This window comes from Heptranchias perlo, chromosome 3 (genome assembly GCF_035084215.1).
Source record: "Heptranchias perlo isolate sHepPer1 chromosome 3, sHepPer1.hap1, whole genome shotgun sequence".
NCBI classification, from domain to species: Eukaryota; Metazoa; Chordata; class Chondrichthyes; order Hexanchiformes; family Hexanchidae; genus Heptranchias; species Heptranchias perlo.
Window position 1 is genome coordinate 61623993 of NC_090327.1, and position 72089 is coordinate 61696081.

At 43.8% G+C, this 72089-nt stretch overlaps 1 protein-coding gene across 1 annotated transcript; it reads right to left on the reverse strand.

The window, feature by feature from the left end:
- Positions 1–7561: 7561 nt before the first annotated feature.
- On the reverse strand, positions 7562–37457 carry LOC137306361 (tyrosine-protein kinase FRK-like). The gene is made up of 8 exons (XM_067975517.1): positions 36959–37457; positions 23474–23595; positions 19467–19630; positions 14798–14963; positions 9689–9847; positions 9399–9577; positions 8407–8563; positions 7562–8322 (listed from the first exon to the last, which is right to left on the reverse strand). Exons 1-8 carry the CDS (start codon positions 37420–37422, stop codon positions 8129–8131), a joined length of 1605 nt encoding a protein of 534 aa, XP_067831618.1. The 5' UTR covers positions 37423–37457; the 3' UTR covers positions 7562–8128.
- Between the last annotated feature and the right edge of the window lie 34632 nt (positions 37458–72089).

Sequence of the window (72089 nt, forward strand, 5' to 3'; positions counted from 1 at the left end):
CGCTGGCTTTAATTGCCTGCGGGATTCCCACCTGCGGGGGCTGCGCGCGCACGCCGGCACGTCAGTGGGGAACCCAGAAGTGGGCGGGTTGGAGCCGGGCTCCGGACCCACTCCGGGATTCCCTGATTTTCGGAGCCCCCCCGCCAGGAACGCACCCGATAGCGGGTGCTAAAATGAAGCCCTATGTGGCACTTTCAAATAATATCTTCAAGTGGAGGAGCAGGCGTGGGCACCTACAGTAGGGAGCAGGGCTTTGGCCAGAGCTAAAAAAGAAAAGCCCAAAATTTTAATGAGGCTGATCTTCAGACTCTCTGGATTGAAATGCAGCAAAGGAGAGAAAGACTGCTGGGTGTCCATGTCTTCTGTTCCATGTGGAGAGAGGAACAGGGGCACTGATGGCACCTCTCTTGGCAAATTCAATGACCTGGCGGGCAAGGTGACACACCGGCCACTGTCCCTTTTCTTTTCTTGGCACTATGGGCACCATCATGCTGTTTGTCTTCTAAACTCAATAGCTTCACGAGTAAGCCTTACAGTGGACTGTGGTTCAGAGGTTCACCAACTCTATACCTTATAATGTGTGTAGCCATCTCCCCCAACAGGAATTACTTACGTGCAGAACCTTAAAACCCCTTTCTCCACTTTAACAGGGTGCTATCCATTGACCTATTACATCAGCTGACTGATGCTACCTAGCAGATAGCCTTCAAATGCTAGTCTTAACCTTATTCACTCAATCTTGTTACAGGAGAAGCATACATTTCATGCCTGTGAAAGGCAGGTGACCAGATATTGGAGGGCTAACCATCTATGAGGACCGGGCCATGGAGCTGCTGGGGAGACATTTCGCTGTAACCATAGGAGGTGGCAAGATTGATGGGACAATGCAAGTGGCAGGTTAGTAGCCTCAGACCGAGACTATCCCCAAAACATCCCTGTGAAGCATCAGACAGCCAAAAGCTTCCTTGCTCTTTACTGTGCTCATGCATGCTTAATTTATGTCATCCTTTCTTGCAGATCCATCACAGCAATGGGGTCTGGGGTAAAGGATGAGGAAGAGGAAGACGATGATGATTGTAAGAGCAGGAGAGAAGAAAATTCTTTTTGGAGGTCTATAATGATGATGACAATAAAGATGATGATGAAGAATAGGAATATTATAAGGACTAAGGCACTGAAGAGTCTCTGGAGCAAGAGATGACCCCATCTTCCTCTGGCCCAACTCCCTTGACATCATTATTTTCTGAGGTTCCCTCATGTAAATAATTATGCAACATTTCCTGTGCTGCTTGAGCCATGCACTGGATGTATGGAAGCTGGGGGACATGATATTCCAAGAGCACTCCACAATTTAGATGAGAAGGTTGAATTATGAGGGGACAACAAAAGCAGGTGTGACGACACCTGAAGTGTCAGTCAGAATGTTCTGAGATGCTGCAGATTGCATGTGGCTTTTCACAGGAGGTTTGCTTACTGCTCCGACTAGGGCCACCTACTTTTCCATACCTTCTGCTGGAGAACCTCCTAAGTGTGTCCTCAGTAAGCAGGGATGTTTGCCCAGCAGGAGTGACGTCACAAACTGGCACCATCCACTCATTTTACTCGTTAAAAACTCAGGGCTGCATGGCCACAATTTCCCAAGTTGCAGTCCCTGTGAGTGCTATTCAACGTTGGTTGCATCAGATCACAGAAGCACTCCTTGCATCATTTCAAGGCATTTTTTTGACATCTGAATTTACTGCTATCTCGCGCCATAATGTAAGGTCATCTAATTTTTTTAAAAATGGTGGCATCCCAGTGCTTAGTTCTTGACTTGCTGGAAGCACCATGGAAGTTGAAGACCTAATTATTAAGTACCTGCAGCTGTATCAGTTTATGGGCGACAATTGCTTGAGGTAGGATGGCTCCACACACACATTGGCCTTTGAAGGGCAAACAAAGGGAGGTCTGGCAATGAAAGATGACACCATCAGAAAGAACAGGCAACCCTGGGGAAAGGATTTTTTAAAATTTCTTTTATTCGTTCACGGGATGTGGGCGTCGCTGGCAAGGCCGGCATTTATTGCCCATCCCTAATTGCCCTTGAGAAGGTGGTAGTGAGCCGCCTTCTTGAACCGCTGCAGTCCGTGTGGTGACGGTTCTCCCACAGTGCTGTTAGGAAGGGAGTTCCAGGATTTTGACCCAGCGACAATGAAGGAACGTCGATATATTTCCAAGTCGGGATGGTGTGTGACTTGGAGGGGAACGTGCAGGTGGTGTTGTTCCCATGCGCCTGCTGCCCTTGTCCTTCTAGGTGGTAGAGGTCGCGGGTTTGGGAGGTGCTGTCGAAGAAGCCTTGGCGAGTTGCTGCAGTGCATCCGGTGGATGGTGCACACTGCAGCCACAGTGCGCCGGTGGTGAAGGGAGTGAATGTTTAGGGTGGTGGATGGGGTGCCAATCAAGCGGGCTGCTTTATCTTGGATGGTGTCGAGCTTCTTGAGTGTTGTTGGAGCTGCACTTATCCAGGCAAGTGGCGAGTATTCCATCACACTCCTGACTTGTGCCTTGTAGATGGTGGAAAGGCTTTGGGGAGTCAGGAGGTGAGTCACTCGCTGCAGAATACCCAGCCTCTGACCTGCTCTCGTAGCCACGGTATTTATATGGCTGGTCCAGTTAAGTTTCTGGTCAACGGTGACCCCCAGGATGTTGATGGTGGGGGATTCGGCGATGGTCATGCCGTTGAATGTCAAGGGGAGGTGGTTAGACTCTCTCTTGTTGGAGATGGTCATTGCCTGGCACTTATCTGGCGCGAATGTTACTTGGCACTTATGAGCCCAAGCCTGGATGTTGTCCAGGTCTTGCTGCATGCAGGCTCGGACTGCTTCATTATCTGAGGGGTTGCGAATGAAACTGAACACTGTGCAGTCATCAGCGAACATCCCCATTTCTGACCTTATGATGGAGGGAAGGTCATTGATGAAGCAGCTGAAGATGGTTGGGCCTAGGACACTACCCTGAGGAACTCCTGCAGCAATGCCCTGGGGCTGAGATGATTGGCCTCCAACAACCACTACCATCTTCCTTTGTGCTATGTATGACTCCAGCCACTGGAGAGTTTTCTCCCTGATTCCCATTGACTTCAATTTTACTAGGGCTCCTTGGTGCCACACTCGGTCAAATGCTGCCTTGATGTCAAGGGCAGTCACTCTCACCTCACCTCTGGAATTCAGCTCTTTTGTCCATGTTTGGACCAAGGCTGTAATGAGGTCTGGAGCCGAGTGGTCCTGGCGGAACCCAAACTGAGCATCGGTGAGCAGGTTATTGGTGAGTAAGTGCCGCTTGATAGCACTGTCGACGACACCTTCCATCACTTTGCTGATGATTGAGAGTGGACTGATGGGGCGGTAATTGGCCGGATTGGATTTGTCCTGCTTTTTGTGGACAGGACATACCTGGGCAATTTTCCACATTGTCGGGTGGATGCCAGTGTTGTAGCTGTACTGGAACAGCTTGGCAAGAGGCGCAGCTATTTCTGGAGCACAAGTCTTCAGCACTACAGCTGGGATGTTGTCGGGGCCCATAGCCTTTGCTGTATCCAGTGCACTCAGCCATTTCTTGATATCACGTGGAGTGAATCGAATTGGCCGAAGACTGGCTTCCGTGATGGTGGGGATATCGGGAGGAGGCTGAGATGGATTATCCACTCAGCACTTCTGGCTGAAGATGGTTGCAAACGCTTCAGCCTTGTCTTTTGCACTCACGTGCTGGACTCCGCCATCATTGAGAATGGGGATGTTTGCAGAGCCTCCTCCTCCCGTTAGTTGTTTAATTGTCCACCACCATTCACGACTGGATGTGGCAGGACTGCAGAGCTTTGATCTGATCCGTTGGTTGTGGAATCGCTTAGCTCTGTCTATAGCATGTTGCTTCCGCTGTTTAGCATGCATGTAGTCCTGAGTTGTAGCTTCACCAGGTTGGCACCTCATTTTTAGGTACGCCTGGTGCTGCTCCTGGCATGCTCTTCTACACTCCTCATTGAACCAGGGTTGATCCCCTGGCTTGTTGGTAATGGTAGAGTGAGGAATATGCCGGGCCATGAGGTTACAGATTGTGCTGGAATACAATTCTGCTGCTGCTGATGGCCCCCAGCGCCTCATGGATGCCCAGTTTTGAGCTGCTAGATCTGTTCTGAATCTATCCCATTTAGCACGGTGGTAGTGCCACACAACACGTTGGATGGTGTCCTCACTGCATATGTTCATATTGGCCTTAGTTGGAGCACGTGCTGGAAATAGGAACAGGAGTAGGCCATTCAGCCCCTCGTGCCTGCTCCGCCATTTGATAAGATCACGGCTGATCTGTGCTCTACCTCCATATACCTGCCTTTGATCCATATCCCATAATACCTTTGAATGCCAAAAAGCTATCTATCTCAGATTTAAATTTAGCAATTGAGCTAGTATCAATTGCTGTTTGCGGAAGAGAGTTCCAAACTTCTACCACCCTTTGTGTGTAGAAATGTTTTCTAATCTCGCTCCTGAAAGGTCTGGCTCTAATTTTTAGACTGTGCTCCCTACTCCTAAAATCCTCAACCAGCGGAAATAGTTTCTCTCTCTATCCACCCTATCCGTTCTCCTTAATATCTTATAAACTTCGATCAGATCACCCCCTAACCTTCGAAACTCCAGAGAATACAACCTCAATTTGTGTAATCTGCTACTCGTAACTTAACCCTTGAAGTCCGGGTATCATTCTAGTAAACCTACGCTGCACTCCCTCCAAGGTCAATATGTCCTTCCGAAGGTGCGGTGCCCTGAACTGCTCACAGTACTCTAGATGCGGTCTAACCAGGGTTTTGTATAGCTGCAGCATAACTTCTGCTCCCTTGTACTCTAGTCCTCCAGATATAAAGGCCAGCATTCCATTAGCCTTATTGATTATTTTCTGCACCTATTCATGACACTTCAATGATCGATGAACTGAACCCCTAGGTCCCTTTGGACATCCACTGTTTTTAACTTATTACCATTTAGAAAGTACCCTGTTCTATCCTTTTTGATCCAAAGTGGATGTCCTCACATTTGTCTACATTGAATTCCATTTGCCACAGTTTTGCCCATTCACCTAATCTATCAATATCGCTTTGTAATTTTATGTTTTCATCTGCACTGCTTACAATGCCACCAATCTTTGTGTCATCGGCAAACTTAGATATGAGACTTTCTATGCCTTCATCTAAATCGTTAATAAATATTGTGAATAATTGAGGCCCCAAGACAGATCCCTGCGGGACTCCACTAGTCACATCCTGCCAATGTGAGTACCTACCCATTATCCCTACTCTCTGTCGCCTTTCGCTCAGCCAACTTCCTAACCAAGTCCGTACTTTTCCCTCGATTCCATGGGCTGCTATCTTAGCTAACAGTCTCTTATGTGGGACCTTATCAAATGCCTTCTGGAAATCCATATAAATAACATCTATTGACATTCCCCTGTCCACTACTTTAGTCACCTCTTCAAAAAATTCAATCAGGTTTATCAGGCATGACCTACCTTTCACAAATCCATGCTGGCTCTCTCTGATTAACTGAAAATTCTCGAGGTGTTCAGTCACCCTATCCTTAATTATAGACTCCAGCATTTTCTCCACAACAGATGTTAGGCTAACTGGTCTATAATTCCCTCTCTCTCCTTTCTTAAAAAGCGGAGTGATATGTACAATTTTCCAATCCAGAGGGATAGTTCCTGAATCTAGAGAACTTTGAAAGATTATAGTTAGGGCATCCGCAATGTGCTCACCTACTTCCTTTGAAACCCTGGGATGGAAACCATCTGGTCCTGGGGATTTGTCACTCTTTAGTGCTATTATTTTCTTCATTACTGTTGCTTTACTTATGTTAATTTTATCGAGTCCCTGTCCCCGATTCAATATAAGTTTTCTTGGGATTTCCGGCATGCTATCCTCTTTTTCTACCGTAAATACTGACGCAAAGTAATCATTCAACATGTCCGCCATTTCCCCATTGTCAATGACAATATCCCCACTTTCAGTTTTTAAGGGGCCAACACTGCTCCTGACCACCCTCTTTTTCCTAATGTAACTCTAAAAGTTCTTCGTATTGGTTTTGATATCCCTTGCAAGTTTCTTTTCATATTCTCTTTTTGTAGCTCTTACTATCTGTTTTGTGACCCTTTGTTGATCTTTGTATCTTTCCCATTCGCCAGGATCTGTGCCATTTTTTGCCTTTTTGTATGCCCTTTCCTTATGTCTTATACTGTCCCTTACCTCTTTAGTTGTCCATGGCTGTTTTTTTTGGCAAGTGAAGTTCTTGCCCCTCAGGGGTATAAACCGATTCTGTATCACGTTAAATGTTTCTTTAAACATTTCCCACTGATCATCAGTCATTTTACCCATTAACAGATTTGCCCAGTTTACTGTGGACAGTCTCTGTCTCATCCCATTGAAGTCAGCCTTACCCAAGTCTAGAATCTTAGCAGCTGACTCACTATTTTCCCTTTCAAACACTACCTTGAACTCGATCATGTTATGATCGCTATTGGATATTTGTTCACGTATAGTTAAGCCATTAACTAAATCTGGTTCATTACTCATTACTAAATCTAGTATGGCTTGCCCCCTTGTTGCCTCCAGGACATACAGCTGTAGAAAACTATCCCGAACACACTCAAGAAATTCACTACCTTTCTGACAGTTGCTCACCTGCTTTTCCCAATCTATGTGAAGGTTAAAGTCCCCCATTAAGACCACTATGCCTTTCTTACATGCTTGTCTAATCTTTGCATTTATACAATCTAGCACTTCAGAGCTGCTGCCAGGGGTCCTATATACAATTCCCACTATAGATCCTTTCCTATTTCTCAATTCAACCCAAATGGGAACTAAGCAACTTGAACACTTAACAGACTCCTCAGTCACATTATGGGGCTTTGGCCTAATTGGAATAAAATCTGGGGCTATAATGAGCCATGTTCATTGTTGTTGCACTGGCTCAACCTGTTGAAACCACAGGGACCCTGCATTGCAGTGCTCATCAATTGCTGAGTAAGCCTAATTCCTGTCACTGTACTTGTGGAATTGCCAAAGCTTGGAAATAAAATAGGGAGTGAAGATGTGTTTTACTAAATTAAAGAATTATACTGCGATTCACATTCAGAATTACAGTCGTCTCCAAAATGCTAATAAATGTACCAAACCAGGTATCAAAAATCAAAGCACTCTGACAGGGTCTTCAGCACTCACATCCCTCTTCAGTAATTTCTAAATCACCAGAGCTGCTAACTGTTTTTCTGTACTGTAATAAAAGTGACAGAATGTTGGATGTATCTGTAGCACAGGTTATGCCAACCCCATGTCCCGCTGCATTTTCAGTTTAACTACTTGTCTTCATATGTCACAGGTCTATATTTCAGTTATCAGCTTTTTGGGGGTTGTGTCAGCTTTTTTTTGAAGCTTTTGGCCATCTTTCATTTGTTTTCTCGGTTGGCATATATGAATAATACAGGGCCCAGGGTCCAAGGCGCATTGCTTATTTATTTCCTGATTTGAAAGCTGACTCAAATCTGCTGTACAGAAATGGGGAAACAGGTACTCAAAACAAGAAATTATACAGCTGCATCGGAGAAGAAGCAGAATTGACAATGGTCTGGATTATGTTGTGTGCTATTAAATGTAGAAATGAAAACATTGCATGGTATGCATTTGTAATGCTGTGACTTTATAAATACATCAAAAAGATTACTTGATTTTTTTTCTGGACATTGTACAGCAACTCGCAATCAGGCTTAGCTATAACTGCAGATATTTTAGCACTTTTTTTTACTGTAATAATTAGCAACACAGTGAAACTCAATAGCACTAAATAAAAAGATCTGTTTCAATCCAAATTTGCTGCACAGTTGTACCAACTTTATAACATTTACTTCTTTGTGACAAGTGGCTGTACATTGGTTATCATATCAAAATGACAGCAGAGTGCTTTTGTACAATATTTATACAAAGGCCATGTGATAATAGAAGAATTGGGATATGCACTTTTAAAACATACAATAACAATATTCATTTTGAAGCCTTTTTCCATTTTGTTGGTAACCTCAAATAAAATAAAAGTCTCTCTCATTTCAAAGATGGTTAATACAGAGGACTGAAATTGGTTATGATGAAGTCTTCCAGTTGTGGTTTCAGTGTACTAAATGATGGCCTTTGAGATGGAACTTTATTCCAGCATTCTCTCATAATGTTGTAGATGGGTTGTGGACAGCCATTAGGACGTGGCATCCTGTAACCTTGGACCAGTTCAAATAAGGCCTCTCTATTTGACATGCCTGCAATTTCAGAAAATTTCAGTCTAAGCTGAAGTAAAAAAATATTAATCAATAAAATGATATACTGTATATTAGTACACTTACCAGGATATGGTACTTTCCCATATGTAGTGATCTCAAACAGAACAATCCCGAAGGACCACACATCGGATTTCATAGAAACCTGATTCGTAGTTGCAACTTCTGGAGCAGTCCACTTAATAGGAAGTTGATCGTCGTGTACTGTGGAAGCAGTGACACCCTGTTGCGAGAAGTATGCAGCTATAATACTTTTCTGTTAATTACATAACCAAACTTTCACATTTTTATAACCTAACAAGGATCATAAGATTAATTTAAAACAACATAGTAGCTTAAAAATTACTGTTGATGATAATAGTGAACAAATGCTTAAAGCATTCATATGACATTCCGAGGTCCACTATTTTAATGCAACTTCATCCCATTTATTTTAAATGGTTGGAAAGTCACGTGCCTCATGCACTCCAATTTCTAATATGCATTGCCATTAGGTGAGCTCCACAGTGGAATTGTGAAATTGGGTTCACAGCTGAAAACTATCCTTTGTCACAATTGTCATTCAATTGGAAGTTGCACTCAGACAGTTGGCTGATGTAAAGGAAAAAATTCACACAGGTGCTGTGCAAGGTGCACCCCTGAGGTTGAGAGTTATGGCACATTATTATGGCAACGTACAGCAAGCTTTCTTTTGTCATTGGCTATAGTGCAATCAAACTGGGAGTACTTGAGTGCCAAGAAGTGGAAATGTTCTGTTCCCCATCATTAGCATCCCTTACTTCGATGAGCACATAAATATAAATGAAGGAAAGGTAAATAAAACAACAAAAAAATCAGATATTGGAGCATGACAAAAAGAATATTATTAATTAATTTGCCCTTCCCCCAGATTTAAATAAAATGTAGCAGCGTGAATGATACTGTTCAAATACAGTTTTGAATCTGAGTTAAGTCGTTCACATGACAATACTAATGGAAGCTGATAGAAAGCAAGTGAGCTTAAAACATCACCAAGTTCTTCATCACTGTTTGTTTACACAAGTCTATTCTGTGCCTACCTTTAACAATTTAGTAAGTCCAAAGTCTGAAATTTTGCAAATGTTGTTGTCTCCCACAAGAATATTTCTTGCTGCTAAATCCAGATGAATGTAATGGTTGGATTCAAGGTATAACATCCCAGCAGCAACCTGAACTGCCATGTCTATTAATTGTGCGACTGTAAAACAGCCTTCAGATCCTGAAAAGAGATGCACCACATAAAGTATTTGAATATATTCTCAGAACACAATAGTTGGTTGTCAGAATGATCTGAAAATTTGTTCAGCCTTAAAGTATTCCAGATACTCGCTCCTTAAATACTTCAGGAGATCTCCATGTTTCATCAATTCAGTGACAATGTACAAAGGTTGCTTTCTGGTGCATATAGCATACAGAGGGATCAGATTCTGGTGTTGGAAGTTCTTCATAATTTGTGCTTCTTTCATAAAATTGCCAGGATCTGTTGCACCTGTAAATACATTATTACAGTTTTATTCAGCAAGGAAATTTCCAAATACAGGTAAAACACTGCTGCTCAATGTGATGACCCATCTACCCAATTGAGTAGTCTCCCTTAGAAAACTACAGAAGAGGCCGGTGGTGGACAAGAGCAACCAGTTAGCACAGGAGAAAAAGTGCTGGCAGTAATGGCAGGGCCATCTCATGGCCCAGCAGAAAGGCGGGAATTGGGGTGGGGGGGAGCGGAAATCACAACTGGCGAGTCACAAAGTCCCCATTGAGATGCAGCAACGTGCCTCCATACTTGTCCCTCCCACTGAGATGTCACATGGAAAGAGCACAAGATTAGGACATAGATGACACACAATCTCCACTGCCATCAATGTCAAGCAATGGGGAGCTAAACATTAAAGCAGAGACACAGAACTTAAATAGGGAGATAAACTGGTTGCATCTTTTTGGCGTGTATTGTGCATATTTATTGTCAGAAAGGATTTATGAATGTTGCAGGTGGTGGGATATAATCTGTGGTGATAATATATCAGGATGGGGGGGTGGCAGTGGTACTAAGTGGAGTACCCCAGGGCTTGGTATTGGGACCACTACTATTTCTAATTTACATCAATGACCTAGAGTCAGAAGCCCAATGCAAATTGGTCAAATTTGCAGATGATAGCAAACTGGGAGAGGCAGTGGAATTGAAGGAGGCAGCTTAGAAATGATAGAATTAAAACAAACAAATGTAAAGTACTGTACATAGGAAGGAAAAGTGGGCAACACGCGTACTCCATAAACGATTTTGAAACATCTAAGGATGAAGGACGAAGTTGAAAAACACTTAGGTATCTTAGTAGACTTGATACACAAGGGCCCCAAAATTCTGATAGGACTGTTCCACTGGCAGAAGAGTGGCGGAGAAGACCTATAGTCCACCTGAGGTGAAGGGAACCCATCCCAAATTGTGGGGACTGAGTCATTTGCATGCTTGGGGCAGGTGACCTGCACCTGTAAGGTGCATTAGTGATGCCTATCCCAATGGAGAGGCTGGAAAATCAGAATAGTGAAGGGAAAACCAGAAAAAGTGTTTACCTCAGCATCTTCTGTTCCAAATGGAGCAAGTGGTATTGAGGTATTTAATCAATTCCATCTGATCTGGAAATTCCCCTGAATCTTTGTTTCCGCACCAGAAAATGACTTACTAAAATATGAGCAGAATCTCAGTGGGACTAGGTTCTGTTTCCTGTTTAAGAGGTTTCCATTAGGTTTCGATTTTGGTCATAATCAGAATTTTGGGACCAACATGTTCAACCAATGCAGAGCAGCAAACAACAAATCCAATCGAATGTTGAACTAAAAGGGGTGAAACACTGAGCACTGGTGAGAATGAGGACCCGGGAGTGGAAGTGAGGGAGAGAGCTGTTTTTCCATGGAGGGTGGAGAAACAACTGCCTTTGGTTACGAAACCCAGGAATAAAGACCTTAGGGGTCCAATCTTCAAAGGAGCTATGATTAGGGAGCATCAATCTCATTTGGAGACAGTGGAGATGGTTTCCACACATATGTGTTGTGTTGTGTTGTGTTGGTCCACCACCCACATCTACAAAATGTTGCAGGAAGTTTCTCATGATGTGTAAAATACCATGGAGACAGTGGCTGTCTGGAAGATTTCTACAACATCAAATTGTCAGAAAGAGCTTCAAAGGACATTGTTGGCCTTCAATAGATGCTTTGAGTAGGGCACTTTCACAGGGCTGCGCAGACCTGATTGGGGCTATTTGGTCTGTAATGACACTGACCATTAGCGCCTCAGAGCCTGTGCTCTGCACCAGTAGTCACAGCAGATGTCACTGTCTCACCAGAGAGTTGTAAACAATTTTACAACACCAAGTTATAGTCCAACGATTTTATTTTTAATCCCACAAGCTTTCGGGGGCTTTCCCCTTCCTCAGGCAGTGTGGAAAAGACAATTTCGAATCCTTTGCATTTTAAGATCACAAAACAAAGCCTCAAATCACCAGGCTTTGTTCTGTGATCTTAAAATGCAAAGGATTCGAAATTGTCTTTTCCACACTGCCTGAGGAAGGGGAAAGCCCCCGAAAGCTTGTGGGATTAAAAATAAAATCGTTGGACTATAACTTGGTGTTGTAAAATTGTTTACAATTGTTAACCCCAGTCCATCACCGGCATCTCCACATCATCACCAGAGAGTGGCAATGAGCTTGCTTCCGTACGGTCCACTGCAATGCTTGCATGTAAGGGATCTTTAGACATGGACCCAACACCCCTCACCACTGCAAGAGAAAGGCTGCTGGAAGCTGGTCCCCCGGGACAGTTGCTTCCCTGAGACAGGAATTACCATAGGCCGATAAAGTTTCAGGGGACCATCCCAGCCAACCACTACTGAACCTTATCTTACTCAGGAACCACCTTGTAGAAGTCAATTAGGAGCTCAAGCAAGTTAACTGACACAAAGGGCAGAATGTTTCTAAGAAGAAGTTGTATTAGGGTGAATAGATTTCATGTTGGTGAATGTTCTTATGGAAAGTAAACCCACTTGAGCATGTGGAGGTCTGAGTTCATTTCAGTGTATGCTTGCAACTATTAGGAGTAGAAAGATGGCAGTGGAAGTATAGATTTCTGTCTCACAAAGGAATTTGGCAACAAGTCTTTGACAAAGAGGGACTTTGTGAGGGTGTGGAGGAGAACAGGCAGGTGTGAAGTGATTTTATTTGGTGTGTCAACATTTAGTCATAAGTTATAAGTTGTGTCCTCCACTCTCCCCTTCCTGCACACTCGGTGATTTTCTCCCCCCCTCCCCCCCCCCCCCATCGTTATCTTCATCCCCTTCGGCTTCTGGAAGCAGCAAGCCTTTCTTCATTGCAATGTTATTTAATATGTAAGCTGCAATAATTCTAGTGACTCTCACTGGACTGTATTGCAGGGCTCCACTAGATTTATCCAGGCACCAAAAGCGAAACTTAAGATTTCCTATAGTTTGCTCAATGACACGTCTCGTAGTTGCATGGCCTCATTGTATCTGTTGTCTCCCCTTGATTGTAGAAACCTTACTGGCGTCATTAGCCATGACTGCAGGGGATAGCCCTGATCACCAAGCAAGTATCCTGATACATGAGTCATGTGGACTGGTATGGTAGGTTGTTGGTGATAAAATTGTCATGACAATTTCCGGGATATTTGCCATGCATGGGCATAATAAGGTGATCGGCATCACACACTAGCTGCACATTAATAGAACGAAAGCATTTTCTGATCATAAAAGTGCGGTGCTGTCATATGGAGCTTTGAGTTTCATATGCATTCTGTCAATTGCTCCCTACACCTGTGGGAACCCTGCCATTCTATAAATCTGGACAACTCTCTCTCTCACTCCCCTTTGTTTCTCTGGTTCCATTGTGCAGCCCTGATGAATACAGCTTTATTAACCTTCTTGATGCCGTGGTGAACTAATGGCTGGCCAATGTGGCAAAGGCCACTAGATGCTGCCTGGAAGATCTAGTTGCAAAGAAGTTCAAAGCACTGGGTCCTTGATCGGTGGAAGTGGACTGCAGGTCTTCAGCAAGCACATTTGGGAGGAAGTGTAGCCTTCTGTGTCCCCGATTCAGAAAAGTCTTTCTAAGACCTTATTGGTTTGTAAACCCTGGTGAGTGGGTATCAGTGAGTAGGGAACAGATGTGTTCAGTGATGCCTCATTCTAACGGCCTCCAAATTAGCATCTCCTTTTCCTTCTCTTCTTCATAACAAAGGAATAGATAGAATTCCTTTGGGAACTCCGTGCTGCCAGTCTAAAGCTGTACTTTTTACAGAACTAACTAAAAGTAATAGGAAAAGCTCTGATAGAACAAAGTAACAAATAAATCAATGTACAGGCAAAGTAATGCCAACCTTCAGTTACAGCAAACAAAACGGCTTCCTCCAAGCAGTAGCCACTTCACGAATACCTTACTGGTGTGCTTACTGTCACTTATATAGTTGTGGTAATTATTTCAGGTGGGTTTGGGACAGAAGTTGGGGAAAATGGGTCAGAGAGGTTTGGCACACCCATTTGATACCATTTAAATATGGCAGGGTTCACTCCCAGTGGGCCTTAAAGGGGACTATCACCAACTCCCTCTGCAACAGGTCTTCCCAGCATTTCTATTGATTCCTCCTCTTGGGGGGGGAGAGCAAGGGCTAAATGAACAAGAGAACCCTGCCCCTCCCTTCCTGGCCCCAGTAGCCATTTTTTTCTATCGTATTATGGATGCTTCTCCTAAGGGGAGAAGGTGAACATTGCAAGAGGCACTATTAGTATCCTTTATGCACCTGCAGCTTGTAGACATTTCACTGAGACAAAGAGCACACATATCCCTACATGGAAGGAAGGTGCCAAAGTATGTGTGGAAGCAGTGAAGTCTCTCTTACAAATTTACATTGATCTACGCTAATATGCCAGTTATAAGGCATACGGCAGAGGCAGAAGCAGCTGTTGATACTTACCTTACCACTCGTTGTCAAGTCATTACATTTCTTACAGCATTGAAGTGACATGGAGGGGGTTGGAAAAGGTTGCTCTAACAGCCCTCCACTTTGCCATTGCCACTGGGAGACTAGGCTTCTCCTCCTTCCTCCAAACATGCTCTCCCTTCTGCTCCTGACTTCTGTCTACCCTCAGAGAAGCTGACAGTCCATATTTCTCCGTTTTTCACTGGCTGGCAAATTTTCATTCCACCACTAGACTACCTCCTTACACCGATCCAAATTTTCACTTGGAGCTGTGAATAAATATAATAATGATCTAACCCTGGAAATGTGCATGTTGCTAGCACATTAACAATCTGCCAAGATTTGCACAAGTTCTTAACCACTTAGAACCGACTTAGACAGTACATGAAAATCACCCCACTAAATTAAATCATAAACAGAATACAATAAAATAATTGCTTTTCAAAAATATGATTACCTGCTTTCAACATTTTAATAGCAACAGGTACATTGTCATTCCATATGGCTTTCCACACATCGCCATAATTACCAGATCCTATGCACTTTACTAAAGTGAATTCTTCTTTTGGTCTTTCCCATTTGTCCACTGTGTTATATGATAAGTGACGAAGAGCTGGCTTTTTCTGTTGATAAACAATTACTGATTTAGGAAGAACATGTAAATTAAGTAAATACCAGTCAGAATGGGATATAACAGCTAAGTTTATAATATTTTACAGATGAGATTTTAAAATGATGCAGAAAGATTTCATCAAAGAATCATAGAAATTACAGCAAAGAAGGAGGCCATTTTGCCCATTGCTCCTGTGCCAATGCTGGCTCTTCAAGTGGAGGTATCTACTCTAATTCTATTTCCCTGTATCCTTTTTATATTCTTCCTTTGCAAATATTTATGTGATTTTCTTTTAAGTAATAATTAGTTTTAACTTTTACTTTAGCATGCCAATCCTAACACATATTAGATTGGATACTGTAATACTATCAAACTGGTAAAAAAAAAACTAGCAAACACCATTTATTTCCAGGGTGTCAAGCAGAGGAACCTATTATATTGGATCTCTGTCCTCTTTGTATTTAACTCACGCTTCCGGAGTATTTCCAGAACCATTTTCCTACATGAATTCATATGATTTGATATTCAGTAGTGCCCGTGCTAGTTTTTGACTTTTATTTCTGCTATTAACAAACAATAACAAAAGTGATATCTCTGAACTTGCTTCAAGTGGAAGTTCACAAACTGCATGACAGTGAAAAATAAATTAACCACGGGCACAGCAATCCTACTCTCAGAGGCACCGGAGAAGGTGCAGAAAAGATTTACAAGGATGATACCAGATCTGAGAGGTTATAGCTATCAGGAAAGACTGAATAGGCTGGGGCTCTTTTCTCTAGAAAAGAGTAGGCTGAGGGTTGTCCAGAGGGGATGGGGGGGACAGAAAATCTGTGCTCCTGCAGGATTTAAAGGGGAGATTTTCTGCTTCAATGAGGCAGTGGCTCATGAAGGCTTTGAGTGGCAAATCAGGGATAGACTCAGTGCGCTAGGAACATACTGCCAGGTATTTTCCGACAGATTTTCAAATGGTATGCTCCTCAAACACAACATCATCACTATGCACCTGTATAAAAACGGCACAATTACAAAAAGTCTTCAACACTTAGGTTCTTAAAGCTGTATGTCATTTGGTTTTGTAGATGATTTTTTGTTCATCTCACAGTTTATTGCTGATTTTTCCTTTTTTAAAAATCAGCACCTACTATTTTGCCCTGTTAATAGAAACAGGCCTGCTGCTTGGCTGGACATTATTTGCCAGCCAAAGGATTTCATCAATGTTCCAAAGGAAAATGACCAACAGCAAAAAAAGGCTCTTCATTTTTCCAGAGTGACTGGGTTCCCAAGAGCGCAAGTCCTCAACAATGGAACCTATGTGGCCATATGGGCTCATTTCACCAATCCTATGATATTTATAAATAGGAAGGATTACTTTCATTTATGTGACCATTAGAACAGCATGATGCAGGTGGATCTCAGGTACTCTGGATGCTTCCATGATACACTTATTCTACACTATTATTTCAAGGCATTTTGAGACCAGGTGGATGGAAGGGTACAGATGAACAAAGATCTAGGGATTCAAGTACACATAACTGTCTGGAAGTGTGAGTGCAGCTAGATAAAGTTATAAAAGAGCCAACAGTATTTTGGGGTTTGTAATAGACTACAAGAGTAAAGAAGTCATGATAAATTTGTACAAAATATTGGTTAGACACTTTGCACTTTGTACAGTTTTGGGAACTCAATTATGGAAAAGACATTATTGCTGTAGGCCCCGAAGTTCCTGGAGTTCCACTCAGCCGACACAAGCACCTGTTAGAGGAGGTATCAATGCCATTATGTACCATAAAGTGGAAGACATCTTCAAGCTATGTGAGTTTGCTGTTTGTCAGCCATACCTTCGGGAACGCAAGAAGAACAAGCATCTGCTATCCTGTACCAAAATCACCTACCAAGGTGTACTGTGCTATGATATTCTGATGTTGGTAAATTTCCTATTGACAGAATGTCTGCCTGGCTGTGTGACAAATTTGTGACGAGAAGAAAAAGCAGCAATGATGGGAACTAGCCTGGAGTTACAGGATGGTCACCTGTAAGACCCACTCCAAAGGGGCACCACTGATTATTTGTCTCTTTTTTCTATTGTGGTCTTCCTTTTCCTGCAGTCATGAAGAGATTGACGAATTGCTGACTGTTTCAGGAGCCCTGCCATAACTATGTAATTGGCTACTCAGCTTCCCAAAGCAGAGCAGCAAGAACATGCAGCTGGGTGTTGGGGGATTCTTTTACGGCTTTTCACACCATCAAGGTTGCATTCCTTGAGCAGAAGTTTGCACAGCTTGAGAGTCGACTGGACACGCTCCGCAACATTCAGGAGCGAGAAAGTTTTCTTGAGCAGACGTTCACCCCATGGGTTGCTAGGAGTAGTGAAGATGGTACAGGATACCAGGTCACCATCAGCAGACAGGGCAGGAAGTAACAGGTGAGGGCAGAAAGGGGACTGGGAGAGCTATAAAAAGCAACAATGCAATACAAAGAAAGTAACAAAAGGTGCAAAGGAAATATGGAAAAAAAATTGCAATTGCAGGGTTATCAAAGGTAACAGCAAGAAAGTTTTTTCATAAATATATCAAGAGAGAGTGGTAAAAGGGAATGTGAGCCCATTAAATATAATTTCAGTTGAGACTATAATGGAGAATAAGAAAATGTCAGACCTGTTAAATAAGAACTGTATATCTGTTTTCACAGTGGAGGAAGAGGACAAAATACCAACAGTACAAGGGAACCTAAAAATAAGTCAAGCAGAGGAACGTAGTGGATTTAATATATGCAAAAAATGGTAATGGAGAAAATAATGGGACTTTAGGCAGACAAATCTCCAGGACTAGATAGTTTTCACACCATGTTATTAAAATAAATAGGTGAGGAAACTGCAAATGCATTCGTCGTAATTTTCCAAAGCTCTCCAGATTCAGGAATTGTGCCTATGGATTGAAAAACTACAAATGTCACTCCATAATTAAAAAGGGAGGGAGGGAAAAGCCAGGTAACTACAGACATGTCAGTTTAACATCAGTTGTGAGGATGTTACTGGAATCTATCATCAGACAAAGTGACTGATCATTTGGACAAATATGAGCTGATCAAAGAGAGTCAGCATGAATTTGTGATGGGTAGGTCATGTCTGGCTAATCTAGTTGAATTTTCTCAGGAGGCCACTGGCATGGTGGCTAGGGGAGTGAGTATGGATGTTATCTATCTGGACTTTCAGAAGGCATTTGATAAGGTTCCGCACAAGAGATAAGAGTCAACAAGAGACTCACTGAAACTATCACTCACAAAAAAGAAGCGAGGCAAGCTTGTCCATTTTCACTCATCTTATTCAATGTCTTCATCAATGATATATTGGGTGTCATAGTAAAGAGACAGCCTCAGAGTGTCTATTCTGGGCATTTCTAAAAGTATCATGGAGCTCCTTTTTGCAGAAGATAAAAATCTCACCTGGGGATCTAGTGCATGCTGCTCACCATATTGAACAATCGGTTAATCAGTGGGTATGGTGCTGGGTGGCCCAAGTGAAATTTTATGGCTTTCAGAGAGGATCTCACAGGTGTTGAGGAAGATTAAGGAATCTCTAAAGACCGGAATGCCAAGTGAGTTGAGGCATACCAGCCTCTAGATGGATGGAAGTGGGCCCCACCAGTGACTCCCAAAGAAACGGAGAATATTTTTAGAAAAACGTAAGAACATAAAAAACAGGAACAGGAGTAGGCCATACGGCCCCTCGAGCCTGCTCTGCCATTCAATAAGATCATGGCTGATCTTTGACCTCAACTCCACTTTCCCGCCCGATCCCCATATCCCTTGATTCCCCTAGAGTCCAAAAATCTATCCATCTCAGCCTTGAACATACATATTCAATGACTCAGCATCCACAGCCCTCTGGGGTAGAGAATTCCGAAGATTCACAACCCTCTGAGTGAAGAAATTCCTCCTCATCTCAGTCATAAATGGCCGACCCCTTATCCTGAGACTCTGTCCCCTAGTTCTAGACTTTCCAGCCAGGGGAAACAACCTCTCAGCATCTACTCTGTCAAGCTCTCTTAGAATCTTGTATGTTTCAATGAGATCACCTCTCATTCTTCTAAACTTTAGAGAGTATAGGCCCATTCCACTCAATCTTTCCTTAAAGGACAACCCTCTCATCTCAGGAAAATAAACTTTGAACAGCCCCCTTCCACAAGGGGTCTGAAGGGGACATGGTTAAGGTTTGGGGAAGGGACAAGCACAACCCCAACTCCATATGGACAGATTTTCTAGCTGTATGGAGGAGATGCGCCCATAGTGGCACTTGTGCCTGCCTGCCCCAAGCAAATTAGGTGCCATCCCATTGCCCCCGCAACTCCAGGTCAGTGCTGGAGGGCATCGGTAGGCATGACCCCACTGGAATTGCGTTCCGAGGATTTTTGGGGTCATTATTTTCTTATTTCTTCACAATGCTGAAAGAACTGGAAGAATAGCATTTTAAAACTTTGTTCAAGTTATTTGAATACAGTTCTGCTTTTGAACTTACCTTTTTGCTTGGCCTATTTAATTTAATACCACAGCACATTGCATTATGTTTATAATGCTCAACCAGTTCATGAATAGTGGCAAAATCTGGATCTTCTGTAATATGAAATCTACCATTTTCCTTTTGTAAAATCACAAAATGATCGACTGATCCTCCAGCTTTGGCTGAAAAAAATAATTCTTATTAATAATCAATCACCACATTTTGTTATTTATATTGGTTGCTGTGGATTTTATGTTCATTAATGTGAGGGTTGTCAGTGCTGGAGAAAACACATGGGGGGGCAATTTTCACTTCTATCGCCTGGCGTTAACGGGGTGGTTTTGGCCTCAAAATGTTGTCAGTAGCCTTACCATCCCATTAACATCAACGGAGAGGCGGACAACATTTTGAAAGTGGGCGGTCGGTTGCTCAAAATTCAAAATCGATCCCTGGTTTTCCACGTTTTCTACTTAATGCCAACATCAATTCTTTCCATGGGCGAAATATAAAGTAAAGCTCCTTTTACACTGATCCAATATTGACTAGGAATTTCCTTGAAGTTGCTCCCTCTACACCACCGTAACTTCACTGGAAGTGTGGTGGAAATCACATTTACATCACCTTTGGCCTAGAAATTGGATCTCTCTGTGCTCGTTTTACAGGCATAAAACGGGCACCTAAGGGTCCAATATGGCAGCTGGAGTGTGGATGCCACCCACCATAGTGGTAAAGACTCCTCTGTAGGTGTCCAGGGCGCATGCTTGTAACAGGCATTATGCCCTTTGCATATGCAAATAGGGAGCCAAATGCTTGTTTGAGGCCTCATATGCAAAATTCGGTTGTGCATGATGCAGCATGCAATGTGCATGCTGTGGTCAGTTTCTTCAGGTGTTTGGCAGTAAAACCAGCGGTCCTTAACAGGCTGGAAAGGTAAGTTTGAATTTATTTACTTATCTTACCATGGAGCTGGGAGGAGCCGGAGTGTTCTTCCTGGCTGCACCTTAAATCTGCAGACCAGTGCCTCCTCCCAACTGCCTCTCCCCTGGACTCTCCTAACTACTTTGGCCATCATCTGAGCTGGTCAATCTTGCTGTTTCCTGGGATTGGTGAGCTGCCTCTGAGGCCACGACTGAACCTCGAAGCTCACTGGTACCAAGCAAATGAAGCCGACGGTCTAATTTACCGTGGTCCTGCCACCGACCTCATTAAGCTTGTGGAGCTTATTTGCATATGCAAAGTGCCTGAAGCCTGCTTCAGGTGTGGGTAATATCCTTACCTAATATGGTGGACGGCGCACTAACGGGCAGAATTGTGCGTGCGCTTCCTGTCTGCCATTTTGGAGCTTTAGGTGTCCGTGCAGTCCCCGAAAAATCCAATTTCTAGGCCATTGTCTCTTAACCCACTGTATCACCTATTCTCTTTGATAAGATTGTGTTCCACAAAGTTCCCTTCTAAACTGGAGTAGCAGAAAAGTTTTCTAAAAGAGCAGTGAATATTCAGAACTCACAGTAGAAACATGCATGAACTTTTGTTGCGTTTCTGAAGGAAATTACTTAAGACTAAAATTTGGTTGAAAATGTATACTTGCAAACTAGGAATACACATTTGGAGACACACAAACTTCAGATCTGGACTAAATTAAAAATAAATTGATGTGAAATGTTAAAACTACAATACACCCACAAAAAAAATTACCATCCAAACATAACACAAACAAAACCATGGGCTCTATTTTAGCACCCGCTATCGGGTGCGCTTCCCGCGGGGGGGGCTCCGAAAATCAGAGAATCCCAGCGCGGCACCGGATCCTGCCCCGAACCCGCGCACTTCTGGGTTCACCGCTGACGCGCCGGCGTGCGCGCGCAGCCCCCGCTGGTGGAAATCCCGCAGGCAATTAAAGCCAGCGGGATGCCACTTGACAGTATTTGGTTAGGTATTTCAGGTCATTAACTGACCTGATTAAGGGACTATGTGGGATTTTAGAACAAAATGGGACTGTTTCCCGTACTGGGGGAAACACTCCCGGGTCAAGTGGATGTGTTGCAGCTGTCAGCCTGTGGCAGCTGCAAAGGTCCATTTGACAGGTGGGGGGGGAGACCCTCACCCATTGCAGGAGGCCACTCCGTCACTTGGGACAATGTTTGGCCTCCACCACCCTCCTCCTGACAGTCAAAGTCACCAACCTGCACACGTACCCCGGGGTCCAGAGACATGTACCTACCTTGCGGACCCCCTCAGATGTACATCTTCCGGATGGGGGCCGCCGTAGCTGCAGTCACGACCTCCTCGGAGGGCGAACAGCATCACCAGCCTCGCCAGCCTCATCATCCACGCCGTCCACCTCTGACACGTGGAGCTCCACAACAGAGTGCTGTGACACATCCACCTGTACAGCAGGAGGGAGGGCTACCGCAGAGAGAGATGCGTCGCAGAGGGCACTACCCTCACCACAGGGTCCACAGACCGAGGCTCAGCCTCCTGGACCTCTCTGAGCAGCAGTGCACACGGAGGCTGAGAGTCACTCGACATGTGGCCGTGGACATCTGCAGCCTCCTTCATGCTGAGCTGCTCCCGGCTGGCCCGAGCACCATCTTCTTACCTGTCGCTGTCAAAGTCACCACTGCCCTCCACAACTTCTCCTCCGCATCCTTCCAGGGTGCAACTGGGGACATCGCCGATGTCTCTCAGTTGTCTGCGCAGGAGAGCCCTGCAAATACACCTACACCCACTCTGCAGTGACACAATGGGTGGCATCAGTGGTGGGTCCTCATAGTGATACCCAGGAGCGGGCATTATTGCACAAACCAGACAGGATTCGCGAAGACATGGCAGTAGTGGTGCCAATATACTGTGTGATGTGAGTTGTTCTGAAATTCAATACAAGTAACACCCATGACAGACCCTCAAACACCCTTGTGCATCCCCTTCATGCTCACGACACGTTTGCCTTACGCTGCCTACTGCACATATGTGATGCATGCCCTGTGGCTGCAGCACAGGTTGTGGCGGGTTGAGTGAGGCTGGCTGTGAGAGAGATGCACGAGAGGGTGAGTATGGGATAGAGGCATGAGATTGTATGAGGATTGGGTTGCGTGTTAGTGGCGGGGTGAGTACTGGCGAGGTGAGTAGGTGCAGGTAAGATGAGGATGAGGTTTGAGTGGGTATGAGGGGTGATGTGACAGAGTAGTGTTGGCAGTGCCGAAGGAGATGTGGGGTGGGGGCAGTGCTGTGGTAGATGGAGTGTGGGGGAAAGACTACGTGTACTCACTGTGGCTGACCCACTGAGGTCATTGGAGCGCCTTCTGCACTGTGTGCAGGTGGGCGATATGTTGGTGGCGCAGGTGACCCCCTCTGCCACCTCGAGCCAGGCCTTCCTGGTGGCAGAGGCGGGCCGCTTCCTCCCGCCCGCCGGGTGGAAGATCTCTGTCCTCCCCCTCCTCCGCACCCCATGTATTGATACCTGGGGTGAGGCATCATTAAACTGGGAGCAGCCTTCCCCCTGTGCTGCTCCATGCAGTCATTTTTGCTATTGGTTGCAGCATCTGTCAGTGGAGGACTGCCCCTTTAAATAGAGCGCCTCCAGCTGACAGATCTTACTGCGCATGCGCAGCCCGCCCGACGCGCAGATCAGCAGCGGGGAACCCGGAGGAGCAAGTAAGTGGCTCCAATTAGTGGTTTGCCTGCTACGATCGCGCGGGAAACCCACCAATTTCACCGGGCGCGTTACCCACGCGCCCGATAGCCCACCCGCCGGGAACCCGCAGCCCTGCTAACATCGGGCCCATGATCTCTGTTAATGGATTTAAGAGAGTAATCCAATCAAGAGATTCAAATGATGCACATAATCACTTAGGATTTTTTTTCACAGTTAATGATGTCATCTAACGCACTGATCGGATTACCCCCCTTTAACTTGCTGACAGAAGTCCAGCATCTATATCTGGTAGGTCCTATGTTAATTATACATGGTGAAACTAAGCTGTCTTATTTCTACTCCATTTTATACCCTGTTGTGGATTTCTTACCTGATAATACATATGCATCCTGTAATGTCTCACTTTTGCGGACAAGAAACAAGCCAATTTTTTGACTGGAAGAAAGGAGATGGTTTTCCGCCTCAAATCGGGTCATTTTTCCACAATACCAGCTACAATGGAAATGAGTATAACAATCAGCACAACAACAACAACTTGCATTTATATAGCGCCTTTAACGTAGCAAAGCGTCCCAAGGCGCTTCACAGGAGCGTTATCAAACAAAATTTGACACCGTGTTGCATAATGAAATATGAGGACAGGTGACCAAAAGCTTAGTCAAAGGGGTAGGTTTTAAGGAGCATCTGAAAGGAGGAGAGGTAGAGAGGCACAGAAATTTAGGGAGGGAATTCCAGAGCTTAGAGCCTAGACAGCTTAAGGCACGGCCGCCAATGGTGGAGCGATTAAAATCGGGGATGCGCAAGAGGCATGATTTGGAGGAGCGCGGAGATCTCGGAGGGATGTAGGACTGGAGGAGGTTACAGAAATAGGGAGGGGTGAAACCATGGAGGGATTTGAAAACAAGGACGAGAATTTTAAAATCAAGGTGTTCCCAGACCGACAGCCAATGTAGGTCAGCGAGCACAGGGGTGATGGGAGTACAGGCTTTGGTGTGAGCTAGGATATGAACAGTACAGTTTTGGAAGAGCTCAAGTTTATGGAGGGTGGAAGATGGGAGGCCAGCCAGGAGGGCAATGGAATAGTCCAGTCTGGAGGTAACAAAGGCATGAATGAGGGTTTCAACAGCAGATGAGCTGAGGCAGGGGCGGAGAAAGGAGATCTTACAGGGGTGGAATGACGGTCTTGGTGATGGAGCGGATATATGGTTGGATGCTCATATCAGGGTCAAATACGACGCCAAGGTTGCGAACAGTCTGGTTCAACCTCGGACAGTGGTTAAGGAGAGGAACGGAGTCAGCGGCTAGGGTACATAATTTATGGTGCGGACCAAAGACAATGGCTTCGGTCTTCCCAATATTTAGTTGGAGGAAATTTTTGCTCATCCAGAACAGTATATCGGACAAGCAATGTGACAAATAAGAGGCAGTGGTGAGGTTGAGAGAGGTGGTAGTGAGGTAGAGCTGGGTGTCGTCAGTGTACACGTGGTAAATCGCCCGGTCTGGATGGGATGCATCCTTGGTTAATGAGGGAAGTAAGGGTGGAAATTGCGGAGGTACTGGCCATAATCTTCCAAACATCTGTAGATAAGGGGATGGTGCTAGAGGACTGAAGAATTGCAAATGTTACACATTGTTCAAAAAGGATGTAAGGATAAACCCAGCAACTATAGGCCAGACAGTTTAACCTCAGTAGTGGGGAAACTTTTAGGAACGATAATCCGGGACAGAATTAACTGTCACTTGGACGAATGTGGATTGATTAGGGAAAGCCAGCACGGATTTGTTAAAGGCAAATCGTGTTTAACTAACATGATAGAGTTTTTTGATGAGGTAACAGAGAGGGTAGATGAGGGCAATGCAGTTGATTTAGTGTATATGGACTTTCAAAAGGCATTTGATAAAGTGCTGCACGGTAGGCTTATCATCAAGATTGCGGCCTATGGAATAAAGAGGGCAGTAACAACATAGATACAGAATTGGCTAAGTTACAGGAAACAGAGAGTAGTGTTGAACGGTTGTTTTTCGGACTGGAGGGAGGTGTGCAGTGATGTTCCCTAAGGGTCAGTGCTGGGACCACTGCTTTTCTTGATCTATATTAATGACTTGGACTTGGGTGTACAGGGCACAATTTCAAAATTTGCAGATGACACAAAACTTGGAAGGGTAGTAAACAGTGAGGAGGATAGTGATAGACTTCAAGAGGATATGGTGGCATGGGCGGACACGTGGCAGATGAAATTTATCGCAGAAAAATGCAAAGTGATACCTTTCAGTAGGAAGAATGAGGATAGGCAAAATAAACTAGAGGGCACATCTTTGAAAGGGGTACAGGAACAGAGAGATCTGGGGGTATATGTGCCCAAATTGTTGAAGGTGGCAGGGCAGATTGAGAAAGTGGTTAAAAAAGCATACGGATTCCTGGGCTTTATAAATAGAGGCATAGAGTACAAAAGTATGGAAGTCATGATGAACCTTTATAAAACACTGGTTTGGCCACAACTGGAGTATTGTGTCCAGTTCTGAGCACCACACTTTAGGAAAGATGCGAAGGCCTTAGAGAGGGTGCAGCAGAGATTTACTAGAATGATTCCAGGGATGAGGGACTTTAGTTACCTGGATAGACTGGAGAAGCTGTGGTTGTTCTCCTTGGAACAGAGACAGTTGCGAGGAGATTTGATAGAGGTATTCAAAATCATGAAGGGTCCAGACAGAGTAGATAGAGAGAAATTGTTCCCATTGGCAGAAGGGTCGAGAACCAGATTTAAGGTGATTGACAAAAGAGCCAAAGGTGACATGAGGAAAAGCTTTTTAACACAACGAGTGGTTAGGATCTGGAATGCACTGCCCGAGGGGGTGGTGGAGGCAGATTCAATCATGGACTTCAAAAGGGACCTGGATAAGTACTTGAAAGGAAAACATTTGCAGGGCTACGGGGATGGGGCGGGGGAGTGGGACTAGCTGGATTGCTCTTGCATAGAGCTGGCACAGACTCGTTGGGCCGAATGGCCTCCTTTCGTGCTGTAACCTTTCTATGATTCTATGATCTGACATTGTATTTTTGGATGATGTTACCAAGGGGCAGCATGTAGATGAGAAATAGGACAGGGCCAAGGATAGATTCTTGAGGGACTCCAGAGATAATGGTGCGGGAGCAGGAAGAGAAGCCATTGCAGATGATTCTCTGGCTACGACTGGATAAGTAAGAGTGGAACCAGGTGAACACACTCCCATCCAGCTGGACGACAGAAGAGAGGCGTTGGAGGAAAATGGTGTGGTCAACCGTGTCAAAGGCTGCAGACAGGTTGAGAAGGATGAGGAGGGATAGTTTATCATAGTCACAGTCACATAGAATGTCATTTGTGACTTTGATAGGGACCATTTCAGTACTGTGGCAGGGGCGGACACCTGATTAGAGGAATTCAAACATGGAGTTGTGGGAAAGATGGGCACGGATTTGGGAGGTGACAACACGTTCAAGGACTTTGGAGAGGAAAGGGAGGTTGGAGATGGGGCGGTAGTTAACACAAGAGTTAATTTGCTATTTTGCAATACAGAGGTTAACTACATACAAATAGATTATCAGTTGATGTTTTTCCCCTTCGTATATTTGCATTTTTTCAATGCATTGAAACAATATTAATTTTACAACACCAAGTTATAGTCCAGCAATTTTATTTTAAATTCACAAGCTTTCGGAGACTTCCTCCTTCCTCAGGTAAATGTTCAAGAGCTCCTTGAAGCCTACGCATTTATACATATAGAACAATACATGGTGTTTACAGAATGCCCCTGCAACTGCCCGTTGCCAAGGCAATCACCGTGTTCAGACAGAGAGGTGTCACCTGCAGAACCCCCGAATACACATTTTGTTGAATGTGTATTCGGGGGTTCTGCAGGTGACACCTCTCTGTCTGAACACGGTGATTGCCTTGGCAACGGGCAGTTGCAGGGGCATTCTGTAAACACCATGTATTGTTCTATATGTATAAATGCGTAGGCTTCAAGGAGCTCTTGAACATTTACCTGAGGAAGGAGGAAGTCTCCGAAAGCTTGTGAATTTAAAATAAAATTGCTGGACTATAACTTGGTGTTGTAAAATTGTTTACAATTGTCAACCCCAGTCCATCACCGGCATCTCCACATCTTGAAACAATATGCATAACATATTCACATTGAGCATGAGAATTACATACTGAAGTCCGAAACTAGAGTCTTAAACTTAAATAAAGCTAATTACATAGGTATGAGGGACGAGTTGGCTGAGGTAGATTGGGAAATTAGATTAAAAGGTATGACCGTAGATAAGCAATGACAAACATTTAAAGAAATATTTCAAAGTTCTTAACGAATATACATTCCATTGAGAAATAAAAACTCCATGGGAAAAATTATCCATCCTTGCCTAACGAATGAAGTTAAGGATAATATTAGATTAAAAGAAGAGGCTTACAATGTTGCCAAGAAGAGTAGTAAGCCTGAGGATTGGGAGAGTTTTAGAAACCAGCAAAGGACGACCAAAAAATTGATATAAAGGGAGCAAATAGAATATGAGCGTAAACTAGCAAGAAATATAAAAACAGATTGTAAGAACTTCTTTAGCATCTCAGCATGCTAAAGAAGCTCTTACATGCTGAGATGCTAAAGAAGCTCTTACAATCTGTTTTTATATTGTAAGAGGAAGAGAGTAGTGAAAGTAAATGTGGGTCCCTTAGAGTCTGAGACAGGAGAAATTATAATGGGGAATGAGGAAATGGCAGAGGCATTAAACAAATATTTTGTATCTGTCTTCACGGTAGAAGACACAAAAAACATACCATTAATAGTAGGGAACCAAGGGGTAAATGAGAGTGAGGAACTTAAAGTAATTAATATTAGTAAAGAAAAAGTACTGGAGAAATTAATGGGACTAAAAGGCGACAAATCCCCTGGACCTGATGGTCTACATCCCAAGGTTCTCAAAGAGGTGGCTGCAGTGATAGTGGATGCATTGGTTGTGATCTTCCAAAATTCTCTAGATTCTAGAATGGTCCCAGTGGTTTGGAAGGCAGCAAATGTAACACCGCTATTCAAGAAAGGATGGAGAGAGAAAACGGGGAACTACAGGCCAGATAGCCTGACATCAGTCGTCGGGAAAATGCTGGAATCCATTATTAAGGAAGTGGTAACAGGGCACTTAGAAAATCATGGAGTGACTAGGCAGAATCAGTATGGTTTTACGAAAGGGAAATTGTGTTTGACAAATCTATTAAAGTTTTTTGAGGATGTAACTAGCTTGGTAGATAAAGGGGAACCAGTGGATGGATTTTCAAAAGGCATTCGATAAGGTGCCACATAAAAGGTTATTACACAAAATAAGGGCTCATTGGGTTGGGGTAATATATTAGTGTGGATAGAGGATTGGTTAATGGACAGAAAACAGAGAGTAGGAATAAATGCACCATTTTCAGGTTGGCAGGTAGTAACTAGTGGATGTCGCAAGGATATCGCTTGGGCCTCAGCTATTTACAATCTATATTAATAACTTAGATGAAGGGACTAAGTGTAATGTATCCAAGTTTGCTGGCAATACAAAGGTAGGTGGGAAAGTAAGGAGGACACAAACAGTCTGCAAAGGGATTTAGACAGGTTAAGTGTCATAGAGTCATAGAGTTATACAGCACGGATAGAGGCCCTTCGGCCCATCGTGTCCGCGCCGGCCATCAGCCCTGTCTACTCTAATCCCATATTCCAGCATTTGGTCCGTAGCCTTGTATGATAGAAGTGAGTGGGCAAGAAGGTGGCAAATGGAGTATAATGTGGGGAAATATGAGGTTATTCACTTTGGTAGGAAGAATAGAAAAGCAGAATAATTTTTAAATGGCGAGAAATTGTTAAATGTTGGTGTTCAGAGAGATTTGGGTGTCCTTGTACATGAAACACAGAAAGTTAACATGCAGGTACAGTAAGCAATTAAGAAGGCAAATGGTATGTTGGCTTTTATTGCAAGGGGGTTGGAGTACAAGGGTAAGGAAGTCTTGCTACAGTTGTATCGGGCCCTAGTGAGACCACATCTGGAGTACTATGTACAGTTTTGGTCTCCTTATCTAAGGAAGGATATACTTGCCTTAGAGGCAGGGCAACAAAGGTTCACTAGATTGATTCCTGGGATGAGAGGGTTGTCCTCTGAGGAGAAATTGACTGGAATGGGCCTATTTTCTCTGGAGTTTAGAAGAATGAGAGGTGACTTCATTGAAACATATAAAATTCTTAGATGGCTTGACAGGGTAAATGCTGAAAGGCTGTTTCCCCTGTCTGGAGAGTTTAGAATTAGAGGTCATAGGATAAGGGGATGGCCATTTAAGACTGAGATGAGAAGGAACTTCTTCACTCAGAGGGTTGTGAATCTTTGGAATTGTCTACCCCAGAGCATTGTGGATGTTTAGTCATTGAGTATATTCAAGGCTGAGATTGATAGATTTTTGGAATCTAAGGGAATCAGGGGATATGGGGATCAGGTGAGAAATTGGAGTTGAGCTGGATGATCAGCCATGATCTTAAAGAATGGCAGAGCTGGCTTGAGGGACCATATGGCCTACTCCTGCTCCTATTTCTTATGTTCTTATATATTTTGTAAAGTAATATGAGTGATGTCTAGAAGATTCGTAACTTGTTCAGTTTTACCAATAAAGATGTTTCAGATCATATAAGAACACCAGAAAGCATAGAACAAGGCCATTGAGAAAGGCCAAGAAAGACTCTTCATCCACAGACAATGTACAAACTAACTTATCATGGACACTATCCATTTAATCTCCTGAGGAGATGTTCTGCTTAAATATTCTATAATACTAATATAATCAAGAGAAAACACAAAATATCTATTAAACTTCATACATATCTCCAGAATTTATCTTTAACTCTAACTCATGAGGTCACAAGATTAATACGGATCAGAAAAACCTTACAGTGTCCCCATCACAGTATCCAACCACATTGCTTAAATTACTGCAGGGTTTTTGGTTCCACTACCTACTCAGAAGTCCATTCCATGTATTGATCACTCATTGGGGTAGATCATGACTTTGTGCGATAGTGGAAATAAAAATCTCTAGAGATGCAAAATGGGCTGCCGACTCGCTACACACAGAGTCTTCGCTTTCCAAAGGAAGCCATCAACGAGTTTTGGCCAATGCTGCAAACTGCAAACAGTGAGTCATTGAATACATTCAAGGCTGAGTTAGACAAATTTTTGATCAGCAAGGGAGTCCAAGGATATGGGGAAAGGGCGGGAAAGTGGAGTTGAGGTATAAATCAGATCAGCCATGATCTCATTAAATGGCGGAGCAGGCTCGAGGGGCCGAATGGCCTACTCCTGCTCCTATCTCTTATGGTCTTATGGTCTAACCTGCAGCCTCCCTCCACCACATGCACCACTCTGCCAGTGGCAACTGTCCTTCACTTCTATTTCACGGTGTCATTCCAGGCTGCCTGGAACAGCTGTGTACAGATGAATCAAGCAAGTGATGGATGCATTGTTTTCTCGAGCTAGCAATTTCATTATGGTAACATGACAGGCACTGCAGAATGGCAGAATTCAAGGTTCAAGGAGTCATGGATTGCAGCTATGTAGCTATACATGGTCCCTTGATATGGCTTTAATAGCATGCAATCTAATGAACTTGATGAAGATGGCCTCAGCCTACTCCAGGTTAAAGTCCACTTTCTACAACATCAAACGGAAGTGATTTAACAAAACCAAATACTGAAAATATGAAATAAGGACAGAAATTCTTGGAAATACACAACAGGTCAATCAGCATCTGAAAGAGAAAGACAGAGCACCATATGAGGTGGAACCCTTCAGCAGAACCATTTATAAAAGAGTGGTGGCCAGACTGTCATTCTTTTACCAGATTATAACTACAGCAGTGCTACACTGGTTGTTGCTACTTAGACCAGACCTCCAAGTTTATGCCTGGAACACCTAAGTTTCTGAAGCTGCATCTTAGATTTCTACACGTGTGTCAGTCTTGGCTCAGTGGTTGCACTCTTGCCTCTGCGTCAGAAGGTTGTGGGTTCAAGTCCCACTCCAGAGACTTGGGTACAAAATCTAGGCTGACGCTCCAATGCAGTACTGAGGGAGCACTGCACTGTCGAAGGCGACGTCTTTTGGATGAGACATTAAACCAAGGCCTAGTCTGCCCTCTCAGGTGGACGTGAAAGATCCCACGGCACTATATCAAAGAAGAACAGGGGACTTCTCCCCAGTGTTTTCACCAATATTTATCCCTCAACCAACATCATTATAAACAGATTATCTGGTCATTATCTCATTGCTGTTGAGGGACCTTGCTGTGTGCAAATTGACTGCCGGGTTTCCTACATTGCAACAGTGACTGCACTTCAAAAGTATGTAATTGGCTGTGAAGTACTTTGGAATGTCTTGAGGTCGTAAAAGGTGCTTCATAAATGCAAGTTCTTTCTTTCTTTATATCACCGCAAAATATCTTCTCAGAATGCCACCAGTTCTTTTGCTTGTGGTGCTTTCTGCCACATAATGTCATGATCTAGAATTCCGAGAGAGCGGGAAAGTCAAACACAGAGTTGACTAGCACTCGATGATATAGAGTTGACCAGCACTAGAGGTGACAGTAGATAACTGGAGTGTGTATTAGACTGTGGGAATTTGTTAGCTCTCGTTAGCATCTTCATATGTTTCTTAATTCTAAAAGGAGTGGGAGGCTTAAAGTTCCCTCCCTTCACTCTTCGGCGTTGTGTGCTCGTGTTCCAAATGCATTCCTTTCAGCAACACTTTTTAAGATGTAAAAATCCTTTTAAGCCTGTGAAGGCACACCACCACTTCTCAGAGCAACCAGTGATGGACAATGAATGTGGCCTTGCCAGCATCACTCGCATACATAGAACAAATTTAAAAAATGCAGCAAACAGCAAGGCCCACAAACAACAATGAAATGAAACACATTGTGGTAGAATTTCCTCAGTGGCTCTCCTGATCACCCATCGTAACTTCGGCAGAAATCCCAGGAAACAGTGTAAACAACTGATTACTCCAGATCCAACCTTTTATCCTCGTACCTGAACCATAAATATCAATTTTTGCCTGATTATGCTCCTGTGAAGTGCCTTGGGACATTTCTTTCTATGTTAAAGGCACTATATAAATGCAAGTTGTTGTTGTTGTTCTCTTAGGATAAGGAAGATTAAATGACATTATTGAAGCACAATCATACATTTATGTTAAAAACTTATTTATATTTATATTTGTATATTTATACTTTTATTATTTTACATCGAGTTACATCGAAACTACAGCAATGAAACAGGCCATTCGGCCCAACTGGTCTGTGCTGGCATTTATGCTGCACATGAGCCTTCTCCCTCCCTACTTCATCTAATCTTATTAGGATACCCTTCTATTCCTTTCTCCCTCATGTGCTTATCCAGCTTCCCCTTAAATGCATCTATGCTATCTGCCTCAATGAATCAATGCTATCTGCCTCAATGATCTGCCCTTGACATCAAGGCAGCATTTGACCGAGTGTGGCACCAAGGAGCCTTAGTAAAATTGAAGTCAATGGGAATCAGGGGGAAAACTCTCCAGTGGCTGCAGTCGTACCTAGCACAAAGGAAGATGGTAGTGGTTGTTGGAGGCCAATCATTTCAGCCCCAGGACATTGTTGCAGGAGTTCCTCAGGGCAGTGTCCTAGGCCCAACCATCTTCAGCTGCTTCATCAATGACCTTCCCTCCATCATAAGGTCCGAAAAGGGGATGTTCATTGATGATTGCACAGTGTTCAGGTCCATTCGCAACCCCTCATATAATGAAGCAGTCCGAGCCCGCATGCAGCAAGACCTGGACAACATCCAGGCTTGGGTTGATAAGTGGCAAATAACATTCGTGCCAGACAAGTGCCAGGCAACGACCATCTCCAACCAGAGAGAGAGTCTAACCACCTCCCCTTGACATTCAACACCATTACCATCGCCAAATACCCCACCATCAACATCCTGGGGGTCACCATTGACCAGAAACTTAACTGGACCAGCCATATAAATACTGTGGCTACAAGAGCAGGTCAGAGGCTGGGTATTCTGCGGCGAGTGACTCACCTTCTGACTCTCCAAAGCCTTTCCACCATCTACAAGGCACAAGTCAGGAGTATGCTGGAATACGCTTCACTTGCCTGGATGAGTGCAGCTCCAACAACATTCAAGAAGCTCGACACCATCCACGACAAAGCAGCCCACTTGATTGGCACCCCATCCTCCACCCGAAACATTCACTCCCTTCACCACCAGCGCACTGTGGCTGCAGTGTGTATCATCTACAGGATGCACTGCAGCAACTCGCCAAGGCTTCTTCGACAGCACCTCCCAAACCCGCGACCTCTACAACCTAGAAGGACAAGTGTAAGGACTTGCACAACACCAGGTTATAGTCCAACAGTTTTATTTTAAATCACAAGCTTTCAGAGCTTACCTCCTTCGTCAGGTGAGTGAAGGGTTCTAATAACGCATAGCATATATAGTCAGAGAACAATGCCTGGTGATTACAGATAATCTTTCCAACTGCCCCCTATCACATCTCGGCTGGGAGATGATCACAGCAATCAAAGGTGTCGTTGGTGTTCAGACAGGTTAGCCACAGAAAACATTACATCCCAGTATACTGAATACACAATGCGTCAGATTACAAAGACAGAGAGAGAAAGAGACCCGAAAGGCAGAGAGAGAGAATGTCCAGTTGTATTAAAAACAGGTAACTTTTTTTCGCTGGTGGGGTTACATGTAGCGTGACATGAACCCAAGATCCCGGTTGAGGCCGTCCTCATGGGTGCAGAACTTGGCTATCAATTTCTGCTCGATGATTTTGCATTGTCGTGTGTCTCGAAGGCCGCTTTGGAGAACGCTTACCCGAAGATGAGAGGCTGAATGTCCTTGACTGCTGAAGTGTTCCCCGACTGGGAGGGAACCCTCCTGTCTGACAATTGTTGTGCAGTGTCCGTTCATCCGTTGTTGCAGTGTCTGCATGGTCTCGCCGATGTACCATGCTCCGGGGCATCCTTTCCTGCAACGTATGAGGTAGACAACGTTGGCCGAGTCACAGGAGTATGAACCATGTACCTGGTGGGTGGTGTCCTCTCGTGTGATGGTGGTATCTGTGTCGATGATCTGGCATGTCTTGCAGAGTTTGCCGTGGCAGGGTTGTGTGGTGTCGTGGACGCTGTTCTCCTGAAAGCTGGATAATTTGCTGCGAACGATGGTCTGTTTGAGGTTAGGTGGCTGTTTGAAGGCGAGTAGTGGAGGCGTGGGGATGGCCTTAGCGAGGTATTCGTCGTCATCGATGACATGTTGAAGGCTGCGAAGAACATGACGTAGTTTCTCCGCTCCGGAGAAGTACTGGACGATGAGGGTACTCTGTTGGTTGTGTCCCATGGTTGTGTCATGCTACATGTGACCCCACCAGCGAAAAAAAGTTATCTATTTTTAATACAACTGGACATTCTCTCTATGCCTTTCGGGTCTCTTTCTCTCTCTGCCTTTGTAATCTGACCCATTGTGTATTCAGTATACTGGGATGTAATGTTTTCCGTGGCTAACCTGTCTGAACACCAATGACACCTTTGATTGCTGTGATCGTCTCCCAGCCGAGATGTGATAGGGGGCAGTTGGAAAGATTATCTGTAATCACCAGGTATTGTTCTCTGACTATATATGCTATGCATTTTTAGAACCCTTCACTCACCTGACGAAGGAGGTAAGCTCCGAAAGATTGTGATTTAAAATAAAACTGTTGGACTATAACCTGGTGTTGTGCAAGTCCTTACATTTGTCCACCCCAGTCCATCACCGGCATCTCCACATCATAGAAGGACAAGGGCAGCAGGCACATGGGAACACCACCACCTGCACGTTCCCCTCCAAGTCACACACCATCCCGACTTGGAAATATACCGCCGTTCCATCATTTTCACTGGGACAAAATTGTGGAACTCCCTACCTAACAGCAATGTGGGAGAACCTTCACCACATGGACTGCAGCGGTTCAGGAAGGCGGCTCACCACCACCTTCTCATGGGCAATTAGGGGTGGGCAATAAATGCCGGCCTTGCCAGTGACGCCCACATCCCATGAATGAATAAAAAAAAACCTCATTGTAGCACGTTCCACATTCTTACAACACTTTGGGTAAAGAAGCTTCTCCTGAATTCTCTATTGGATTTATTAGCAACGTAGAGTGTTTTGAATCTTTGGAATTCTCTACCCCAGAGGGCTGTGGATGTTGAGTCATTCAATATATTCAAGGCTGAGATGGATAAATTTTTGGACTCTCGTGGAATCAAGGGATATGGGGATAGGACGGGAAAGCGGAGTTGAGCTCGAAGATCAGCCATGATCTGATTGAATGGCGGAGCAGGCTCCTGCTCCTATTTCTTATGTTCTTAAGTTCTTACATTTATTATATTTATGACCTCTAGTTTTGGACTACCCAACAAGTGGAAACATTTTCTCTATGTTTACCCTATCAAACCCTTCTAGAGAAAAGAGTCTCAGCCTGTTTAGCCTTTCGTGATAAGGATGCCCTTTCAGTTCTGGTATCATCCTTGTGAATCATTTTTGCACCCTCTCCAATGCCTCTACATCCTTTCTATAATATGGAGACCAGAACAACGCACAATACTCCAAATGTGGTCTAACCAAGGTTCTATACACATTTAACATAACTTCTTTGCTTTTCAATTCTATCCCTCTAGAAATGAACCCGAGTACTTGATTTGCCTTTTTGCTACTTTTAGTGATTTGTGTATCTGTACTCTAGATCCCTTTGCTCCTCTATCCCGTTTAGACAATTATCCAAGCAGTATGTGGCTTCCTTATTCTTCCTACCAAAATGCACCATCTCACACTTTTCTATATTGAAATTCATTTGCCAATTATACGCCCATTCTGCAAGTTTATTACTGTCCTCTTGCATTTTGACATATTTTTCCCTCATATTTACTATACCCCCAATTTGGTGTCGTCCGCAAATTTTGAAATTGTACCTCTGATTCCTGAATCCAAATCGCTAATGTAAATTGTGAAAAACAGTGGTCCCAGCACCGATCCTTGTGGAACACCACTTCCCAACTTTTGCCAGATGAGTAGCTACCCTTAACCCCTCCTCTCTGTTTTCTGTTTTGTAGCCAGCTTGCCATCCATTCTGCTACCTGTCCCCTGACTCCGCATTCTCTGACTTTAGTCATGAGTCTACAATGTGGTACCTTATCGAAGGCCTTTTGAAAATTTAAATATATTACATTTACTACATTACCCTTGGTCACTCTTTCTGTTAGTTCTTCGAAGAATTCAATAAGATTGGTAAAGCATGACTTTCCCTTCTGAAATCTGTGCTGACTATTCTTTATTATATTTTAATTCTCTAGATGTCTTTCTAGTACATCCTTGAGTAACGGTTCCATTATCTTTCCTACCACCGACGTTAAGCTAACTGGTCTATAGTTCCCTGGACTTGTTCTATCTCCCTTTTTAAATATAGGAATAACATTAGCTGTCCACCAGTCCTCTGGCACTATTCTCTTTTCTAATGATTTTTTATATGTATTGAAATATATATTTCTGAAATAAAAATATAACTTGTGGTTGGAGTGTGCTTCATAATGGATTCAGGGTTTCCTCATTGTCTTAGTTACTTATTGAATAGACTTGCTGACCCGCGCAGATGAGGAAGGACCCAAGTTCAAACCCGATTCTGGAGCTGTGGTAGGAGGCTACATTTGGTCTCAGTCTGCCTGGATTGCTTCCAATTTCATGGCTGAAAAGCCGCAGGTGAGATATTGTGGTTAATACTCACGGTTCTCCCTCCAAGCTCTTCTCTTTCGCTAGTATCTCGACAGGCACAAACCCAGCCTGGTATTTTTTGTGTTTGTATGATTTTCTAGAACCTTTCCAAACTTTCTGAGCAAGCCACCAATCCTCTTCCTTGTTGAGGATCTCCAGGCGGTCTCCTTTTCTCACGCTGAGCTCCTCGTGGGTCCTTGCCATATAATCAAACTGTACTACACAGATCTCCAAGCAGCGTAGAGCTTCACCCTTGCACAATCCTTTGTCTACCCTATTAATGCCAGGGTTCGCAGTTCCACGACATGAGCTTGCTGCACTCTGCTGAACAGTGCTCGTAGCTTCGCGAGTGCACACTGCAGCTCCTGAGGATTCATTTGCGTTCTGGCTTGTGAATCCTGGTGATCTTACACTTTCCTCATCCTCCAAGGTGGAATTAGGATTTGTAGGATAGCTGAAACAACATAGGACTGACATAGTGCTGATGTGAATGAGTCCGTACAGATGTCTGTTTTTGCAGAACTGTTTGTACACTAATATAAATAGTCGCATTTTAAGCACATGGAAGTTTAAGATTGGAGTGAGGAAGTGTTTTTTTTTACTTGAATGGGGAATTTCTTTGTGGGTTTAAAGGACATTTAGGAGCTTGTCATTTTCTATTAAAAATATTTTGTGTGCGCATGCAATGCATGGGATTAAAGGGGCAGTGGCTGCGGGGATAGTAAATTGGCTCAGGGACAGAAAGGAGAGAGTAGTGGTGGATGAACATAAGAACATAAGAAATAGGAGCAGGAATAGGCCAATCGCCCCTTCGAGCCTGCTCCGCCATTCAATAAGATCATGGCTGATCTGATCCTAACCTCAAATTTAAATTCATGTCCAATTTCCTGCCCGCTCCCCGTAACCCCTAATTCCCTTTACTTCTAGGAAACTGTCTATTTCTGTTTTAAATTTATTTAATGATGTAGCTTCCACAGCTTCCTGGGGCAGCAAATTCCACAGACCTACTACCTTCTGAGTGAAGAAGTTTCTCCTCATCTCAGTTTTGAAAGAGCAGCCCCTTATTCTAAGATTATGCCCCCTAGTTCTAGTTTCACCCATCCTTGGAACATCCTTACCGCATCCACCCGATCAAGCCCCTTCACAATCTTATATGTTTCAATAAGATCGCCTCTCATTCTTCTGAACTCCAATGAGTAGAGTCCCAATCTACTCAACCTCTCCTCATATGTCCACCCCCTCATCTCCGGGATTAACCGAGTGAACCTTCTTTGTACTGCCTCGAGAGCAAGTATGTCTTTTCTTAAGTATGGACACCAAAACTATATGCAGTATTCCAGGTGCGGTCTCACCAATACCTTATATAACTGCAGCAATACCTCCCTGTTTTTATATTCTATCCCCCTAGCAATAAAAGCCAACATTCCGTTGGCCTTCTTGATCACCTACTGCACCTGCATACTAACTTTTTGATTTTCTTGCACTAGGACCCCCAGATCCCTTTGTACTGCAGTACTTTCCAGTTTCTCGCCATTAAGATAATAACTTGCTCTCTGATTTTTCCTGCCAAAGTGCATAACCTCACATTTTCCAATATTGTATTGCATCTGCCAAATCTCCGCCCACTCACCCAGCCTGTCTATATCCCCTTGCAGGTTTTTTATGTCCTCCTCACTCTCTACTTTCCCTCCCATCTTTGTATCATCTGCAAACTTTGATATGTTACACTCGGTCCCCTCCTCCAAATCGTTAATATAGATTCTAAAGAGTTGGGGACCCAGCACCGACCCCTGCGGAACACCACTGGCTACTGGTTGCCAGTCCGAGAATGAACCATTTATCCCAACTCTCTGCTTCCTGTTAGATAACCAATCCTCCACCCATGCCAGAATATTACCTCCAATCCAGTGATTAATGGTTCTTTTTCAGACTGGAGGGAAGTGTGCAGTGGTGTCCCCCAGGGATTGGTGTCAGTGTTGGGACCACTGCTCTTTTTGATATATATTGATGACCTGGACTTTGGTATACAGGGTATAATTTCAATGTTTGCAGATGACACTAAGCTCAGAAATGTGAGGAGGATAGTAACAGACTTTAGGAGGACATAGACAGATTGGTGAAATGGACAGACACATGGCAGATGAAATTTAACGCAGATAGAAGTGTAAAGGGATTCATTTTGGTAGAATGAATGAGGAGAGGCAATATCAACTAAATGGTATAATTTTAAAGGGGGTGCAGGAATAGGGTGACCTGGGGGTGTATGTACACAAATCTTTGAAGGTGGCAGGACAAGTTGAGAAGGCTGTTAAAAAAGCATATGGGATCCTTGGCTATACAAATAGATGTGGAGATGCCGGTGATGGACTGGGGTTAACAATTGAATACAATTTTACAACACCAAGTTATAGTCCAACGATTTTATTTTTAATCCCACAAGCTTTCGGGGGCTTTCCCCTTCCTCAGGCGGTGTGGAAGGCTTCCACACCGCCTGAGGAAGGGGAAAGCCCCCGAAAGCTTGTGGGATTAAAAATAAAATCGTTGGACTATAACTTGGTGTTGTAAAATTGTTTACAATTATATAAATAGAGGCATAGAGTCCAAAAGCAAGGAAGTTATGCTAAATCTTTATAAAACACTGGTTAGCCCCAGCTGGAGTATTGTGTCCAATTCTGGGCACCACACTCTAGGAGGGCTGTCAAGGCCTTAGAGAGGGTGCAGAAGAGATTTACTGGAATGGTACCAGGGATGAGGGACTTCAGTTATGTGGAGAGACTGGAGAAGCTGGGTTTGTTCACCTTAGAACAGGGAAGCTGAAGAGGAGATTTAATAGAAATGTTCAAAATTATGAAGCATTTTGATAGAGTAAATAAGGAGAAACTGTTACCAGTGGCAGAAGGGTCGGCAACCAGAGGACACACATTTAAGGTAATTGGCAAAAGAACCAGAGGCGACATGAGGAAAACTTTTTTATGCAGCGAGTTGTTACGATCTGGAATGCACTGTCTGAAAGGGTGGTGGAAGCAGATTCAATAATAACTTTCAAAAGGGAATTAGCTAAATACTCGGAGTGGAAAAATTTGCAGGGCTATCGGGAAAGAGCAGGGGAGTGGTACTAATTGGATAGCTCTTTCAAAGAGCCGGCATAGGCACGATGGGCCGAATGGCCTCCTTCAGTGCTGTATCATTCTATGATTCTAAAGAAGATTCGAAATCAAAAGAAGGAAAACCAACAAGCATTTGACACAAAAATCTTAAAAGACGGAAGGACAAACTGATAAAACTGTATATAAAGAGATCTGGGGGTAATTTTCATCTGCTTACTGCTCTGTTCATGCTGAAAATTGGAGTGGTTGTCAAAGGAGATTTTATTAAACAATGCTTGATTCGATTTTGAAACAGGCCTCGAAATGGGCGGCCAGTGTTCCCACCTGAAACAGGCAGGAGCCTTATTTAGTTATTTAAATTGGGGTCTTACGCTGGTTGTAGAATCCTGAGGCAAATCTCAGGTGCCAATGGGCGGAGAATGTGCCGAACAAGCACCACCCAGTGGTATTGGACTTAGAGTAACCTAACCAGCTATCCTTAAAGGGAGTACTGCAGACTGCTCCAAAAATACTTCCAAAAGACCCATGACACTAACTTTTGTGGGGCCAGGTACAGCACGAAATATTTAAAAAAAGGTTAAGCAAGAATGCTCCTCCTGGCCCCACAAAAATCTTGCAGTCTGCTGCTGGTTGCTCACTGGACCCTGTCATGGCAATTGCCTGCAGACCTGGCATTCAGATGCAGGACCTTCTGGTTGGCCTCAAAGACAATCTGCATAGTTAGTGAGTGGAATGGATCCCTTTCCTGTTCATGTATATTAGTCGCTGTTCTGCCGGCATCTTCAAAGCTACATGTGTGCCGTGTGTGGTACTCTGCACCCTGGGGAATCCAGAAATGTGATAGAACTCCCTGGCTGTCTCCCTCTGCTGCCTGATGTGATGCCAAAGTTGATGAATTCTGTAGCTCTGTTGAAGAGCACGTCTGTGACCTATTGAATGGCAGTCCTGGCTGATGTTACACAGAACCCCTGTGGCACCTTGAAAAGATCCGTGCCAAAAAAATTCAGGGCAGTGGTCACTTTAACAGCAACACAGCAGTGGAGCGAGGCTGCACATCTTGGCAAAGAAAGTCACGCAGTGGCAACTTTGGACAATCACACTCTTCGAACACAGAGTTCCTCCGAGAGGTGATTGAAGAACCTGTGCTGCCTAAAAAGACACTGTAGAGGGTAGTACCCAATGGGCTGGTTTCTTCTACCATGTTGCCTTATTCAACTCATATGATGGCATAGAGAGTTACGTCCATAGGGAATCCCATACCTTTTCCAAAGGTGTTCTGAGTATGTGAGAGGCCTGGGTAGGGGGGGAATCAAAAGATGTAGGGGCGGGGTGAGACTGTAACACTGGGGGTGGGGGTTCAAGTGCATGTCTCAGTGAGAAAAACTGAAAAGAATAGGTTGAAAAAGTGTTTGTGAAGCCAGAAATCAGCAAAGCAAAATTTTGGGATTCTTCAAAGCTCTCAAACACCTCACTTCCGTTTGAATCAGGTCACTCGGGCTCCAGCTGCTCCTGTTTTATATGGGTCTAACTTACCCAGAATGCAGTAATGGCATAACAGCAGGAAGTTCCTGGGCACAGTGCCACCAGGCGAATGGCGCTCCTGTGCAAAAGAGCCTCATGGGGATTGGGCAGGTGGATTGTCAAAGCTGCTAAAAAGATCAAGGAAATTCAGTTTTAGCACATAAGAGTAAGTGCAATAAAATGGAAATTTCTTTATCGCAACATCGGATGAGAATGGTTACATCGAGTTACATTGAAACTACAGGTCAGAAACTCCTGTGGTAGCGTGTTCCACATTCTTACCACTCTTTGGTTAAAGAAGTTTCTCCTGAATTCCCAATTGGATTTAATGGCGACTATTTTATATTTATGACCTCTGGTTTTGGACTCCCCCACAAGTAGTATCATTTTTTCTAGTTCTACCCTATCAAACCCTTTCGTTATCTTAAACACTTCTATCAGGTCACCCCTCAGCCTTCTCTTTTGGAACATAAGGACATAAGAAATAGGAGCAGGAGTAGGCCTCGAGCCTGCTCTGCCATTTTATAAGATCATGGCTGATCTTCTACCTCAACTGCACTTTCCTGCCATATCCCCATATCTCTTGATTCCCTTGATGTCCAAAAATCTATCGATCTCAGTCTTGAATATACTCAACGATTCAGCATCCATAGCCCCCTGAGGTAGAGAATTCCAAAGATTCACAACTCTCTGAGTGACGACATTTTTCCTCATCTCGGTCCTAAATAGCCGACCCCTTATCTTGAGACTATGACTCCTAGTTCTAGACTCTAAGCATCTACCCTGTCAGACCCTCTAAGAATTTTATACATTTCAATGAGATCACCTCTCATTCTTCAGAGAATATAGGTCCATTCTACTCAATCTCTCCTCAAAGGAAAACCCTCTCATCCCAGGAATCAATCCAGTGAACCTTCGTTATACCCCCTCTAAGACAAGTATACCCTTCTTGGGTCAGGAGACCAAAACTGTACACAGTACTCCAGGTGTGGTCTCGCCAAAGCCCTATATAATTGCAGCAAGACTTCCTTACTCTTATACTCCAATCCCCTTGCAATAAAGGCCAACATACCATTTGCCTTCCTAATTGCTTGCGATATTTGCATGTTAATTGTCTGTGATTTGTATACAACGACACCCAAATCCCTCTGACTATCAACATTTACTAGTTTCTCACCTTTTAAAAAATATTCCACATTTCTATTCTTCCTACCAAGGTGGATAATTTCACATTTCCCCACATTATACTCCATCTGCCACCTTCTTGCTCAATCACTTAACCTGTCTATATCCCTTTTTAGACTCTTTGCGTCCTCCTCGCACTTACTTTCCCACCTAGCTTTGTATTGTCAGCAAACTTGGATACATAACATTTGGTCCCCTCATCTAAATCATTAATATAGATTGTAAATAGTTGAAGCCCAAACACTGATCCTTGCTGCACCCCACTAGTTACACCTGCCAACCCAAAAAATACCTGTTTATTCCTACTCTCTGTTTTCTGTCCATTAACCAATGCTCAATCCATGGTAATATATTACCCCCAATCCCATGAGCCCCAATCTTGTGTAACAACCTCTTATGTGGCACCTTATTGAATGTCTTTTGAAAATCCAAATATACTACATCCACTGGTTCCCCCTTATCTACCCTGTTAGTTACACCCTCAAAAAACTCTAATAGATTTGTCAAACATGATTTCCTTTTCATAAAAACGTGTTGACTCAGCCTAATCATATTATGATTTTCTAAGTGCCCTGTAACCACACCCTTAATTATAGATGTTCAGCCTTTCCTGATAAGGATATCCTCTCAGTTCTGGTATCATCATTGTGAATCTTTTTTGCACCCTCTCCAATGCCTCTGTATCCTTTCAATAATATGGAGACCAGAACTGTGCACAATACTGCAAGTGTGGTCTAACCAAGGCTCTATACAACGGTGTAAGTGCCGAATACAACAAAGGAGTTTAGGGCTGCTGTCAATGCCATGCAGAGGGTACAGGAGAGAGTTACTAAGACTAGTAAAATGCTTTTTGTTTTGCCCAGAGTCAGTAGACAAATATTTGCTTTCTTATATACAAGATGTTGACAGATGAGAGAGGCTTTAGATACTCAGTCCTCAGAACCAACTACTAGCCAGACCTTGCAATTACACCATTACAGGCAGCTACATACAGAACTTCCATTCTGAATGCTTACATAAGCAGTTATAATATTAAATGTTGCTATAAAAGCGTAACTTAAATTCTTGATAACAGAAAGTGAGTGCATACACAAAGGGGCAGAATTGGGTGCATATTGTGCCCGAAAATTGCGCCGTTTAGGTTATTGTTTGAGTTTCTGCCAAAATGTATTTGCATAATCACAAACGTAAAATCTTCCAAGAACAAGCGGAACAGCAGAATTCGGCAGCTTAATAGAGCGTAACTGTTTATTTCTTTTTTCTTTGTAGTAAAAAATATTCATTGATGTATTTAAGAGTAGTAACCTGGTGTTGTTTTATTAATATGGCTGAAAATGGGTTTATAACAAAAAATAAGCATTTTTAGTAAGTGTCTAGTCCTCTACCTGTGAGTAACCTGCTTTTAAATTACTGAAAATGACTTGACAAAACTATACTGCATCATTTACTACTTTCATTGGTGTACATCAGTCAGTTTCTTAGTAAATTCAATACTTTTTAAGATGTAAAAACATTTAAAACGTGCCTATTAGAGCCTGTGTGCCTAAAAAACTAGCTTAATTTGAAGACCGTCCTCGAATGCCGCAAGCAAGAGCAAGCGGCAGAAACTTGCTATCCTCATTATTTCGTTCGGGGGCTGCGGCACAATGGTTTTTGAACCAGCGCAAAAGGATGCTATGCCCAGCGTAAATTGAGTTTCCACTACGTTTTGGGTTGGTTCGGCCAGATTGCGCTGATAAAACCAATGCAATCTAATGGAAACTCTACCACAAGATTTTTAATAATACATTAGTCAATTTCCTGCGCCAATGCACATAAAAATATAAGAACATAGGAACATTAAGCAGGCCATTCAGCCCCTCGAGCCTATTCCGCCATTCAGTTAGATCATGCCTGATCTGTACCTCAACTCAGTTTACCCGTCTTTGATCCATATCCCTTGATATCCTTAACTAAAAAGATTTATCGATCTCAGTCTTGGAAATTTCAATTGACCCAGCATCCACAGCCTTTTGGGGGAGAGAATTCCACATTTCCACTACCGTTTATGTGAAAAAGTTCTTCTTGATTTCGCTCTTGAATGGCCTAGCTCCAATTTTAAGATTGTGCCCCCTTGTTCTGTATTCCCCCGCCAGGGGAAATAGCTTCTCTGTATCTACTCTATCGAATCTTTTTATCATGTTAAACACCTCAATTAGATCACCCCTCAATCTTCTAAATTCAAGGGAATACAACCCACGTTTGTTCAACCTGTCCTCATGATTTAACTCTTTAAGCTCTGGTATCATTCTGGTAAATCTGCTCTGTACCCCCTCCAAGGCCAATATATTCTCCCTGAGGTGCGGTGCCCAGAACTGAACGTAATATTCCAAATGGGGTCTGACTAAGGCTCTGCACAACTGAAGCATAACTTTCTCTCTTTTGAATTCCAGCCCCCTTGAGCTAAAGGCCTCCTTCTGTGCCATAACCATTCTCTGATTCTATGATTTCATTAGTCTGTGTGATTGCAGGCAACCACACAAGGATGAATAATGTAGGTTGTAAGATCAGATAGGTATTGCTGGAGCTTTGTTTGATTTACTTTTGTGGTCAGAAAGAAAGCTTGCAGTATCTTTCCTCAGGAGGTGAAGTATTGAACAGAGTCTATGACAGTACATATTGTGGAGAGAATGGTCTTGATGGCCTATTCATGCTTTCTTAAGCAGTTAACAAATAAATGTTGAAGGGAGAATAGATGATAGAAGGAAGATATAAAAATAGATACATTGGAACATAGGAGTACACAGGACCAGAAAGGACAATTGCAATCCACCTGACTACTCACCAGTTGCTTGTCATCTATGTCCTTTCCGGGTAGCTGCTATGATGCATTTATACTGTGGCAATCTTCCATCCCCCAACTTTTTGCCTTTCTACTGCAAGTGAGAGGCTGGCTGCCCAGGGACATGGGATATGCCCTGCACACTATTTTTCATGTTCCTCTGAGGAACCCACGTTTGGCAGCCAAACTGCGGTAGGATCAGATCCATGAGTCATCTAAAGCCCTCATTGGGCAGACTGGTGTCCTCAAGCAGCAATTCTGTTGCACGGGCAGGTCAGGTGGCTTCCTGTAATGCAGCCTACAAAGAACATCCTGTGTAATAGTGATTTGCTGTATGTTGCATAACTTTGTTCTGCAAAAGGCCAACAGATGGAGTCACCACTGGATGAGGATTTTCAGCATGATGAGGGAGATGACACTGATGACATATGGGAGGGATGGCAAGGAAACAAGAGGATGTCTGCCTGCAGCCAGAGGCCTTCGACAACATCTGTCCAAAGACCAACATTGACATTCATGTCAACTAACATTGCAGTGATTAAACCTAACCATTTTCCCCTTCTGAATTGCATACAAATGATGTACCATAGAAGAAATGAAATAAAGAGTCAATAAAATAAATATTGAGAAATAAAAATGGAAAAAATAGGTGTATTCTAATGATCAAATCTTTGTGACTGTGCAGAATAATTCTACCCAGTTTCACATGGTGGGGAGGGTGATACAAACTTGAAATGTGACTAAAATCAAACTTACTGTCCAAACTAGAATTACTGACAGCTAGACCTTTCTGATTGTTAAGTTTCAACCAGAAATCATTTACAGCAACATTGAACTTACATGATCTAGTTACAGTGCAAATGGGGTACTGCTTTTTACACCAGCAATGGGAGGGACACCCTGAAACAGCTGCTATAACTCTTCATTAATATGAGGTCCTGGAAATAGCAAGAAAACACTTTGAGCTAAAGTTTTAATCACACTGGCTCAAGCTATTTGCCGATATAAGGAGGGTGATTTTTAACTTCTGTCTAAAATGAGCATGAAGTCAGTGAAGCAGCCATCTGCCTGAAGCCAGCATCGAGAGGTCAGAACCATTTTCAGGTTTGAGCCTCATAGCATAATTTGGGTGAGCTGCTGAGCACTCAATCAGAGCAGCCAGATAGTTTGTGGGTAGGCTGTTGGCAATGGCAAGGATGGTTCGGGTAGTCAGGATAGTGGGCATTCATGTGCACTATTCTGTACCAATGGGTGTTTCTAGTTATTCTTAGGAAGGATTGAGTGAAATACATTATCAAGGCAGTTTTTACCTTGCCTAACACTGGGGGAGCTATCCTTGTCCTGTAATTACTTTCTAAATCTGATTGTTTGGAATGCGAAGTTTTTAATCGTTTCCTTCTGCATTCAGAATCTTTGCATAAAAAGGTCTTTGAGCATATCCAAGTATGATTGCCTGCCTCTTTACATAATGATGGTGGCATAAGGATGCCATCTAACTGAGTACTCAAGTTGCAGAAGTATTTGTCTGCATGCCTCTTCTAAGCATTCAACCCTTCTTCCAAATCCAGCGAATGAAGAGGCTTCTTCACAGGGCCTCATATACTCATATGAACAGCCCAGTATGAATTCTCCATATTGAAACAAACAGATCTAGCAGTCAGACTGCATGTTTAAGAAGCTGATTATGTCCAGTTTCTTTGGTTTGAACAAGAGAACTTTCCATATGAATGAAGAAAATACAGCAGGAATTGGCAGTAATTGAGAAAACATGAGGCCCCGTGAAGAAGCAACAACCACCATGAGGGCTCGTTTCATATGAGCGCTCAGCATCTAGAGTGCTCTCAGGTGCTCCAGACACATTGTGGGGCACTACCCTAATTGATATAATTTCTGGAGATCCCGTGAGCCTTGTGCATAGCAAATGTGCAGGCTTTTAGTGCTGTGATTCAAGAGCGCATTCTCATGTATAGAGTGCATCAAGCACAGACCAGGCCTCAGCAGTAATACAAGTGTCATATGTCACATTATTGGCCCCATAGGTGTGTTAGTTTACGGGGAATAGTTTGATCAGAGTATTTTAGAATTTTCGGCATTCCCAGTAGGTTCGTAATCAAACTAACTCCCCTCTTTGCTGTAAACCCATGTCCTCATTATTAGCTCCGCTATGCTGTGCTCATGATGTGGGGACAGAATGTTGAATCAGCCAGTTGAGCCCAACAACTCACCATTACACCAGTTCAGTCTGTGATTACTGCACCATGTCAAATAGTTCCACAAAAACATCCTGAAATGTCGAGCCAGATTGACACCAGTGCAAGTTTGTTTTCTCCTTTGTGTGTCAGGGTTGTGTATCTATTATGCTGTAGTAGTACCACACAATTCCTTTGGTAAAATCCTGTTTCCCTTTGTATAATACTACACAGAGGTGTGAGAATGTCACTAATTTTAATAAGAAACTTTCATAGAAACATAGAAAATAGGAGCAGGAGTAGGCCATTCAGCCCTTCGAGTCTGCTTTGCCATTCAATATGATCATGGCTGATCCTCTATCTCAATACCATATTCCTGCCCTCTCCCCATACCCCTTGATGCCTTTTGTGTCTAGAAATCTATCTAGCTCCTTCTTATATTCAGCGACTTGGCCTCCACAGCCTTCTATGGTAGAGAATTCCACAGGTTCACCACCCTCATTTCTCCTCATCTCAGTCCTAAATGTCCTATCCCATGTCCTGAGATTGTGACCCCTCGTTCTGGACCCCCCCAGCCAGGGGAAACATCCTCCCTGCATCCAGTCTGTCTAGCCCTGTCAGAGTTTTATACCTTTCAATGAGATCCCCTCTCATTCTTCTAAACTCGAGTGGCCAAGTCGACCCAATCTCTCCTCATACGGCAGTTCTGCCATCCCAGGAATCAGTCTAGTGAAACTTCGCTGCACTCCCTCTATGGCAAGTATATCCTTTCTTAGGTAAGGAAACCAAAACTGCACACAATACTCCAGGTGTGGTCTCACAAAGGCCCTGTATAACTGCAGTAAGACATTCTTGCTCCTGTTCTCAAATCCTCTTGCAATGAAGGCCAACATACCATTTGCCTTCCTAACTGCTTGCTGCACCTGCATGTTTGCTTTCAGTGACTGGTGTACAAGGACACCCAGGTCCCTTTGTACATCAACATTTCCCAATCTATCACTATTTAAATAATACTCTGCTTTTCTGTTTTTCCTTCCGAAGTGGATAACTTCACATTTATCCACATTATACTGCATCTGCCATGTATTTGCCCACTCACTCAACTTGTCTAAATCGCCTTGAAGCCTCTCTGCATCCTCCTCACAACTCATGATCCCAATATCCCCGTTTTGTGTCATCAGCAAACTTGGAAATATCACATTTGGTTCCCTCATCCAAATCATTGATATATATTGTGAATAGCTGGGGCCCAAGCACTGATCCCTGTGGTACCCCACTAGTCACTGCCTGCCACCCCGCAAAAGACCCATTTATTCCTACTCTCTGCTTCCTGTCTGTTAAACCAATTTTCAATCCATGCCAGTATATTACCACCAATCCCATGTGCTTTAATTTTGCACACTAACCTCTTATGTGGGACTTTATCAAAGGCCTTCTGAAAATCCAAATAAACCACATTCACTGGTTCTCCCTTATCTATTCTATCAGTTACATCCACAAAAAACTCCAGTAGGTTTGTCAAACATGATTTCCCTTTCATAAATCCATGTTGACTTTGTCTAATCCCGTTGATATTTTCCAAGTGTCCTGTTATCACATCCTTTATAATAGACTCTAGCATTTTCCTTATTACTGATGTTCAGCTAACGGGTCTATAGTTCCCTGTTTTTTCTCTCCCTCCTTTTTTAAATGTTGGGGTTACATTTGCCACCCTCCAATCTGCAGGAACTGTTCCATAATCTATAGAACTTTGGAAGATGACAACTAATGCATCCATTATTTCCATGGCTACCTCTTTTAATACTCTGGGATGCAGATTATCAGGTCCTGGGATTTTATCGGCTTTCAGTCCCATTAATTTCTCCAGCACTATTTTTTTACTAATACTAATTTCCTTTAATTCCTCCTTCTCACTAGACCCTAGCATTTCTGGAAGTTATTTGTGCCCTTTTCCGTGAAGGCAGAACCAAAGTATTTGTTTAATTGCTCTGCCATTTCCCAGTTCCCTATTATAAATTCTCCTATTTCTGACTGTAAGGGACCTACATTTGTCTTCACTAATCTTTTTCTTTTTACATACAGTTACATACAGTCTCAGTTCTCAGTTCATCAATTTCACTTCTTTCTTTGCTCCAGCTTAAACAACAAATGAAAAAATAATGGCCACGAAATTCCCCAGAACTGCTCCCTCTCCACACCAGTGTTACTTTGCCAGGAGCAACAAGGAGAACAACATCACTTTTGATGACATTCCCGCATCCCATGATCCCGTGAACGAATTAAAAAAAAGGCTAAAAATAGAATTGGGTCAAGCAGGCTTCCCTGAGGTACCAATGCATAGATGTTGCTATAAGATAATGAACACCCATTTATTATAACCCAATGAAGTGAATTTTTGTCTGTTACATCCTAACAATGAGCACAGGTGGAAAATTAATCCCACTTGATTTCAGCAAATATTCAGGCCCACTGAAGCTTCCATTTGGTCTGGAGTGGGTGGTAGAAGCTCTGATCTGAAGCAGGAGGGAGATTCATTAAAATAGGTAAAAAGGGACATATCCCCCATTCAATTTGTTAGGCCAAGTCCAACCCAGGAAACCGAGCATTCAGGATTGGCGTGGTGGATCTTTCAAACAAGAGACTTTTTAAAAGGCCCATCACATCAAAGGCAAGTGTTTTTAGGCCATCTCTACTTGATGCTTGTTAATTTTGTTTTGCTTTTCTTCCTGCTGTACCATGTGCTTACATGAGGATTTTCACCAGTTGTTCTTAATTATTATTTTGTCATCTCCAGCACCATTTCTGGCTTCAGTGAGTTTTCCACTTGAGCTCTTGAGCTGATGTGTTGGAAAGAAGAGGTCAGACTGCCCGAGAAGTGTTCCGTGCTTCCTGTCAGCCCCGCACACATATGGACAGACAGAGGTGAAATCTTCTTACTTTGCCAAATGTATTGCTGGTAGAGGCTTCTCATCCCAAAGGAAACTGCTCTAGCAGACTCCAAGTGGCATTAATGCATAGCTGCAATACTGAATGGTTTTTCAGATAGCACTCCAATCACAGCAGAACATGCTTTATTTGGTCTTGCATGCCAAGGTGATCAAGAGCCAGAGTTGTCTGATTGGCCACACCTGCTAAGATGCCACCAACCATTTCTGCCAGGTCCTGGCACAACTTCCTGGCAATGATTATGGGGGCTAGTTTTCTTGCTGTAAGTACATGTGCGGCTGGAATATATTGGCACATGTAGGGACAGTAACAAGTAGCTGTAGCCTAAAACTTGGCTGCATGTCCTTGCAGTCAAGCTGAAATGGTGACCTATTGGAATGGTACCCCTGGAGTAGCACAGAGGGCAACTCTCCTCTCAAGCACCTCATGCAGCAGCACCTCGATTTCAGCTGACATCAAACAGCGGGTTGGGTGTTAGGCTGCTCCTTCACTTGTCTGCAGATAAATGCTTGCACTGAGGATTCCCTTTCCATTTGTTTTTTTTCTATTTCTTATTACTCCCCTGCCTCTTTAGCCTTGGCAAAGGCTGTTAATAAATTAAGGTGCCTTCTCCAAAGGCTTTCTGAATTTTTGGTTCCCATATTATCTCCATCCCTTTAAATTTGACTTTCACACAATTTTACAGATTGCATGCAACATAGGACACTAGAATACAAACATGATTTGCTTGCTCTTAACACTATGAAGTTTCGATCTTTTGACTTGTGAGTGGGCTGACATTATGAGGTAGAGGCTTTAGGTCGATTCTATTGTGATAGTTTCTAACAGCGATTTATCATGGTCTTTCTTCTAAATAAATAATTTACCATGAAACTGTTATTTCTCAACTTGAGATGTCATAAAGTTTATATTATTTGTAATAATGCAGGGTGATATTTTTGTTTCTAAGAGGGATTCAATTCACCATAAAGTTCTGATTCAGCTGTGACATTTTTATTTTTCAGAGAGCTGTCACCCAACTCTCACTTTGTCAGGTCAGTTTGCTATTGGCGATGCTCTTGGGCGCTAAATTGGGCCGTGTAGTGCCCATTGTTATGGCGCTATGCGGCCTCCTGAAGTGTCGAGATGGCGTCTTGGCTGCACATGCACGTTTCCAGCGTGACATGTGCTGGATGCCATCTTGGTATAGGAGTTAGCGCAGGTGCAGATAACGAACGCCGGAAGCATGTAAAGTAGGGAAAAAATGGACATAATCAATGTGCAACGCTGATTTAAAGTGATAGACACCATTTTGGGACTTAACACTCAACTCAACGCACAGTCTTAACCCCGACTATCTGAACATGTCTTAGAGTGCCTGGAGGACCCCCACCAGCACTATTTAAAGGGACCATGTAGCATTTACAGGTTAGTGGTTGTATTATTGCATCTGGCTGCTGAGACATTTGTAACTGTTTTTGGAGTTTCCTAGACTTGAATACTAGGGCACAGAGACATAGACTAACATTTAGAGCCAGGAGTGGAGTTAGGAAATGCTGCTACAAGCAAAGGGTGGGAGAAGTTTGGATCGCTCTTCTGCAAATGGCAATTGATGCTAGCTCAATTGTGAATTCTAAGTCTGAGATTGATAGATTTCTGTGAACCAAAGCTATTAAGGGATGTGTGGCTAAGGCAGGTAAATGGAGTTAGGTCACAGGTCCACCATGATTTCATTGAATGGCGGAACAGGCTCGGGGGGCTAAATGCCACTGCCACTTGCTGCCTCCTGATATGCGATACCTTCGCCTGCAAGAAAACGGGACATGTGTCTGGGTGATGTGCCTGTCATGGTTGAATAGCTGCCAGTGTGTGTGGACTGTGAGATGTGGGTGGGCGGCTTGAAACAGTAGTAATGTGTAAGGGTGAGAGGAAGTATCTGATTGGAAGAGTTGAGTATTGATGGAAAGAGTTTGTTGGTATGTGGGTGATGGGGGGTGTAGTGCGTGGAGCAATGGATGAGGCTAGTGGTGCAGTTGGTAGGAGACGCCACTTGACAGTTGACCTCACTCACCTTGCCCACTCATGTCAAAGCATTGAACTTCTTCCTGCACTGCATCCATGTTCATGATGCTGTGTGCCTGGCATTGACTTCATCCTCCGCTGCATTCCAATGCCTTTTGAGTATATGTCTGGAGGGCCTCTTGCCCCCGCCCCCCACTCCCCACCGTGGATATAGGATGTCTCTCCTTCTGTCCACCTCTTGCACCCAAGGTCTCTAGTGCATCAGCAGAGAACCTTGGTGCACACACTCTCGCAGGCCTGGTACCAACTCAGATCGGCAGATTGGTGAGGTCTGGAGGATGTGGGATTTAGTAGTGCGTAACCTTTATTCACTGCTTTAACATAACTCATCAGTTTGTAAATATAGGGACGGGAGCTGCATCTTTGCTTTACTTGTGCGATGTCCGATCTCGTTCCGACTCCATGCAGACAGCAGACTGTTATTTTCAGCAAATAGAAGGTACCAGCTACCTTTAAGCGATTTCTAATGGACAGCCTGCCCTTAAGAGATTGGAACTCCCCCTGCTGGTGGAAAGTGTGAATTGCATGGAATCCTCATTCAACACTGATTTCCAACGGAGATTGCAGTTAAGTCCTCAGGCCTGACGAAAGTCTCATCCTGCCTTTGCAGGGGCCATTGGAGACGGGGTAATGGCAGATCGCGCTACCCCCGCCCAAAAACAGGCCCTATCCAATTTTTTTTCCCCCTTGTGTCTTATACTAATTTCTGCAACATGCATGACTGGTTTCTGAAAGCAATTTCAAGTGATGTTCTGTCACTGGCTTTCATTGTCACTCTACACTATGGTCTTATTTCTTCCAATACTTTGTTACGACTTAATACAATGTTCTCATTTCTTGCAATCATTTGCTGGATTATTCTTGCTGTTGTATCCTAAAATCAAGTTCCCTTTAAAAGGGTAGGTGTTAAAGTGAAGGAGAATCCAGGGAGACTAAGCCTTTGAAAAGAAGAAGAGATGCAAAATATCAGTATGAAGGTAAAAAATACCCTAGAAAATGGAGAATATTTTCTATCTATTATTTTATGTACACACATATATAAAAAATTGGCACTTTTTAAAGGTGTAGTATACCTAACTCAGGACACTTCTTACTTCACTTGCTATTAGGTTACGTTCCAAGGTTTTTCACAAATATGTTTTATATGATCACAGATCAGCCATGATCTTATCAAATGGCGGAGCAGACATCAGGGGCTGAATGGCCTACTCCTGTTCCTATGTTCCTATGTTCCTATATTGCAGGAGTAGATTGTTCGACTATAGAAGTTTATCAACGCATGTCAGCATTTTCATCTTGGTGCTGATTTGAATTTCTTTTAGACTCCTTAGGTTAGAAAGTATGATTAGCCTTGTTCCTTGTTTATTGCAAACAGATTAATGCCTGCATTAAAGTACTGTGGAGAGGAAATTGGTAAAATCATGTTAAACATTCATATAAACATAATATTGCTGCTAAGTTGCAGTCTCCTATTTGAACTTTATTGTGCTTAGCTTGTCTTCTAGAATTGAATTTAACAGAGAAGTTCTACTCTGCATCTGTTCATTAATCTGTTTATTAATTTGTTATTGTCATGCTTCAGGATTTTTGATTTTTTTTTCTCTTTACTGGAAATATTTGGGGATTGAATTATATTTAAGAGCTGTGTTTTAAATCAAAGTGAATTTGCACAAGTTTAGAAAGAAAAGCCACAGGTTGCATGCATTGAAAAATATGTATTAAAGCTAGATGAGCCAATGTGGGGGATGTCACAACTTGCAGTATATTTCATACTAATACAATGAGGGTGCATTGTGTCATGCCAGACCCATTAGCCAGGATAATCAGAGACGTTAAACAATTTATCATCGTGCCCCAGATGGACAACAAATATTCAGGCCCATCGTGATGAGTCTATTCACGTGGGAACTGCATGAACTATCTATGGAGAAAATACTCCTGATAGAGGAGACAGTTGATTCTGGTTGACAGGCCAGCTGGCAAATCCCTGTTAAGGGCACCTGGGGCCTGATATTTACTCGGAGCCAGGAAGAGAGTGGGAGGTGAGGATTTTTGGACAGGAAATCTGGAAGTAAGGGTTTCTTGCACGTCGTGACGATTTTGACGGTAGGACGTCTTTTAAATTTTTTGAACAGGTTTCGCGCCTGACAGCCGGCCAGATTGACAGTTTGTCGTGCGGGAAAGCAGCTGGGGAGAGATCGAGGTCTTCAGGGTTTGGATGGGGGGTGGTCGTGGGGAGATCGAGATCTTGGGGTTTGGATGGAGGGCGATCGCGGGGAGGGGGTGGGGGAAGTCGGACATCGTAGTGGGTGGGGGGGGGTCCGCTGATTGTAGATGGTTTAAAAGGTAAGGTTGGTGGGCCGTGAGGAAGAAATCCTACTTCTCCTGGACCACAAGCAACACAATAAAGGCACTTACCTCATGGATCCGGCCCGTCTCGTCTCCTTTTACCTGTCGGGATTCCCACGGCCCTGGGAAACCCGTGTTGGAGGCGCTAAATTCTAATGCCTGTTGAATTCAATTTAAAATCACCTCATTAACATCTGCTAATCACCTAAATTGCTCTGATAATTACCGACCCGCCTATACTAATTATCGACCCACCTCTGGCGAGTAGGTTACTCGTACGCAGCCTCCGTTAAACTCGGAAGTGGGCGTGTTGGAGCTGGGTTGCAGTCGTGCTTCAAATTTCTATTATTTTAACTCCCCACCCGTTCTTGGAGGTTAAAATTCCTGCCCCCCCCCACCCGTCCTCTCTGCTTCATGGAATTAGAGTTAACAGAAAAGAAGGGAAAATCCATGTGCAAAGGGCAGTCCGATTTTGAACAAAAAAGATACAACTCTTGGCCCAGAGCTGAAAGTTAAAAATGGAGCAGGTTTGATCTTGCAGATGGAAGTTGTCCAGGGAGAGAGGTATGCCAAAAACAGGCATGTCAGCCCACGAAACGGCAAGGGCATGTGACCTGTTATTTCCCCTATCCCCCCATTCTTCAAGGAGAGAAGTAAGGTTGAGTTAATCAAGTGGAATTTGCTTTGATACTCTGTATGTTCACTTGCTGTCTGTGAAATAAAACAGTGTAATTTTTCATGTCTGGCCTCATTTTACCAACTCTCTCTTAATCTACCTTCGAAAAAATTGGAGAAGTGCATGAGGGCACGTGGGAAAAACACAATATCCAGTTCAAATCACAAGGGGGTCCCATTGTTACACCCCTGGGCTATGGTATTGTATAATTAGATATTTGGCAGTACAGGCACATTCCTAAACGTAAGATGCTCAGACTGCTTACGGGAGAGAGCAGCACCATTGTACCCAAGAGAATATCTAAAGCAGACCCGAAACTTGCAACAGATATCTTGTCTGCAGTTCGACTAGTTAGGCACAATAACAACTGCAATTATATTTATAAACATAAATATTGAGCACTGCTAGTTCCATTATGTTGAATGTTAGAACTGCTTAACTTTCCTTTTGGGGCTCACTGACACAGAGCCCGTTTATTGCACTTTAGGTTTGTATAGTTTACATATGCACCATTATCTGTTAGCTTGTTGCTGTGCTCTTGCTTATCGGGTTTCTTTCTATATTTTCTACTGAAGATGATAATCATTATAATTCCTATATAAGTAGGGAAGGGAGTGAATCCTAATGATGGCAACTGCTCCAAGAATATATTCACAGCCCTTCTTTTATGTTGCTGTCGGTCTCCACCTATAGCCTCACTACTTTTAGTTTAGTTGATTGATTCAGTCTTATGGAGGATATTTTCAGCAGCTTTGTTTAGCTGTGAATATTTTTACACAGAATGTACATAAGCTGGAGTGGGGAGCCTTTGCCCCACTGTAGATTCAAACAGCTGGGGATCTTTAGTAAGAACTTTTTAAAGTAATGAATAGTATGTTGTGTCATCTCTAAGGTTCTAGGTGGCCTAGATAATTTTCTGGAGATGATAGGAAAGATTTGACATACCAGGAAGTTTAAAATGCTAGGCCCAAAGGACATGTCTCTGAACCAATGGTAAAAGTTACATTTCCCTCTTCTCCAAAAATATGTCAATTTTTGAATGATTATATTTGCAAATTGCTCCTCCAGTGGCTCAGCTGTTTAATGCAGAAAGTAGCTGAGTTATACAGACCATGATAGTCATAGATTTGATACTCAATATGCACTGGTATCAGTTAGGGTGCTGGTAGGAGTGCCAGAATTGGCCTCTGACTTCTGAGTTAAACAGGGGAAAATTTCCCAGGACTCAAGCTCCTGATGTCTATCCAGCAAATCCTGCTGAAGTGTACATTTGTGGAGGTGTCTTGTGAGGACATAATCAGGCTGGGTACCCCCTGTAGACTCTAATAATTCTAATGACTTTATTAAACATTTCTCAATATTAAAGTCACTTACACAAATTGAAACTGAGAATCTGCAATATAAGCAGATTCTAAGAGGTCATATTCAGGACAAGATTAGAACCTGTGAGCAAACATTAATGGACTAATAGTCTTCTAGGATAGACATGGTATGTTCTAGGCACCGAGCCAGATGGTCTGGAGATAAATTCAATACAAAGAACGTTATTAAGACTATCAGAAAAAGATGAGATAGTAAGGTAAAAACAGTGAGAAAAGCAAAGATAGTGTCGCACAGAAGCACCAAAGAGGATTACATAATTTACAAGATGACTTAATGGGTTACGTGTTATGTATTAATTAAAAATAACCAGTACGTGTTGACATGTTATCATCACGTTAGCAAGACGTTATTAAGAATATAAAGGATACAACACATAAAAGCTCAGGGGGACTTGAACTTCTAACTTCAACTTTTCCTGATGGGTCCCCCCGTGAGTATTTGTCTGTACCAGTAATCTCATGGTCACTGTCTGTAGTGAGTTGTGTAATATGATTAAAAAACATTAAACCGATGTCTCATTATTTCCTAGTTTTCGAGCTTGTTTAAATGGGTCTGGATACGGATTATTTGATTAAGTTCTTTGATGAAGTAATGCAAAGGGTTGATGAGGGTAGTGAGGTTGATGTTGTATATATGGACTATCAAAAGGCATTTGATAAAGTACCACATAATAGGCTTGTTAGCAAAATTATAGCCCATAGGATTAAAGGGTCAGTGGCAGCGTGGATACAAAATTGGCTAAGGGACAGAAAGCAGAGAGTAGTGGTGAACGGTTGTTTTTCAGACTGGAGGGAAGTATACAGTGGTGTTCCCCAGGGGTCAGTATTAGGACCACTGATCTTTTTGATATATATTAATGACCTGGACTTGGGTATAGAGGGTATAATTTCAAAGTTTGCAGATGACACAAAACTCGGAAATGTAGTAAACAATGTGGAGGATAGTAACAGACTTCAGGAGGACATAGACAGACTGGTGAAATGGGCAGACACATGGCAGATGAAATTTAACGCAGAGAATTGTGAAGTGATACATATTGGTAGGAAGAATGAGGAGAGGCAATATAAACTAAATGGTACAATTTTAAAGGGGGTGCAGGAACAGAGAGCCCTGGGGGTGCACATACACAAATCTTTGAAGGTGGCAGAACAAGTTGAGAAGGCTGTTAAAAAAGCATTTGGAACCTGGGCTTTATTAATAGAGGCATAGGGTACAAAAGCAAGGAAGTTATGGTAAACATTTATAAATCACTGGTTAGGTCTTAGTTGGAGTAATGTGTTCAATTCTGGGCACTACACTTTAGAAAGGATATCAAGTCCTTAGAGAGGGTGCAGAAGAGATTTACTTGAATGGTACCAGTGATGAGGGACTTCAGTTATGTGGAGAGACTGGAAAAGCTCGAGTCGTTCTCTTTAGAGCAGAGAAGGTTAAGAAGAGATTTGATAGAGGTGTTCAAAATCATGAATGGTTTTGAAAGAGTAAATAAGGAGAAACTGTTTCCAGTGGCAGAAAGGTCGGTAACCAGAGGACACAGATTTAAGGTAATTGGCAAAAGAACCAGAGGTGACATGAGGAAGCATTTTTTTTATGCAGTGAGTTGTAATGATCTGGAATGCACTGCCTGAAAGGGTGGTGGAAGCAGATTCAATAATAACTTTCAAAAGGGAATAGGATAAATGCTTGAAGGGAAAAAATTTATAGGGCTATGGGGAAAGAGCAGGGGAATGGGACTAATTGCCGGCACAGGCATGATGGGCCGAATGGCCTCATTCTGTTCTTTTCTTTAATCACTCATGGGATGTGGGCGTCGCTGGCAAGGCCGGCATTTATTGCCCATCCCTAATTGCCCTTGAGAAGGTGGTGGTGAGCCGCCTTCTGCATCATACTATGATACTACTATGATACTATAATTATCCTGTAAAAACTCAATGTATATTTAGCCGATTAGGGGACAAAAACCTAACATTTATGACGACCCCATGGGCAGGACTAGAGACAATTGAATGTTTGAGTGTTTAAAGGTGAGTATTTAATTTGGGGGATTGACCATTTCGAGTCAGTAAAACCCAAGATTACCCTATACACAGCAGATTCAGGAGATATGGAAGGTCTGGGCAAATGTATAGATGCATACTCAACGCGACATGGCGGTATAACTTTAAAAGTTGATGATCTGTGTGGAAAGACAGATCCTTTAAGTGAATTAGCTGAGATCCTTCAAAGTGACTTTCTGAAGTCCCCAAAGATGAGTAGAACCAAAGTTCAGTATTAGAAGGGGTGTTTTATGTAGCTGAATGGTATCAGAGCCTAATCAGGGTCTCAAGAAAGAAATGCAAGATGAGAAGGAAAAGGCAATGAAAGAGTTAGAGGTAGAGAAGGATAAGAGAGAGAAAGCTGAAGTGCTTGCAGTGCAGAGCAGAACAAATTGAATTGTATGTGTTGAAGCTTTACTCAAAAATTAGTCGTAGGATAGAAGAGTTAGAATGTGCTATGGTGGAATTGCAGATTCATTATGATGATGCACAGTTGCAATATGATGAGCTAAACTTTAGCTTTAGACAGATAATCCAAACTCTGGAGGAGTTGGGACCATCAGGCAATCCCGCTGTAGTTACAGTATTAAAGAATTTAATACCACCCTATTCTGTAAGACATTCCCCATCGTCAGTTCCTCCACCTCCAGTTTATCCACAGATCGCTGCTGCTGCTCCAATTGCAGCCCCATTCTATCCTCCCCTTCCAGTCACTTTACCTTCAACTCCAACCCCATTCTATCCTCCCCTTCCAGTCACTTCACCTTCAACTCCAGCCTCAATGTGTCCAACCCTTCCAATTCCAACCCCAATCTATCCTTTCTTTTCAGTTACTTCAACTCCAGCCCCAAATTATCCTCCCCTTCTAGTTCCACTCTATACACCGTCACCCTTTGCCATCCAACTTCCCACAGCTCTGGTTCCAATTCCAGTGCTAACCTATCCTTTGGCACCTCCTCGTGTGCCAGTAGAACCTCAACCGCTACTCAGCGACTGGAGGATCCTGGTGGAGGAATGCAGGGAGCACAGCCTCCACCACCCACAGAAAGAACGTCTGTTGAAAAGTGACCGATGCGCCCTGAGGAGATGCAGCACTTCTTAACAGATCTAGGATCCGATCCCCAGGGAAAAGGAGTTAATGAACTGGTAGAGTGGTTGAAAAACTTAAAGGGGCTCCAAGTACCAAATGATCTGACAGCTCAGGACATCAAATGCATCCTAGAAAAGGCAATGGGAAGTGCACAGCATTTAGAATCATCATAGAAATTTACGGCACAGAAGAAGGCCATTCGGCCCATTGTGTCTGTGCCAGCCGAAAAAGAGCTATCCTGCCTAATCCCACTTTCCAGCTCTTGGTCTGTAGCCTTGTAGGTTATGGCACTTCAAGTGCATATCCAAGTACTTTTTAAATGTGATGAGGGTTTCTGCCTCTACCACCCTCTCAGGCAGTGAGTTCCAGACCCCCACCACCCTCTGGGTGAAAAATTTTCTTCTCAACACCCCTCTAATCCTTCTACCAATTACTTTAAATCTATGCCCCCTGGTTATTGACCTCTTTGCTAAGGGAAATAGGTCCTTCCTATCCAGTCTATCTAGGCCCCTCATAATTTTATACACCTCAATTAAATACCCCTCAGCATCCTCTGTTCAAAGAAAACAACCCCAGCCAATCCAATCTTTCCTCATAGCTACAATTCTCCAGTCCTGGCAACATCCTCGTAAATCGCCTTTGTACCCTTTCTAGTGCAATCACATCTTTCCTGCAATGTGGTGACCAGAACTGTATGCAGTACTATAGCTGTGGCCTAACTAGTGTTTTATACAGTTCTAGGATAACCTCCCAGCTCTTATATTCAATGCCTCGGCTAATAAGGGAAAGTATCCTGTATGCCTTCTTAACCACCTTATCTACCTGTCCTGCTACCTTCAGGGATCTGTGGACATGCACTCAAAGGTCCCTCTCTTCCTCTACACTTCTAAGTATCCTCCCATTTATTGTGTATTCTCTTGCCTTGTTTGCCTTCCCCAAATGCATTACCTCACACTTCTCCGGATTGAATTCCATTTGCCACTGTTCTGCCCACCTGACCAGTCCATTGATATCTTCCTGCAGTCCACAGCTTTCCTCCTCACTATCAACCACACAACCAGTTTTTGTATCATCTGCAAACTTCTTAGTCATGCCCCTATATTTAAGTCTAAATCATTATTATATACCACAAAAAGTGAGGGACCCATTATTGAGCCCTGCGGAACCCCACTGGAAACAGCCTTCCAGTCACAAAAACACCCGTCAACCATTAACTTTTGCTTCCTTTCACTGAGCCAATTTTGGATCCAGCTTGCCACTTTCCCTTGGATCCCATGGGCTTTTACTTTTCTGACCAGTCTGCCATGTGGGATCTTATCAAAAGCCTTGCTAAAATCCATGTATACTACATCAAATGCACTACCCTCATCGACCTTCCTTCTGGCCTCCTCAAAAAATTCAATCAAGTTAGTCAGACATGACCTTCCTTTAACAAATCCACGCTAACTGTCCTTGATTAATAATTTAAGGGGCTCTCAATTAGTCAGGCAAGATGATAATTTTTCTGATCTCATTAAGGAGGTCCAGAACTAGAAGTAGGAACCAGTGACGAAGTTGCAACTTTGGGGGCAATAGTGCAAAAGATGAATGAATCCCCATACGTTTATCATGAAAGGTCATGGTTCATTTGGACTAAGTATCACACAGTGTCTGAGCAAGACTGTACTCAGTACATTAGCCTGGTACTGAGGGGGATGCGAGACAACTTAAGAGGTCAGGTAAAGTTAGCACGGCAACAGGAGGTATGTTAAAATGTCCCGCTTTTCTTGCAGGAGAAATAATGAAGCAGTCTGTGCCCGCATGCAGCAAGACCTGGACAGCATCCAGGCTTGGGCTAATAAGTGGCATGTAACATTCGCACCAGACAAGTGCCAGGCAATGACCATCTCCAACAAGAGAGAGTCTAACCACCTCCCCTTGACATTCAACAGCATTACCATCGCCGAATCCCCCACCATCAACATCCTGGGGACCATCATTGACCAGAAACTTAACTAGACGAGCCACATAAATACTGTGGCTATAAGAGCAGGTCAGAGGCTGGGTATTCTGCGGCGAGTGACTCACCTCCTTACTCCCCAAAGCCTTTCCACCATCTACAAGGCACAAGTCAGGAGTGTGATGGAATACTCTCCACTTGCCTGGATGAGTGCAACTCCAACAACAATCAAGAAGCTCGACACCATCCAGGACAAAGCAGCCCGCTTGATTGGCACCCCATCCACCACCCAAAACATTCATTCCCTTCAGCACTGGCACACTGTAGTTGCAGTGTGTACCATCCACAGGATGCACTGCAGCAACTCGCCAAGGTTTCTTCAACAGCACCTCCCAAACCCGCGACCTCTACCACCTAGAAGGACAGGGGCAGCAGGCACATGGGAACAACACCACTTGCACATTCCCCTCCAAGTCACACATCATCCCAACTTGGAAATATATCGCCGTTCCTTTGTCGTCGCTGGGTCAAAATCCTGAAACTCCCTTCCTAACAGCACTGTGGGAGAACCGTCACCACACGGACTGCAGCGGTTCAAGAAGGCGGCTCACCACCACCTTCTCGAGGGCAATTAGGGATGGGCAATAAATGCCGGCCTCGCCAGCGACGCCCACATCCCATGAATGAGTAAAAAAAAAGACGGTGGCACATAACAGGAGGCAGCAATTGGCAGTGGCTCCATGGAACATGAACCTGCCGTCCTCTCTCAGGAGGACAACATTCCTGCCCCACCCCTGCCACTCCGCCAGTGTCCTTGCTGTTGCCTGTCAGCTAGCCAGCTCACTTCCTGTCGAGTGTTGAAACTTTTTTATGGAACATAGAAAGGTAGGAACAGGAGTAGGCCATTTAGCCCCTCGGGCCTGTACCGCCATTCAGTGAGATCTGTGACCTAACTCTGTATACCCGCCTTAGCCCCATATCTCTTAATACCTTTGGTTAACAAAAATCTATCAATCTCAGATTTAAAATTAACAGTTGAGCTAGCAGCAACTGCTGTTTGCAGAAGAGAGTTCCAAATTTCTACCATCATTTGCATGTAGAAGCATTTCCTAACTTCACTCCTACAAGTTCTGGCTCTAATTTTTAGGCAATGTCCTCTAGCCCTAAATTTCAAGTATAGGAGACCTCCAGAAACAGGAACAAATGCATCCGCAGCCGGAAGCAATAATCCAGAAACTGACCTGTAACTCCTGCACAATCCCTTTAAATAGCGCTGGTGGGGGGGTCCTCCATGCTGTTTAAGATCTGTTCAGCTGTGCGAGGTTAAGGTACTGCATTAGCTGGAGCATGAAGTTCCATATTTGCACCTGTCCCTTTAAATCAGCATTGCACACTGATCCAACGTATATTCTCCGTACTTTACATGGTGCCGGTGTTTGTTATCTGTGCGTGCGCAAATGCCTTTACCAAGATGGCATCCAACGCACGTCACACCAGAAGCATGCGCACGCATTCCAGACACCATTTTGGGTCCTTAGGAGTCTGCATAGCGCCTACAAAACAGGTACTGCACGGCCCAATTTAGCCCCTGAAGTTTTGAATCAGTACAGAATGGCGTTAAGTAGCAAACATTAGAAATTGAAAATTGGTTTGAGAGAAATAAGATAAATTAGTTTATGATGGAATAAAGAAGGAGAAAGTGGAAGCTTCTGTCCCTTTTCTACTGTTACATGCTACAGGAATGATTTTGTTTTCAGTGTACTGTCTTCTAGAAGCCTGCGAGAGTGCACTTTGCTGGCTCCGCCTCCCTTTCTGGCTTGTTCAGTGTTATCTCTTTTGTAAGTAAGCCTTAGCTGAGTTAACATTAAGAATGTTAGATTTAAGGTAGTGCAGCATTGTCTCATTCATTTTGGTCTATTGTTAAAGAAATTACAACAGTTAATTCAGCTTGGATGTAGTGGATTAATTTGGTAATGAACAGCACCCTTTGGGATCTTGTGATTGATTGTGGTCAAAAGAACCCAAGTCCACGAAAGTTCTGGAGGATCTTCTTCCATCTCAAGGGCAACAATCTGGAGACACCTATTGATTGGACTGCACTAACTACCAAAGAGTTCATAATGTAAGGGGATTTGAACACCATTCAACTACAAAATGGGGATAAATGATTTAACAAAAATTGGAGTTTAATCTGAAGTATTTGTAGGTTTATCCTTGTGAACATGTGAGACAGGGCCCGGAAAAAAATACCATCTCATTTAATGAAGTAAAATTCTGTTTTCCCCAACAGAATTGTGTTTCACATAAATATGAAAGTTAGTTGTGATGTTACGAATGGTTTCTGTTTGTTTTAACAGATTTGCAATCCTTAGGATGCAATTTCTTTATAGTCATACAATATACCCGCGGAATTGTCGCTTAAGGTAGCAATTTGGAAAACCTCTGTGCTTTACACTATACCACTGTTAAATGCACAAGAAGTTAAAAAAAAATAATGGGGAGTTTTAGAAAGTTACAAGGTTACAGTTACAGGATGATGTCTTTTTTTTCAAATCACTTTTTCCCAAATTTGCGTACAGCAAATCTGAAACTTCTGTTGCGGTTGACTCCACCCCCACCCTCACCCCACCACCCCCCCCCCCCCGCCAAAGATTTTCACAGCAAAGAAATAATTAACACCTTACTTCTATTTGTTGAGCTGCAATGCTGGGTGTGAAGACATCAAAGCTTCAGTTTTTTTAAGTGTCAAGACTTGATTTGAGTGGATATTGACAAATGCATTTCTTCAAGGGCTCTCCAGAAGAGACACAATGGATTTTCTGTTCTTTATTACAGGTGATCATAGTTTTCGGGACCGTGTCAATGGAGGTGTGCAGGATTACCCAGAGTACCTTGTCCAGCAGTGTGTGGCTTGCACATTACAGAAGGTCGAAACTCTTCCGACTCTTCGCTGTACTGTTTAGCGACTGTGAAAATACTTGTTGAACAAGTTCTTTCGAGGTAGAATATCCCCCAGGTAATAGACAACGACAACGATGCAGCATTTTTGGGACAGGTTTTGAAAGAAATGTGTACAATACTGGGGATAGACCAAAAATTTCACATTCCATATTACCCACTGGCATTAGGTAGAGAGAGCAAATCGTACCATCAAAACAATGTTGATAAAGGTGATTGAAGAGTCAGGAAAAGATTGAGATTTAAAGATACCCCTGATTTTAATGTCTTTTCTTTTATTTATTCATGGGATGAGGGCATTGCTAGCAAGGGCAGCATTTATTTCCCATCCCTAATTGCCCTTGAGAAGGTGGTGGTGAGCCGCCTCCTTGAATCGCTGCAGTCCGTGTGGTGAAGGTTCTCGGACAGTGCTGTTAGGAAGGGAGTTCCAGGATGAAGCAACGGCGATATATTCCCAAGTCAGGATGATGTGTGATTTGGAGGGGAACATGCAGGTGGTGTTGTTCCCATGCGCTTGCTGCTCTTGTCCTTCTAGGTGGTAGAGGTGGCAGGTTTGGGAAGTGCTGTCGAAGAAGTCTTGGTGAGTTGCTGCAGTGCATCCTGTAGCTGGTACACACTGCAGCCACAGTGCGCCGGTGGTGAAGGGATTGAATGTTTCGGGTGGTGGATGGGATGCCAATCAAGTGGGCTGCTTTGTCCTGGATGGTGTCGAGCTTCTTGAGTGTTGTTGGAGCTGCACTCATCCAGGCAAGTGGAGAGTATTCCATCACACTTCTGACTTGTGCCTTGTAGATGGTGGAAAGGCTTTGGGGAGTCAGGAGGTGAGTCACTCGCCGCAGAATATCCAGCTTCTGACGTGCTCTGGTAGCCACAGTATTTATGTGGCTGGTCTAGTTAAGTTTCTGGTCAATGGTGACCCCCAGGATGTTGATGGTGGAGGATTTGGCGATGGTAATGCCATTGAATGTCAAGGGGAGGTGGTTAGACTCTCTCTTGTTGGAGATGGTTATTGCCTGGCACTTGTCTGGCACGAATGTTACTTGCCACTTATCAGCCCAAGCCTGGAAGTTGTCCAGGTCTTGCTGCATGTGGGCACAGACTGCTTCATTATCTGAGGGGCTGCAAATGGAACTGAACACTGTCCAATCATCAGCGAACATCCCCACTTCTGACCTTAAGATGGAGGGAAGGTCATTGATGAAGCAGCTGAAGATGGTTGGGCCTCGGACACTGCCCTGAGGAACTCCTGCAGCGATGTCCTGAGGCGGAGATGATTGGCCTCCAACAACCACTACCATCTTCCTTTGTGCTAGGTATGACTCCAGCCACTGCAGAGTTTTCCCCCTGATTCTCATTGATTTCAATTTTACAAGTGCTCCTTGATGCCGCACTCAGTCAAATGCTGCCTTAATGTCAAGGGCAGTCACTCTCACCTCATCTCTGGAATTCAGCTCTTTTGTCCATGTTTGGACCAAGGCTGTAATGAGGTCTGGTGCCAAGTGGTCCTGGCGGAACCCAAACTGAGCATCAGTGAGCAGGTTTTTGGTGAGTAAGTGCTGCTCAATAGCACTGTCGACGACACCTTCCATCACTTTGCTGATGATTGAGAGTAGACTGATGGGGCGGTAATTAGCCGGATGGATTTGTCCTGCTTTTTGTGGACAGGACATACCTGGGCAATTTTCCACTTTGTCGGGTAGATGCCAGTGTTGTAGCTGTACTGGAACAGTTTGGCTGGAGGCGCAGCTAGTTCTGGAGGACAAATCTTCAGCACGACAGTCGGGATGTTGTCGGGGCCCATAGCCTTTGCTGTATCCAGTGCACTCAGCCGTTCCTTTATATCACATGGGGTGAATTGAATTGGCTGAAGACTGGCTTCCGTGATGGTGGGGATATCGGGAGGAGGCCGAGATGGATCATCCACTCGGCACTTCTGGGTGAAGATGGTTGCAAATGCTTCAGCCTTGTCTCTTGCACTCACGTGCTGGACTCCGCCATCTTTGAGGATGGGGATGTTCACGGATCCTCCTCCTCCCGTTAGTTGTTTAATTGTCCATTACCATTCACGACTGGATGTGGCAGGACTGCAGAGCTTTGATCTGATTCATTGATTGTGGAATCGCTTAGCTCTGTCTATAGCATGTTGCTTCCGCTGTTTAGCATGCATGTAGTCCTGTGTTGCAGCCTCACCAGGTACACCTGGTGCTGCTCCTGGCATGCTCTTCTACACTCCTCATTGAACCAGGGTTGATCCCTTGGCTTGTTGGGAATGGTAGAGTGAGGGATATCCCGGGCCATGTGGTTACAGATTGTGGTGGAATACAATTCTGATGCTGCTGCTGATGGCCCACAGCGCCTCATGGATGCCCAGTTTTGAGCTGCTAGATCTGTTCTGAATCTATCCCATTTAGCATGGTGATAGTGCCACAAAACACGATGGACGGTGTCCTCAGTGTGAAGACGGGATTTCATCTCCACAAGGACTGTGCGGTGGTCACTCCTACCAATACTGTCATGGACAAATGCATCTGCGACAGATAGAGTCATAGAGTCATAGAGTTATACAGCACGGATAGAGGCCCTTCGGCCCATCGTGTCCGCGCCGGCCATCAGCCCTGTCTACTCTAATCCCATATTCCAGCATTTGGTCCGTAGCCTTGTATGCTATGGCATTTCAAGTGCTCATCCAAATGCTTCTTGAATGTTGTGAGGGTTCCTGCCTCCACAACCCTTTCAGACAGTGAGTTCCAGACTCCAACCACCCTCTGGGTGAAAAAGTTCTTTCTCAAATCCCCTCTAAACCTCCCACCTTTTATCTTGAATCTATGTCTCCTTGTTATAGAACCCTCAACGAAGGGAAAAAGCTCCTTAGTATCCATCTTATCTGTGCCCCTCATAATTTTGTACACCTCAATCATGTCCCCCCTCAGCCTCCTCTGCTCCAAGGAAAACAAACCCAATCTTCCCAGTCTCTCTTCATAGCTGAAGCGCTCCAGCCCTGGTAACATCCTGGTGAATCTCCTCTGCACCCTCTCCAAAGCGATCACATCCTTCCTGTAGTGTGGCGACCAGAACTGCACACAGTACTCTAGCTGTGGCCTAACCAGTGTTTTATACAGCTCCATCATAACCTCCTTGCTCTTATATTCTATGCCTCGGCTAATAAAGGCAAGTATCCCATATGCCTTCTTTACCACCTTATCTACCTGTTCCGCCGCCTTCAGGGATCTGTGAACTTGCACACCAAGATCCCTCTGACCCTCTGTCTTGCCTAGGGTCCTCCCATTCATTGTGTATTCCCTTGCCTTGTTAGTCCCTCCAAAGTGCATCACCACGCACTTTTCCGGGTTAAATTCCATTTGCCACTGTTCCGCCCATCTGACCAACCCATCTATATCGTCCTGCAGACTGAGGCTATCCTCCTCGCTATTTACCACCCTACCAATTTTTGTATCATCAGCGAACTTACTGATCATACCTTTTACATTCATATCCAAGTCATTAATGTAGACCACAAACAGCAAGGGACCCAGCACCGATCCCTGTGGTACCCCACCGGCCACAGGCTTCCAGTCACAAAAACAACCTTCGACCATCACCCTCTGCCTTCTGCCACTAAGCCAGTTTTGTATCCAAAGTGCCAAGGCACCCTGGATTCCATGGGCTCGTACCTTCTTGACCAGTCTCCTGTGGGGGACTTTATCGAAGGCCTTACTGAAATCCATGTATACCACATCCACTGCGTTACCCTCATCCACACGCCGAGTCACCCCCTCAAAAAATTCAATCAAATTAGTCAGACATGATCTTCCCTTGACAAAGCCATGTTGACTATCCCTGATTAATCCTTGCTTCTCCAAGTGGAGACTAATTTTGTCCTTCAGAATTTTTTCCAATAATTTTCCTACCACTGATGTTAGGCTCACTGGCCTGTAGTTCCCCGGTTTTTCCCTACTCCCCTTCTTGAATAATGGTATTACATTAGCAGTTCTCCAGTCCTCTGGCACATCCCCTGTGGCCAGAGAGGTTCTGAATATATGTGTCAGAGCCCCCGCAATCTCCTCCTTTGCCTCACACAGTAGCCTGGGATACATTTCGTCCGGGCCTGGGGATTTATCCATTTTTAGGCCTGCTAAAACCGCCAATACCTCCTCCCGCTCGATGTTAATATGTTCGAGTATATCACAGTCCCCCTGCCGTATTTCTATGTCTACATCGTCCTTCTCCATAGTGAAAACAGATGCAAAAAATTCATTTAGAACCCCTCCTACATCTGCCGGCTCCACACACACATTGCTATTTTTGTCCCTAATGGGCCCTATTTTTTCCCTAGTCATCCTCTTACCCTTAATATACTTATAAAACATCTTAGGATTTTCCTTTATTTTGCTCGCCAGTGTTATTTCATGGCCCCTCCTTGATCTCCTAATTTCTTTTTTAAGTATTCCCCTGCACTTTTTGTACTCCTCAAGGGCTTCCTCCGTCTTTAGCCTTTTGTATCTGCCAAAAGCCCTCCTTTTTTACCTAATCCATTCTCGTATATCCCCTGACATCCAAGGTTCCCTGGAGTTCTTGGAACCACCCTTGACCTTTACGGGAACATGTTGCCATTGTATGGTCTCAATCTCCCTTCTGAAAGACTCCCATTGCTCCGATGCGGATTTTCCTACAAGCAGCTGATCCCAGTCCATTTTGGCCAGATCCTGCCTTATCCTATTAAAATCGGCCTTCCCCCAATTTAGAACCTTTATTTCCGGCCCCTCCCTGTCCTTTTCCATGACCACCTTAAATCTCACCGAATTATGGTCACTGTCACCAAAGTGCTCACCTACTAGCACTTCTTCCACTTGGCCGGCCACATTCCCTAGAATTAGGTTCAGTAGATTGGTGAGGATGAGGTCAAGTAGGTTTTTCGCTCATGTTGGTTCCCTCACCACCTGCCGCAGGCCCAGTCTGGCAGCTATGTCCTTCAGGACTCGGCCAGCTCGGTCAGTAGTGGCACTACCGAACCGCTCTTGGTGATGGACATTGAAGTCCCCCACCCAGAGTACATTCTGTGCCCTTGCTACCCTCAGTGCTTCCTCCAAGTGGTGCTCAACATGGAGGAGGACTGATTCATCAGCTGAGGGAGGACGGTAGGTGGTAATCAGCAGGAGGTTTCCTTGCCCATGTTTGACCTGATGCCATGTGTTAGCGTAAAATTTGGACTGTTGAATTCAAGGCAACGATGAAGTGACTATTGGGTACATGGCGGTGGTCTTTACCCTAAAACCACACTGAAATGCGCTTTGTGTAGTTTAGACTAACCCTAATTAAAAGCTTAAATACAACGCTTGACTACTAACAAAATGGACACTATTAATTAAAATGGATTCTGTGACTGTGGGAAAGACAGTTAAAAATGTTGAGTTTGTACATTCCAGAACTGGCTTACAGTCTGGGAATACAAAGGATATTTCACAACGAACTGATAAAACTATAGAACCAGACTGCGTGAAACAAAGGCATACTGTCTTAAGGCGATAACAGTTGTTCGGACTTAATTAGTTAATGTGTGAGCAGTCCGTTGTTGCTATGCGGACTTAATTGGTTAATGTGTAAGCAGTCCGTTGTTGCCATGCGGGCTTAATTGGTTAATGTGTGTAATCAAGATTAATGATGTAAAAGCTACTGAAAATCTGTATTTCAAAGGTATAAAAAAGCATGACAACCATTTTAAAGTTGAGAAAATTGACTGCGTGCACTGCGGAGTGTCCAGCGGTTCTCCCAAAGCTTTGTCCAATAAACTGCGTGTTGAATCTTTAAGTCTGACTCCGAGTGGTGATTTTTTCCCACAACACCATGAGACTTCATGGGGTTCGGAGTCAATGTTAAAGACTCCAAGGCCATTCCCTCCTGACTGTATATCACTGTACCGCCACCTCTGGTGGGTCTGTCCTGCCGGTGGGACAGGACGTACCCAAGGATGGTAATGGAAGTGTCTGGGACATTGGCTGAAAGGTATGATTCTGTGAGTATGGCTATGTCAGGCTGTTGCTTGACTAATCTGTGGGGCAGCTCTCCCAATTTTGGCACAAGTCCCCAGATATTAGTGAGGAGGACTTTGCAGGGTCGACTGGGCTTGGTTTGCCTTTGCCTTTGTCGTGTCCGGTGCCTAGTGGTCCGATGCTGGGTGGTCCGTCTGGCTTTATTCTTATTATGACTTTTTGAAGCAGGATTGTACAACTGAGTGTCTTGCTAGGCCATTTCAGAGGGCAATTAAGAATCAACCACATTGCTGTGGGTCTCGAGTCACATATAGGCCAGACCGGGTAAGGAGGGCAGTTTTCCTTCCCTAAAGGACATTAGTGACTATAGGACTATCCGTGGGAATGTCGCCTCAAGTACAGAGGTAACACCCCTTGAGGCAATGGCTGGCCGTCCAATGCGGCTACCATCACCTTTTCTGTACACACACGATAGGATTACAGAAAAAGGTGGTAGCCACAGAACAGAGTGTGCAACAGCTGGTTCAACACATGGAGGAAATACATAAACAGGTAGCGGCAGCAAGTGATCAAAATCAGAAAAGATGTAGCTGTAAACACCTGTGGAGTATCAGATGGGAGATCAGGTGATGGCACAACTGATTTGTGAAAAGAAATCTTTGCCTAAGACCACATGGGAAGGGCCATATGTTATTCTACAGAAAGCGAGCCCTTCAATTTATCGAGTGCGATTATATGATGGCAAGTCTGGCATTGATAAATGGCTCCACAGTGTACAGCTATCAGTATTTAAAGGTACACTGGACTAAACTCATCAGGGGTTCCTGGAACTGCTGATGGTTTTCTTTCTTTTTGTCTTTTGCAGGTATCTGTGGGAATACTGCTCGTCCTGATGGCAG

Excerpts from the sequence above, each read along its gene's own strand:
- LOC137306361 (XM_067975517.1), bottom strand. The coding sequence starts at position 37,422 with ATGTCAGTCCTATGTTGTTTCAGCTATCCTACAAATCCTAATTCCACC. Across the intron at positions 9,578-9,688 it reads TCTCCTGAAGTATTTAAGGA|GATCTGAAGGCTGTTTTACA; the intron begins GCGAGTATCTGG and ends ATCTCTTTTCAG. Across the intron at positions 8,564-9,398 it reads GACTTACTAAATTGTTAAAG|GGTGTCACTGCTTCCACAGT; the intron begins GTAGGCACAGAA and ends TTCTCGCAACAG.